The 70,771-nt window shown below is 34.6% G+C and overlaps 1 long non-coding RNA gene across 1 annotated transcript; it reads right to left on the bottom strand.

Annotated features, from left to right (window-relative positions):
* Positions 1-30,409: 30,409 nt before the first annotated feature.
* Positions 30,410-44,909, bottom strand: LOC150106112 (uncharacterized). Its single transcript, XR_016548422.1, has 3 exons — positions 44,877-44,909; positions 33,693-33,761; positions 30,410-31,938 (listed from the first exon to the last, which is right to left on the bottom strand). It is a non-coding gene; the product is annotated as an uncharacterized LOC150106112 (long non-coding RNA).
* Between the last annotated feature and the right edge of the window lie 25,862 nt (positions 44,910-70,771).

Here is a 70,771-nt window from a genome sequence, read left to right on the forward strand (position 1 = left end):
ATCTTGAATATTAAAAACCTACAATAGCTCAGAAGATACGATGTCTTGTATTATTTGTGGTTAGAAGTATTTCAAATCAGGTAACTTGAAAAGACATTTATTCCTTCACACTCCCTTAAAATCATTCTGTTCTGAAACTTGTAGTAAGATATTCACACAATCAGTTCAACTTAAAAACCACTTCATAAGAAGTCTTCCTCTTCTGCAGCGTGCAAAGCTTTTTCCATATCAAATAAACTGCAAAGACATTTTCAGTTCATAGGCAAGAAAAACCATTCTCTTGTGAGAGTTCTGAAAAGGCATTTTCAAAGTCAAGTCATTTGAAAACCCATTTGGAAACTCATACTTAATAAAAACCGTTCTGTTGTGAGAGATGTGGAAAGCCATTTTCATGGTCAAGTAGCTTGAAAATACTTATGTTAGTTCATACGCAACAAAAACGATATTCTTTCAGGAGTTGTGGAAAGGAATATTCACTGTCAAGTAGCATGAAAAATCTTTTTCTTGTTCATACTCAAGAAAAACCATTCTATTGCGAAAATTGTGGAAAGGCATTTTTAAGGTCAACTAGCTTGAAATCCATTTGTTAGTTCATACTAAAGCAAAACCATTCTTTTCTAAGAGTTGTGGGAAGGCATTTTCACTATCTTTTAACTTGAAACCCATTTGCTAATTCATACTAAAGAAAACCGTTTTTCCTGAGAGTTGTGGAAAGGAATGTTCACGCTGAATTGGCGTGAAAACCCATTTACTGGTGCACACTCAAGAAAAACCATTCTCTTGTGAGACTTGTGTAATAGCATTTTCTTAAGCAAATCACGTCAAGAGACATTTGCTAGGGCATACTCAAGAAAACCCATTATCTTCTGAGACCTGTGGACAGCCATTTTCTGAGGCAAATCACCTCAAGAGACAATTGCTAACTCATATGCAAGAAAAATCATTCTCTTGAGAGATTTGTGGAAAAGCATTTTCTCGGTCAATTAGATTGAAAGACGTTATTTCTTGCGCAACAGAAACTGTTCTCTTTTAAGAGTTGTGGAAATACATTTGCACAGTCGTCTCTTGAAAAGCTATTTGCTTGTTCATTCTCAAGAAAAACCATTCGATTACGAGAATTGTGGAAAGGCATTTTTATTTTCAATTAGCTTCAGAACCATTTTTATTCATACGCAACAAAAACGATTATCTTGTAAAAGTTGTGGAAAGGCATTTTCGGTGTCAAGTACTTGAAGAGACATTTGCTAGTTCACAGTGGAGAAAAGCCATTCTCTTCTGAGAATTGTGGAAAGGTCTTTTTAGGATCAAGTAGTTTGAAAATCCATTTGTTAGTTGAGACGCAAGAAAACCATTCTCTTGTAAGAGTTGTGGAAAGGCATTCTCTGAGTCCTGTAACTTGAAAACTCATTTGCCAGTTCATACTCAAGAAAAGCCGTTCTTTTGTGAGAGTGTTGGAAAGGCATTTTCAGGATCAAGTATCTTGAAAACCCTTTTGAAAATTTATACTTAAGCAAATCCATTCTGTTGTGAGAGTTATGGAAAGGCCTTTTCACTGTCAAATAGCTTGAAACCCATTTGCTCGTTCATACTCAAGAAAAACTCTTCTCTTGTGAGAGTTGTGGAAAGGCCTTTTCAGTGAAAACTCATTTTTTAGTTTATATGCAACAAACACGAATCTCTTTTAAGAGATGTGGGAAGGTATTTTCACAGTGAAGTATGCTTAAGGGACATTTATTAGTTCACACTTAGAACACTATTTTCTTGTGAGAGTTGTGGATGAGCAATTTATTAGTTCAAACATGCAGTGAGAAAAGACAATTATGTTTTCTGAAATAGTTTTTAACGAGAATGTATTTCAATCTGTAAAAGTTATCGAGACTTATTAGTTCATTATATATAAAATATTTCTTTTTTGTTTTAATTTCAAGTTGTTTCAGAAACAACTTGAAATTAAAAGAAGAAATCGGTTTAGAAATCTATGGCAAATTATATTGCGTAAAGCGACTTGGATAGCGATTTATTGGTTAATACCAAGTAAAACTCATTTTCCAGTTAAATATGGGATGTACTGTTTTTTCAAGCAAGCAGCTTACATAGGCTTTGATTAGTTCAAATGCCCTGTGCGGAAAGATCATTTCTTTCATTTGTTCTGAAATGGTTTCTAACCAAAAATTATTTCATTGTGATTTCGAGATGAGGTTACTTGGAGTTTCATTTAAGTCTTCAATATCAGTTGAAAATTGGTTTAAAATTAAATGACACACCTTTCCCTTAACCCCTTAATGTACCAATTAAAAATCAGAAGGCAGTCGTTTTTCTGCCAATTTTTTGGGCTAGTTTTGTGCGAGGGTGATTTTCTGGATTACGTTCATCATTATTTTTCAAATAACAATGAATTTGTGCAAACACAAACGAAATAGCCGATACACGCCGTTGGCAACTTTTCTCGGCTGAAAGGGAATAGGCACAAGATTGTCTAGCGTCTATATTCGGTTGTATTTATATGGAAACCAAAATTCAAAATCAAGTTTGGTGCAATAAACAAAAGACGTGTCACAGACGCCTTTGTATGTTAAGGGGTTAACTATGTAAATTGAAAACATAAATTGCACTCAAGTTTTGCTCTTTTCTCTTCTGCATATTGTTGCAATATTTGCACGGTTGAATAAATAAAAAAACACAGTTCTTTTTTCACGTACAGGAGAAATCATCCCCAAATAAGGACTGCAAAATAAAGTGGTGTTATTAATAATATCTCTCATGATATGAAAGAAGTAACTTTAATGAATCGTATTTTTTGTAGAACTCGAGGCAAGAAACTTTACGTTAGTTTCATGTTATAATTTGCGAAATCCAGTTGCCTGTACATAAATACCTCCATGTACACTTGGAAGGAATCGCCTTCTATATTTATAACTCACCTCGCAAAATGCCTGCCTTTCTTATGCGATAAAACATTTTGCTTTTACATGAAATTCTTACTGGACCGCTGACCAATATAAACATTTTCTTAACATTTTATATTCAGGAACTTTTTAGTGGAAAGTGAACAGATTGTTTCGAATTCAAAGTAATCAAATCACTCGTAGCCTCACAAAATACAATGCCTTCGCACATTTTACGTTTTCTATAATCAATAAATTAAAGTATTTCTATTCTAATGAATATTCTTGTTTAATATATTTCAACTGTGGGTATAACTTTCCAGATCTTGATGTGAAGCATTCCAAAAATGCATTTCATGCTGTTCTGAATTCTTTAAGCTTCCTATTTTGGAAATATTACTAGGATAGTAAAATATTTTTAAACATCTTTCTTTTGAACATGAAGAATTTTAATGTCCAATGTGTTGCTGGGATTGTTAAAGCATATTAGAATTTTATGAGTACATTAATTAATTTCATAATGCATGTTGTGATTTGCATTTTATCATTGTTTTTGTGATAGCTACAGGTGGATTGTAGTTATCCATGTACTCTTTTCTATGTTTCCTGTTTGGTCATGCTTATTAGTATTTTAATGTTAAGTATAACTTAATATCCTCAGAAAATTTCAGAAAAATACATACATTAGTAATAACCTTGTGGTTATTACTAATGTATGTATGTATCTCTACAGTTTGCAAAGATAGTTGTTCTTGTTAACATATATCTATAAAGCTGTTCTCATGGATTTCTATTACATGCGATAATAAATAATCTTCTTTTGAAAGCTGACTGGTCGTTTTGTTATTCATTGAAGAAATTTAGAAAATATGCTAGAATAATTACCAACAAATTCAAAACATATTTTAGTATAAGATTCCCCCTCCCACTATTTTCACCAAGTATTGAATACATCTGCATTTAAGTGGACTAGAGGGTTATGCTGTGGAAATTTTAAAACTTGGAATAGCGTAACATATTATAATTTTTTTTCACGAGAAAGAGAAAAAATATTTAGATCAAGAGCATGTAAATCATGCCAAATTTGTGAAGCCATAGAGAGAGCACCCTCATAAGGAATGTCATATCATTTTCTACTGTCAAAAGGAAACATTTGAAATCTACAAATAAAAGTGATTATCAGAAATCTCAATATTAGAAGTATTTGTGATGTCAAAATATCTATTAATGATTGTAACATTCAGTCATGATCTGATATTCGAAGCTTATATTTGGGATTATTTTTTTATTACTTGTTTTCCTTCCAGTCACTTCTGGAGTATCAGATACAGTGATTTTCTATGTTGTTCTTAACGGGTAACTTCGTTAATGCAGTTAATATATTTTTTAAATTCATGAAAAGCTGTTTACAGGTGCAGTGCATGTTTTCTTGAAATAGACATATGCAAATTAATATAAATGCCGTAGCTGATAATCTGTTCATGTATTACTTAGTAATACTTGAATAATTATTGCACTGTATAAATGGTTGAGTTCTTCAAGCGCTCATGTTAGTGAGGACGGGAGTATCAAACACGAGGTACCTATTGGTGGACCATGCCTTACATCATGAAAAATACAACTGTTATATTATCTGTAGATTTCTCCAGAGATGGGTAACATATTTGAACAGATCCCCTGTTATCGGTAGCGAAGGAATCAATATTGGCGGGCGTTTATTAGGTGGGTACCTTCAAGGTAGATTAATTGTTTTTTCGATAAATATTCTTTGAATATATTGTATCCGGTGAATTTTCCGGATACCAAGAAAAAAGAGAGTAGGTGATTTCTAAATGACGAAAATCAGATCATAATTTATTCGGATGGAAACAATTTATAAATTGCATACACATGTTCTCATTTGAGAGAAACGAAAGCGAGTCTGTTATATTTGCAACGTCACTGCGGCGTTACTATTTCGTTTGAAGAATTTTCTCCGATCAACACTTTTTTCCGAGATGCTTACTTATCTTCGATAAATCTGTACTATTCCACGTATGCTCAGATATAGGTCGGCGATTGGACCAAGGCATGTGACAGTAGAGTTAACTTGATAAAATGCCCTGCCATGACTGTCATTCATAGTTTTATGCAGGTTCATGTTTTGAGAATCACAAAGCTATAACATGTGATGTACTAAAAAGATGGGAAGAATGTTCAATGACTTTCGATGGAATGACCATTCATACATGCAAGGTGTGGTGTACAGACTGCAGACGTTTATGTAGAGAAAGGTGATTTTTTGACATCTGAAGAAGAACAGCAGTCAAAAGGACAAAAACATTACAGAAAATAATTTTCAAAGTATAATATCGGGTGAAGATAAACCATTCTTTGTATAGTACAATTTTAAGAAAAGTGTGTTGGTGATTTTTAGAAAGCGTCTTTCTTTTGGAGATATGTGCTACTTATTTTATTTCTTGGTCGTTATCATCGGACTTTATGATGGCTTTGTTTATTCGAAAACACTTGCTGCATTGTTCATAAGGTAGGAACAACATCTCATTTTTTAATAAATGTACACAAAAAAGATACTCTAAGATGTAATCATGTATGGGTGCAAAATTCTTATTAGAGCAATTCCAGTCCCACCAAGTCGATTAATAGATACTATGAATTTCCTGGGAAACAGCACGCAAATCCTTCCAAAAATCTTGTTCTGGTAAGAAAAGTGAGGACGGGACATCTTTCTTACCATTATGTTCACAATGACAGCCTCCATTACATGGGAGCAATACCCAAAATTTAGTTCTAATTCAAGTAATTTCTTCAATGGTACACAAATGCGAACTAGAATATCTTTGATATCGATTACAAAGTCATATCATATTCAATCTGAATCACGCATACTAAGAACAAATGTAAAAAATTTCGGCAACTTCTAAAAATATGCACCATTTACGAAACAGTACCGCCAATAAAATCAAAGGCTTCAACCTGACAAGGGACGCTTACAAAATTATTCCATTTGATTTCACGAAAACAGTTTAAAAAATGCAATTTCCATTCCTGCTAATGGACAGATTATCAGCGATTAATATAGTGCAAAGTAATTAAAGTTTCAGTGAAGAAATATGATTATTCATTCGATAAACGTGGCGTCGATCCTACTACCTACATCACTTACTCCATGTATACCAGGATTAATTCATCCTTCAAGAGTAATAGATGGCAAACCAACCCAAAGTAGAAAATTCAACTACTGTTGATTTTCTACTTTGGGTTAGTTTGCCATAAAGAGAGAAATTCCACATTTTGAATTTTATAGGGGTCTAGAGGATATTTGTCTGCGCGATTAGCCTAGTGGCTTTGTGCTTCGCAACCATATGTCTGGGTAAGGAGTGTCCCAGGTTAGATTCCCGTCGGAGACGTGAGGAATTTAAGGGTCTCCCTCAGGCATAGCCAAGTTAGCCGGTCTTGGGCGCGGGTAGTAGGGATTTTTTCCGAAAACAGGTAAACCGGCCCCGTTAACACACAGGATGCAGTCATAGGAAGGAAGGCAACGGGAAACCACCTTGCTCATAATCATTTCCCTAGATGGTGGCATATGTAGCTACCCGCAAACAGCCGTAAGGCTAAATACTCTTAATCAAGAGGATATTTAGTTTTCTGCGAAAGTAGAAATCTGTTAATTATTGATATATTCTCTGAATCAACTGCGTTTGAGCAATAGCAGATTTGTTTACAAAAGGAAGCCATCATCAAAATCTAAGTGTCCTGCTGAATACTCAGAATCTTTTTCCCAAAGAGAAACAAGTCTGAACCATTAGCCTGAATGCTTCATACATATTTCTTCAATCCAATCTGAGAGATAGATCTCAGATATTATATCTTGCTGTTCAATATCCTGACAGCCCTTCTGTATTCATCAAAGCTTACAAAGATGTAGTTTCATCAAAACCACATGCATACATTCTAATTGATTTTAAGCACACGTCTGCAGAAAATTAATGGTACATTCATATGTACATTACCTAATGAAGGTTACAGTTGTATATATTCCATGGAAATAAGTGAACAGTGTAATTTATTTATAATGAAACATATCAGACCGGGGTTTTTGTCAGCCCTTACTTTGTGTAATTCTGATAAACACAAAAAAAATTATTTTCAGCTGCTGGTAAAGAAGAAATCTACGCCATTTGTAAAGTTTGCCTAAATCTGCTGAAAGGTTCATTTTCCATTTTCAATCATCAGGAGTGCAAGATTTCAAAATTTAAGATTCATGTTCGGCATCTCGCGAATAAACGTGTCTCTCTTGAATCATGTTGTCTCAAAAACAATAATTTTCAAAAGGGAGATGTATTTCTGGCTGCTTTCACTCTTCTTTTACTACCAGTAGTAGGAGGTTTAATAACTCATTAAGGATTACATAATTAAAACAGAGTTCTGTGAAAAAGTATAAAATCTGGATGAAGAGAACGAGAACATTTTAAAAATGACATCGCTTTCTCCTGATGAAAAAGCCAAGTTATACACGGACACGTCAAAATATATGCTCTTCAAAGAAAAAAATCATTTTCTATTCTTATCATTTTTCTATCTATTCGACGATATAGGGTACTTTCTTCAAAGACAATGTAGACTGGATTAGCTTCACTGGAAATCAAAGCGAATTCAGTTTTTGCTCTTATAAGTTGCACCCTTAGTCCAAAACTTGATTGAATAAATATCTTGCTTGGCAAAACCAATCGACTGCAAGCGCCAAATCATTTGTATTGCTGAAATTTTTTCCACGATTTTTTGTCTCTTTCGTTAACCAGACAATGGAATTGTTGAGTCATTCTGTAGAACGGTTACATCTGGAGTGTCGTTATTTTTATAAAACATTTTATAAAGATGATGACATATTCTGTTCTGTATATATAAGATTCCTGCATACAAAGTACCATCTGAGTTCTCTTTGCTTCAGATCCATAGTTCAGTAAACTTTCGAAAACATCACAAAATCCATAATAATATTACTTGAAGTTTCTCTTAAAAATGAATCCACTTGTGATAATAAAGGGTGCAGAATAAGTTGGCAGGCGCACCTTTGGCATTGTCGGACAGAGATGAACCATTAGCATTCACAAGCTTGATGTTCAAGCATAACATTGATTTCGACAAAATCCAGGTAATGTTTACCACTTGCAAAAAAATTCTAAATGTCCAGTTTTGAGATTCGAGAGATATGCTTGTATACACACTCTTCTTGGGTTGATAGTTAGTTAGAGGTGCACAAAATATATCGAGCTCTGAAACCACACACGCTGAAGATATTTTCGAACCGAATGTACCACAGAACGTGTTCTTTCATCGCTCTCTTCGAATATAACGTCTTTTTGTTCTGTATGTCACTTTACACAAGATCCCAGTTGTCTTTCCAAATATTCCTTCAACTGGTTAAGTAAATCTACACTAGCCGCCTGTGCAAGTCGGTTGCTTGTCTCATGAATGTTTTGTCCAGGAATAACGTTGCCTATTATATCGCTCCTTGTTTTTGTTGCTTGTTTTGAAAGAGCAAGTGTAGCGGTTCTGATGAAAGAGGTCCCAAACTTGAACTCACTTTCCACAGACCACCTAGCCCACCGTGCTGGCAACTAGTACCCTTGAACATGTTACGGATTATTCCTAATCCAGATTGATTTCTATAGTATTCTAAGTAGCTCATCCTTGTTTTTTGAAGTGAAATTTAATTTTTCAGAACGAAATAAGAGATGCTTGACAATATTTGATCTTAAATTAATTTGAACAAATTGAAAATATTTCTAGACACTGGAAAGTAATCTATTTGTTGTATATTTTAGAAATAAATTCACTTCCTTCAAAAGTACCAGAAAGTATCCTAAACAGATATGCATACACATCCCCTATGACATAGGGGGACACCAAATTGCAATAACAATAATAACAATTAATTCCGTAAACTGCCTTCCTAATATCAGCAGTATATCTTCCTTTCACTTCTCCATAAAAAACAGTAAGCCAATTCGAGATTTTTCCATCCCCAGCAATCTAGGAATTCAAGGATCAGCTTTCGGAAAATGAAATTGCCATAGAACACTTTTTCAGTAGAGTGATGATGATGATGCTTAGGGCCTCCAGTCCTAACGTTCTTACAAAGCAATAACCCTGATAGGATATTGGGGTGATGTTATATCCCACAAATAAGAGGATTTCTATAATATACAAACCGCATAACAAGAATGCCAATCGGCCTCAAGAGCTAAAAAAGACGCATGCAGAACTACAGGACTGTGTTGTGGCAAATTGAAAAACCAAACCGATTCCCAATATCTGGACACTGGAACGCATTGGATAACACATACCTGGGAATTTATCTAGAAAACACATACCTGGGAATTTACCTAGAAAATACCCTCTTGCGTGATAAGAATTGGGTTACCCATGAAATGTTTCAAGAAGAAATAAGAAAGTGGGCAGCAATACGGGCACTGACCTTCACAAAAGGGAGAGAAATAATTGTTATCCAAATAGCTACCAGTGTCCTCTGGCATATAATAAAGATACAATAGGAATAAAGATACAAGAGGAAATGCACATAAACCCACCACCGAATATATTTTACTACTCCCACTAGAGGTATCTCTTTTCCCACACACTTCAGAATTACGAGTGCATGTGGCAGTGAGTCAAACAAATTTCTACAAATATGCTCTTCGAAAGATAGTAGAAGTTAAACTTCCAGCATACAATGAAGACAGCATCCTTTCTTGATATCTTCATGGAACCCATCTTCCACACCACAATAGTAAGGATCATTACTATCCATCACTGATAGGGAGATTTTCTTTCCTCCATGCAGCTGACGAGGCATCAGCATATATTGAATAAAATTCACTGATTTTATCCGAGTCTCTTTTTGGATCGGATAAAATCTACTCGAAAACCTGCAATACTGAAAACAGGCCGACCAGATACACACACACTGTTAAATCTGCTTTTCAAGCAGCTATATCAAATAGCATAACGAAAATGAGCTCACCCCCCCCCCCCTCGCGAAGAAGACCGCAGCCTATCTTTTTGATGAAAACCTACAATGCATGGAAGAAAATTTATACCCTACAAATTAAACAAAATCTACAGTACCCTAAAACAGCAGTAGAACCAAAGTGCTTCATTGGAAAATCCTGCATTATACTACCAAACACCATTTCACTGTGACTTACTATATCGCACAAGAACCGTTAAACCCGAGGCAGATATAAAGTGTAAAATCAGGCACAATGAAATATCCATTCCGCCTATATGATCCAGGATGTTGCAGATAAATGTCAGCTCTACTGCCGAGCAGGAGCAGGTCGACATATCTACTTACAATTCCCTGTTCATACCCAATAAATCCATTTGGCTCGGGAAAGGTAAGCCTTAACCTGCGGTTGTCTTCATTCAGTAGAGCAAAATCTCAATCTTGCCTTGCAGTAATAAAAAAAGACACTCCATCTGCAACTACCTCTTCATCACTGCGAAAGAGTAATATACAATATACATCATCTATCGTCAACATACAAGACCAGACAGTACAACCGCATCACCAAGAGCAGCGGCTGTCCATCTCCTTGCATCCTTCATACAAAAGTTCAGAAGTCGGATCCTACATGAACATCAGCACCACAGGCAGAACAACACCATAGATCTTTTCTGCCTAGAATGGAATCCACGAATTCAACTCCTGGCTCAGCAGGGCGAATGCAGCACAGTCAACATTCTAACATAGAAGTGACATTATTGCTCCCCCCCTCTGGAAGAAAGGGGGAAGAAAGAGATTTTGGTCTTAACAGTGTGAATGATGATCATCTTTACTTTCATGTAAATATGTAATATTGTTTTATGACAACTGTTATTTTCATGTAGCATCATATCAAATTAACTATCCTGATTATGAAAATGTAAACGAAAATTCACCAAAAACAATTCATCGAAAGACAGTTTATCGAATGCAATTCATCGAACGATAATTCATCGAAAACGCAATTCATTGAATAAGAAATTCATCGAAAACCCAATTCGCCGAATAACCAATTCATGGAACGACAATTTAACGAATGGCAATTCGTCAAAAAGGCAATTCCTTTAACGACAAACTCCAACTGCAATTCCTCGAAAATGCAATTCATCGAAAAAACAATTCACTGAAAATTTTTCGATGAATTATCATAATTCATCAAAAACTAATTTTTCTTGAAAACTATTGTTAAAAAGTTCGGTAACAATAGCTAACGTTAATTAAGATACATATTATATATGAAGTGGTCATTAAAACATAATAATTATTATGTTCACATTTTTTGAACATTACCTAAACACTTTCATATTCGTACAAAAATACTTTGGATATTTTTGGTTACTTCGAGTATGTCAGTGAAAGGCTCGAATTAAAAGCAACCTTTAAAAGCTGCATGGGAAAATAAAATTAACTTAAGAAGACCTAAAAGCAATGATAATTATATTCTTTTAAAATTCAGTTCTATGTCAAGGAATTCGAACCTACTAAATTAACTCGTCTCCTATTAGAGTATTAAAGAAATAGCTGATTTCGTTACAGTGTTATTATTATTATTATTAGCAGTAGTAGTAGTAGTAGGAGACATCCTAATAGGAGACATTAACATAAATACTCTTGACCACGCTTCTTCAACCACTATTACATATCTTGATATACTAAGTCAGTACAACATAAACCCTACCATTAACTCCCCAACAAGAGAGGAAATACTCAATAACTCACTAACACAATCATGCATTGATCATATCATCACACGGGCTCCCATCCATACATATACATCATCAGTATTAACGTAAAAATTGCCGATCACTACTTTGTCTCGACTTCGTTTTATTACGTTTCCAACCCCCACTCCCACCGCCATAAAAGTCGACAAAACTCGATCATACTAAAGAGCATTGTCGATAACCAAGTAAAAAATACAGACTGGAATTTCCTACTTAAAATAAACGATCCTGTAACACTATACGAGAATTTTCAACTAAAGTTCACAGAAATATACAAAAAAGCAACAAAACCTACACAAACGAGGCAACAAACAGACAGCAATCCATGGATAAACGACGACACACTAAATACTGTTACTGAAAAAGAAAATCTATGGAAAAAACTTAAAAAGTCACCCAGTAACCCACATTTACAAACCTAATACAAAAACACAAGAAATAAACTAACAACAAAAATTCGCAGGGCAAAAAGACGTACTACTTCCAAAAATTCATGGAATATATCAACAACATTAACCAAATATGGGCTACAGCTACACTCGACGAATTCGTAACCCGAAAAAATAAAATTTCAGCACAAGATTTTATTGCAAAAAGCTTCGTTCAGGACACAAACCAAGAGGAACTAGCAGACTCATTCAACCTTGCTTTCACAAAAAACATCACACGACTCAAAAAAGACAAACTACCATCGATCAACAAAAAACTACCGACAGAGAGTCAACAACAAACGATGTATTTTCCACCAATAACACAACCGGAACTGAAAGAAGCAATCCTACAACTAAAACCAAAAACCACACCAGGAATAGACAAATTAAGACCCACAATCCTTATAACACATTTTGAACAAATAAATCCAATACTTTTGAAACTCGTAAACATAATATTCGACACAGGCATTATTCCACAACAACTAAAAACTGCAGTAATTACGCCAATATACAAACAGGGCAAAAGAAACGATACTCAGAACTACAGACCAATAGCTACACTACCAGTCATCTCAAAAATTCTAGAAAAAATTACAAATACCAGACTACAGAACTATTTACAGAAGTACAACATCATCTCACAAACCCAATACGGCTTTCAGAAAACAAAAAGCCATTACATTATTAGAAGACATCGCCGACACAATAAACAAAGCTCTCGACAAAAACAAGTACGCCGTCCTTATACGTCTGGATCTAACCGAAGCATTTGACACACTTGAACATGACATACTACTCACCAAACTATACTCAATAGGTATAAGAGGAACACTGCAGACATGGTTCAAGAACTACCTCTCAAACAGAACACAAGTAACAAAAATAGGTACATGTCACAGTCGGAGTATACAAGTAAAACACGGTGTACCTCAAGGTGCCATATTATCACCCACCCTATTCGATATATACATTAACGATGTTCATAACATATTCATAAGACGTCAAATAGTTCAATACGCAGATGACACTGCACTACTAGCAATCCACACAGACATTAACACAGCTCTCTCCAAAGCGCAATAAGACCTAAACGAAATAACAAAATACTTCCACCAAAACGCAATTCTAATCAACGGCACCAACACACAGATGTTGATAATACTCAACCCAAGAATCATACGCTCTGCATCACTATCGATACATTGTCACACATACCGCTGCATTAACAGCAAAATTACCTGCCAATGTTCCGAAATCAAACCTAACACACGCAAAATACCTCGGTCTCTATATAGATTCACACCTTAAATGGACAAAACATATAGAATACCTACACACCAAACTCCAGATCATCGCAGCAAAACTCGTCCAAGTTAAAGATATTATTCCACCCAACATAAAAAAACTCCTATATCACGGTATCTGCGAATCTCTACTCAGATACGGAATAACAGTCTACGCAAATACATCAAACAACCACCTAACAAAATTAGAAACACTACACAGGAAAATCGTGTCAACAGTGATCTGGACACCTTACACGCAACAACCAATATCCGACAAGCACATGGCGATACACAAAATTCTGAGTATTAAAAACCTGAAACACTACATGACATTAACAGGGAATTATTTCAAAATCACCTACCGAAACAACAGAGACACATATCGTATAACACGACCTACAACAACTCTCTACATTCCCACACCCTCCAATAACACCTACGGTTCGTTTGTGAGATCACATCAGATACCCACACAACTCAACAACCTACCAACAAAGCTAAAACACGCAGATAACTACCGAACATTAAAACACGAACTCTGGAAAATATAACAACAAAGTTAAGAAACCATTAAGACTAATTTACACATTATAAATCACTAGCATCCAATGCCTAAATCCCATACATAAACAGTAGCAACAACAGAAACAGTGAAGGCTAAATCCCACTCTCTTCATAAAAGCTAACCCAAGCTTTGAAGTAGGTGGGATTAACTTGCCTCACTCATCTACAAGTAAACCTTATAAGCAAATGCCGAAATTTGTATGAATAATCACCCTTTCTCAAAATCCATTATTCAAAAATTTCCATGTAATCTACATTGTTAATATTAGAAGAACGTGTTGTAAATATAGATGAAAGAAACTATTATTATCAAAATTTTAATTGAAATGCAATGTAGAAATTGTAGCACATATGTAGCACTTAGTGCTGAATTTTGTAAAAATTAAGAGTTGGAATGTCACTAAAGATGATGATTATTGTAATTTTGTAAATATTTTAGAAATCAATAAAAAAAAATATTATTATTATTATTATTATTATTATTATTATTATTATTATTATTATTATTATTATTATTATGTAACTCTGAACAATATAACTGTAAATTATTACTGTTATTGTTATTAAAAAAACTGTTATCATCAATACTATTTAAATCGCATTATACGTAGCACAAAGCGCTGAACCGCGTAAAATAATATACTGAATAGATGATCATTGTACATATGTAAATATTTGAAAGAGCAATAAAAAAAAGTAGTAGTAGTAGTAGTAGTATTGATACATATATATCATCAATAATTAACGTCAAAATTGCTGATCACTACTTTATATTAACTTCGTTTTATTACGTTACCTACCCCCCTTAACCGCCACAACAGTCAACAAAACTCGTTCATATTGAAGAGCATTGTCAACAACCTTCGAAAATATACGGACTGGAATTGCCTACTTAAAAATAAATGATCCTGTAACATTATATGAGAATTTCCAACTTAAATTCACAGAAATATAAAAAAAGAAACAAAGTCTGCACAAACGAGTCTACAAGGAGACAATAATCCATGGATAAATAGCAATATACTAAATAGTATTACTATAAAAGAAAATCTATGGAAAAAACTAAAAATCACCCAGTAACATACATTATAGAAAAACACAAAAAATCAATAACAACAAAAATTCGTAGGGAAAAAAGACACTACTACTTCCAAACATTCATGAGAATATAACGACAACATGGGAAAATGGCAACTGTTATTGTCCCATTTTGTCGTTTTAGTAACTATTTAGTAACTCAAAAAAAGAAAACTTCAGCACAAGATTTTATTGCAAACCGTTTCGGTCAGGATACAAATCAAGAGGAACTAGCAGACTTGTTGAACTATGCCCTCATAAACAATATCACACAACTCAAAAAAGACAATCTATCAACGATCAACAAAAACTACCGATACAAAATCAACAAAAAACTATGTATTTCCACCTGTAACAAAACAGTAACTGAAAGACGCACTCTTACAGCAAAAATCAAAGACCACTCTAGGGACAGCCATAATAAAACTCACAGACCTTTTAACACACATTGAACAAATAAATCCAATGCATTTGAGACTCGTGAACATAATATTCGAAACTGGCATTATTACAACAACTAAAATCTGAAATAATTACACCAATTTACAAACATGGTAAAAGAAACGATACTCAGTACTACAGACCAATAGTTACCCTACCACTCATTTCAAAATTCTAGAAAAAATTACACACACCAGACTACAAACTATCTACAGAAGTACAACATCATCTCACAAAACTGATACGGCTTTCAGAAAACAAAAATCACCATCACTTTATTAGAAGATATTGCCGACGCAATAAACAAAGCTCTAGACAAAAACAAGTACATCGTCTTTATACTGTTTGACTTAACCAAAGCATTTGATACACTTGAACATGACATACTACTCACCAAACCATACTCAATAGTTATAAGAGGAATACTCCATACATGGTTCAGTAACTACCTCTCAAACAGAGCACAAGTAACGAAAATAGGTAAATGTCACAGCCGGGATATAAAAATAAAACACAGCGTTCTTCATGGCGCCATATTATCACCAACTCTATTCAACATATACATTAACGATGTTCATAACATGGCCATAAGAATGCAAATGACACCGCACTACTAGCAAACCACACAGTCGTCAACGCAGCTCTCTCCAAAGCACCACAAGGACTAAATGAAAAGATAACGTAATTCTACCAAAACGCAATTGTAATCAACGCCACCAAAACACAGATGTTAATAATACACAACCCGATAATCATGCACCCCCTCGCCATTATCGATACACTGTCACACATACGCTGCATTAACAACAAAAAACCTGAAACACACCAAACTCCGCATCATCGCAGAGAAACCTCTTCCGAGTAAAAAACATTATTCCATTTAACATACAAAAAACTCCTATATCATGGTATCTGCGAATCCCTACTCAGACATGGTATAACTGTCTATGCAAACAACAAACAGCCACCTACCAAAATTAGAAATATTACGTAGGAAAATTGTTTCAACAGCAATTTGGACACCTTATTCACAACAGCCAATATTCGATCAGCACATGGCGATAAATAGAATTCTGAGCATTAAAAATCTGAAACACTACATAATATTACTAAGGAATTACTTCAACATCACCTGTCGAAACAACAGAGTCACATATCGTAAAACACGACCCACATCAACTCGCTACATCCCTACTCCCTTCAACAACTCATACGGTTCTTTTGTGAGATCACATCAGATACCCACGCTACTCAAAATCTACCAAGTACCTGAAAACATAGACAACTACAGAACATTAAAACACGAACCATGGAAAATATACCAACAAAGTTAATATACCTTTAACAGTAATATACACATCACAAATCACCAGCTTCCAATGCCTACATTCCATCTACAAACAGTAAAACAACATAAATAGTGAAGCCTAATCCCACTCTCTTCATAAAAGCTAACCCAAGCTAGCCCATTAATCCCACAACCCAAGTGGGTGGGATTAATGTGCCTCATTCATCACCACGTAATCCTCATAATCAATGACTACAAATTATGTAACAAAACAATCAGTACCGTATATAATAATAATGACAAGACATATAAAAAATTGTGTATATGTAAATAGGCTGTATAATAATGAGCTATGATATTGATATTGAAAAAAAAAATATTATGTACATTTATATTTAAAAAAATCACTGTTTTCTACATTTTGTACTGAATACAAAATGTAATAGTATACTTTATTTTATATATGTAAATACTCTGTAAGGTCATGAATAGAATTTTATTACAAAATGTTAAAATTATTATTATTATTATTATTATTATTATTATTATTATAAAATACCTTCAAGTCAGAGACCCACCGCGGAAGGTCCACTGTTACACATAGTTATCATACCGCATTTAAAATATGTTCACTGTCTCTGCGAACGCCACAGTCTCGAGCATTATATTGCAATTACTCACCACTCTTCATGCAAAAATCCTGCTCTTAATCACCTTGCTCACAATCTCCTTATACAGCTTCCAGGAATGACTTCTTGTTCTCTTCATGTGTCCCCCCATTTTCTGTAAAAGCTATTCAATATTAAAATGGTAAGAACCTCTTGACAGCTAATATGTCCCGATCACATCCCCTCTTCTCTTTCTTCTATTCACCAATTTCTGCAAATTGAATTTTGTCTTTTTGGTACGCAACTTTTCAGAGACCAAAATCACTTTAATGAATCGTCTCTGAATCCTTTCCAATACATGTTCATCTTTTGGAAAAGAAGATAACCAAATTTGTGCACAATAATCCATGTGTGGTCTGATCAAAGCCTTATGCAAGGGAAGTATAACATCATTACTTCTACGAGTCAGTACACTCTGCATCATTCTCATTAGCCACAGTGTTTTTCTAGCAATTTTGTAACACATCCCCGAAATTTTAAGTTCTTCACTACAATTACTCCCAGATCTTTCATCTCCTCTACCTCTTTCAAGATATTTCCATCAACTGTGTATTCTACATCCTATCTGTGCTTCTGAAATTTCAAAATGTTACACTTTGCAACAATGAATTGAGAACACCACACATTTACGCATTTAGCCAGTGTATTCAAGTTTTGAAATAGCTCTCACCAACTTTCCATCATCTACAAACAACTGCTTATCACAAGTGAGACCTCTCCCAATATCTTTGCATTAAATACCAAGAGACACAAAACTGATCCTTTGTGTGCATCACTAGTAACGTTTCTCTTCTGAGATATCGCTCCTCCAGACAAAACTCGCTGATCTCCATTCCAGCAAACTAATATAATGCTCAGACCTTTCCGTTCCAATTTAGTTACCAGCTTGTCATGTGGCAATTTATCCTACGCCTTTGTAAAATCTAAGAATACCACTGTATATGCAACTCTCTTATCCAATGCATTTGTCACTTTATTGTAAAAAGTAAGCAGTTGCTAAAAGACTATCTTTCTTTAACAAATCCATGCTGATCGCCAAAAAGTATTTTTCTGTTGTCAACCCAATTCTGCATCTTGGTCCTAAATGACCACACTAACACCTTAACCACAACTACAGACACACAGACCGCTCTATAATTCAAAGTCTTACTGTCATCACCTCCCTTTTAAATGGGAACAATTTTCTCTCTTACCACTCCTTTGGAATTTGACCCAGTGCGAAACTCATATTGAAAAAAATTTTTAAAACTGTTGGTAACTCTCTGGAACATTCCCTTAAAACAAATGGTGAAAGAGCAGCAAGACCTACATCCTAGTAGACGAACAAAGAGCTCATTGGATGTTGCCTATGAAGCAACCTCAATGAAGGAGTTATAGATAAGAGAATGTACTGTCTGCTTGGAGTGTAACGTAGACTCTCTCCTCATGGTGCACCCTGGATAATGCTAAATAGTCTACAGCGACAGTTGGATCCGTATTCTCCTAGCATGGCTCAGGACACAGGCTCTCAGATAACCGACACACACCTACCGAGGATCTGAGAATCAAGAATATGGACTCACTTTTAAAAATATTACAATTATACATAGAAGGTATAAGTATGGCTAAATCCGAAGTTCTTACTAAGATTCTGAATTAACATCAAAGAGTTGTAGTTGTACAGGAAACTCATATTAAGGACAATCTAGATCAGAATTGTCATTTTTTCTAACGAGAGATAAAATATATGGTTCCAATATGATTAACTGCATAAACCATCCCCAACATGGTGTGGAAACATATATAAAAATGACATTTCTAATTATAAGATGTGAAAAAAGTACCAGCAAGGACATATATAGTGTATCGATTATAATATCTGGTTATACTATTACCAACGTGTATAAACCTCCCTTAGCTAAATGGCCTGATCAAGTATTGTTCCAACAACAACATCCAAGCATACACGTGGAGATTTAAATAGCCATCATTCCCTTTGGGTCTATAGAAAGGATGACCTAAATGGCACCCTACTAGTGAACTGGGTGGAAAATCAGAACTTCTATCTGATCTTTGATGGTAAACCGAGCTTTCTCTCCTCTAGAAGGGAAAGAGGATATAACCCTGATATTTTTGCTTCTGTACTGCAGACGATAATGGCGGCCAAATTTCCATCTCTAGGAAAGTATTAGACAGTTTTCCAAATGCCAACATCGACCTCATAAAGTAGGTAATAAATAAAGTAGGCCTAAATATTCCAATTATAAGAACAGTATTACAACCTTGGTGGAACTTTCTCAAAGGTGACTGGGATTCTTTTAAGAAACGGGTTGACACTGTAATAAGATTTATAAAGCCCACTGTAAAGAATTACAATAGATTTGTTGACATTATTATTGGCACTGCCAAACGAATCATTCCAAGAGGTTTTAGGAGAGATTATATTCCAGGCTGGAATAGTGACAGTGAAAAATTGTATAAAGAATTCTCTACTAATAATACCCCTACAGTAGCCACTGAGCTACTGAAGTCTCTTGACAATGCTAGAAAAGACAAATGGAATAAAACAATGAACAATTTTAATTTTACTCATTCCAGGCGAAACGCTTGGTCCCTGATTAGGACGCTTGACCCTAATACAAGGGCTTCTGGTAAACTTGCCCGCCATAGATCCAAAATACAATGCAAAGTATATAGTCTCAATGACTTAATATCCTCAGGATAAAGTAGCTATGAGAGAGGTCAAACAAACACTAAAAATGTTAAAACAGATCTTCACCATCATCACTATCCCAGGCTTTCAGTTCCCAGGAACTCACCCAGGCAGATAACTCCTTGAGGAATGGGAAGACGACTGGACGCGATAACATCTACCCTGAAGTCATTAGGAACTGTGGACCAAAAACTATTAAATGGCTTACTTCTGCATAGAATAATATCCTGGACTCTGGCTTATTTCCATCAATTTTTAAAAGATCTAAAATCTTTGCTGTCTTAAAACCTGGCAAAGACCTTACAATTGTTTCCAACTACATTCTATTGCCTTGTTAAGCATCTGCCTGAATCTTCTCGAAAGAATGTTATACAACAGAATTTCTTCACGTATACATAACAGAACTCCACAAGAACAGGCGGGCTTCAAACCTGACAGAAGTTGTTGCGATCAAGTACTGGCCTTGACAACCTTTATAGAGAACGGCTATGAAAAACAGCTGAAAACAATAGCGGTATTAATGGGCCTCTCTGCTGCCTGTGACACAGTGTGAAGAGAGGGTGTTATCTTAAATTCTTCGAAACTATGCCATCACCAAAACTAGCCAACCTAATTAATCAAATACTAGCAGAAAGATGGATAAAAGTATCTCTCAATGAATCCCAAAGTAAATTCTTTAAGATTAAAAATGGCCTACGTCAGGGGTCAGTTCTTGCCCCATTGCTCTTTAACTTATATATTAGCGATATCCCAGAGACAGCATCATGGAGATTCATGTCTGCTGACGATATTGCCATTGCAACTCAACATTCGACATTCCAAAAAGCTGAGAACACCTTAACTGAAGATCTGGCTGTACTTGATAAATACTTTAGTCCAGTGGTTCTCAAACTTTTTACCTCTCAGTTCCACCTGACAAGAGAAAACACTGTTATCTCCCCGCCTGTTTTATTTATCAAAATAGAAGTCATACTAAGTTTGACGTTTTATTCAGTTTATTTTGTGTTTTCTTCATACTATTTAACAGTTTTTGACACAAAATAATTAAAGCATCACAATATTAGGCCTACAATAAAAATTAGTTTTAACACTTGCAATTAACTAAAATATGTATTGAAATAAAACAATATTTAATCAAGGCGTACTAAAGGCGTACAAGTTAGTACTAAATAAATCAGCACAATTGCACGAAACAAGCGCCAATTAGATGTCATTAAGTCGCTGCTTTCAGCTGAGCGTGTATAATACTGCCTGGAAGAGAATGTGGCTGCTGCCAAACTATCAACACCGCCTCTGGCACACGCGTTTTATAAATGCAAGTGAAGAAAATATTTATTACTTATTTTGAAATTCATGATAATTACAACCTGTATCATTAAACGTTTTTCTTTCTGTATTTTCTTTTGTTGTTGTTAAGCTCAGTGTAGCTCAGTGGATGTGGCGTTTCCACACCATGGCACTTGGCCGCCCGAAGAAAGACTTGATTTCGAGTCTACTCGGTGACTAGAGAAAATTATTCTAAGCCATTTTTCGACCGGTTTCCGAGTTTGTCGATCTCTGACACGGGTAAGCGGGTTTTTTCTCCGGGAAACTCGGGTTTTTCGTCCCATAAACTCAAGAAAATCGACAGTAGAACCCACACTATTTCACACATTAAATATATTGTGTTGTGGTAAGGGACCACGAGATGGCAGCACTTGTTGTGCCATTCTCTTCACTGTGTGCCGCTTAAATAGCGATAGCCTTAGGCTAGCTATCTCTGATTGGTACCAGTGGAGATCGAACTGCCCACTCAGTCTCTAAAAGTTAGATAAGGCTAAACGGTCTCGCCTACTCTCTATACGGGAATAAGAAAAGGTGTTAGCGGATTTTTTTCTTTTTATTTGTTGTTATTTTTAAAATTTAGGGCAGTTTTAATAATTATCTGTGGGAAAGTATGCCGAGCCCCTTTTCAAGCTATTCGCACCCCCCCCCTTAAGAGTCTCGCACCCAGTTTGAGAATCACTGCTTTAGACGATGGCGATTACAATCTAATCTGAACAAAACTGAAGTAGTCTCCATTCGTTTAAGTAATATTCAGTCCAACTATATCCCAAACGTTTAGTTCAGAAATAAACAAGTGAAATGTAACAATCATCCAAAATACCTAGGAGTTGCCCTAGACGGAAGTTTGACATTTAAATATCATCTAGAAAATATTGCTGGAAAATTAAAATGTCGTAATAATATAATGCATAAACTTGCTGGTATTTCTTGCAGTACCGATGCCAACACACTTCGTACTACTGCAAACACTGTCTTTGGTCTATTCTACATAATACTTTGCGCTCCTGTGTGGCTGAACAGCGCATACGCTTCTTTAGTCGATATCCATCTGAACCAAACTATGAGGAAAATCTCTGGATCTTTAAGATCTTCTCCTGGTTATTGGCTCCCAACTCTCAGTAATATAATCCCTCCCTCGCTTAAGGACTCAAGCATTGAGCAAACTATGGATAAAAGTAATTGGAAACAGTTCCTTGCCTATCTACCAAGACATGTCCTTTCGTATTTCACAAAGACTGAAATCCAGGCGCCCTTCCTGGATTTCAGTCTTCTGCCTGGAGGAGTTCAATACAAATAAACAACCAGAATTTCGACCTATGCGAGTCATGGGGAGAGTATTGATTTCAACGTACCTCCAATCTTCTAATACCCAGTTCAAATCCGACATCTCGTCTAGAGGGCTTCGGTCTCCCTAGATATTTATGGACCACTTTAAATCGGATCAGAACAGGACATGGGAGATGTAAGCATCTCTTGCATAAATGGGATTGGTCAGATACTCCAAACTGTGAATGCTGAAGAGGGATCCAGACTATCAATAAAATTGTGCTTGAGTGCCCTCTCAAGAGGACTTTTTTAAACTGATCCCAGAATCCCTGCAGTGGATCCAGGATTTAAGGATTAAGCTCTGACTCCTGATTCTTAATTTTGAAGTTTAATTATTTGAGCTTAGTGTACTCCTTTTGATTTTACAATGGTTTTTATGCTGCTTTATGTAATTTGTATATAATACTCTGAGACCTGCTTTCTTCATTTGCTCATTGAATCACTTAAAAACATCTCCGTAGAAACCGACCAATTTTGCTTTTATTCCCCCATGGGTGTATGTACCTTATGGCTTATTAATTTTAAAATTAAGAAGAGGTGATGATTCCACATGTAATGGTTCAATATTCAGGTATGACTGTGAAGGCTTTTTAAGTGTTCATCAGTACTGAGCCAGTCCCAAAAAATTTTCTCTCTTACCAAATTAAAGGAAATCCTAATAGCTATAATTATTTGCACGTTTGTATGAACATGTACAATTAAATTGAACTTACCTGTGAGATCCTTTCTGCTCATTGGAATAAGACAATCTGGTTGTAGAAATTGAATAGAAATTAAAAATGAAATAGAACTATAACAGTAGCATTTTCCTCATAATAAGAATGCGCAATGAGATTATCCATCTATTCGATAAATTACAACTCATGACTATTGTTATTACATAGCCTGGGCTCCGTTTAGATTGTAATCAACTTCCCTTAATTACTTTGAAGATTATAAAGTACATTTTGTTCATTACTGTTCTACGGTGTACGTAAATATATATTGTTATTAAAAGTTAATGGCATTACGTAGTTAAATAGGATTCATAGGTAACAATTAAGTATTTATTAATCAAACACTCATTCTAAAGATGACAACAAGTGACGCATTGTTCAACGTAATAGAGGTATATCGAATTTCATTTTCTTCATGTCTGCTAATATTTATTCAACACTACTTTAAACAATTTCACGATAACTCTCTGTTTGTATGATGTTAGGGGAGAATTTATCGCAGTATACTTCTGTGCATAGCGAGGAGACTTTGGAGTTGAATATTACGCTTGCACTTCGTCTCGTATAATTACTCGACTTATATATCATCATGCAGGTATGCGCGTGCATATCATCTGCATTCTCCCATATACTCCATAGGTTATAAAGCAGCAACAAATTATATAGTTAGCTCTATTAGCCCCTAACTCACACTGGGCTCGTCATCTGTTTTTATCTGGTAAATGTCGTGTTGTAGTCAAAACCAAAATTTTGTAACCATTGAATTCTTGTTCTCACTCACCCGAAATTGAAAACCACTTGAAACCGCTTGATTTTATGCCGTGACTAATTTACGGATATCGCTGACAGGAACACTCATTTTATGAGATTATCAGAGTTTGCTTCAATTTTTGCATAATGAACCGAATTTCATATGTTTGTTTTCATTCCCCACTCCTCCAAGTTATCGGGATTTTTTCTCTTTGTTCCCTAATTGATAAAAAGCAATTGAGTAGATGTAAGTAGTATATGTAGTCGAATAAAGAGAAATAAAATTCCATAAATTTCAATACTAAGCAGGGATATGTTTATCTTACGATTTTCGAAAATTATTTTAAACAACATTTTAGGGCAGGGCTGTCCATCCTTAGGTAATCCGAGGGCCGCATTAAAAAAAAAAAAAAAAAAAAAAAAAAAAAGATTTATCCGGGGACCGCATCCAATACGTATCTAGTAATTTAGTGGGCAGCAGCGATAGTTGAACAAACTAATCTTGCGCCCGTGAACCCTGGAGCATGCTCGTTAGAACAAAAGAGTGTAAGAACGCTTCTTCGGCAAACCTGAAAAACACGTGGGTATATAGTGATATAAAAACACCAAACTAAATAACCAACTTCGAGATTATCGATAGAATTACAATATCTAATACGCATTTGGTTCAAATTGTTATTTTATTTTTTCGCTCATGAAAATCACAATCCACAGGCGACCCGCACAAAATCGTACCGAAGGCCATGAGCGGCTCGCGGGCCGTGAAAAGAACAAATAAATCTATTGCCCTTTTCTCTCGAAAAGGGCAATAAATTTATTTTTATTTTGCTCTTTTCTCTGATAGGTCTTTTAGTATAATTACTAAAGTCTAATTGATTTTCAGAAAGAAAAGTAAGCAGAATTTCATTAAATATAATTTATTGAAGAATTGAGAGAGTTTCTCTTAAAGAGAAAGACAGGTGGATTTTTTTTTAATTCAGGCAGGTTTGTCTTCACTAGCATAATCCAATCTGATCTTTAGTTCATTAGTGATGACACCATTCTTTGTTTAGTGAAGAAAAACACGCCTTTCCGAAGATGAAACGAAAAAAAACGCCTTCAAACAAGGATAAGTTTCGAACATTTTTCTGTATGAGTTGCAAACTTGGGGCGAACCTTAGCAGAAATAAACTGATTTCTTTTTCTTTCCAGTGATTAGATTAACCGTTGGTAAATAATCACCGTCATCATCATTATGCGTATCAAGGATTTAGGCCTATCATTGCCTGTCCCGGCGTTAGAAGTCATCGTTGAATCGTTTAAGAGGACGTCCTGTCTATGTATAGAGACTCTCTATGATGTTCATAGTTTATTTAAGCTTCAGGGTTTTAGTTTTTTTCTTTCTTTCTTCTTTCTTTTATAATATCACCTGACGAAGGCTGTTACAAGCCGAAACTAGTAGTGTTTTTTATATTAAAACCTTTTTACTTAAATCTCTGTTCTAGTCATTCAATTCTTTAATCATCATCATCATCATCATCATCATACATATCAAGGATTTAGGCCTAGTATGGCCAGTTCCGGCCTTAGAAGTCATCGTTGAATCGTTTAAGAGAATGTCCTGGTTTTCGTTTTCCTAATGGCTTGTACTTTAAGGCTTCTTTTGGTAATCTTTCCGTTTTCATTCTTTGAACGTGTTCCATCCATTTATGTTTATAATTTTTAATTCTTTCTATTACTGGTTCTTGGTTTAATTCTTTCATAATATCGTCGTTTCTTTTGTGATCAAATAGGGTATACTTTGCAGTTTTTCTCATAAACTTCATTTCTGCTGTTGTTAATCTTTTTTGTCCTTTTGTTTTATTGTCCAGATTTCGCTTCCATACATTAAGACTATTAGGGCTAATGTATTGTATACTTTTGGCCTTGTTTGTTTTTGAACTAGGTTTGGTTTAAATATACAGTTAATTACACCTGTTATTTTTAAATATTTTGCAATTTTTAAGTTTATATCTTTTTCATTTTCATAGGTGATCATACATCCTAGATAGTTAAATGAATTCACTTCTAAAATCGTGTTATCTATTACTATCTTAGTTCTTGCTGGATCTTGTCCTTTAAAGGTCACAGTTTTTGATTTTTCTGTTGATATTATCATATCATAATCTTTGGATATCTCATTTAGATCTAAAATAGCTTTCTGTAAGTTATCTTCAGAATTTGTAATTATTATTTGGTCGTCCGCAAAGAGGAGAGTGTTTAAGTTAACTGTAGGAGAAAGTTTAATTCCTTAATGTAAATTTTTATTCCATTTCCTTATTATTTCATTTAAGTAGATATTAAAAAGAGTATCTGAGATTGGACATCTCTGTCGGACCCCTTGGTTTATCTCTCTCGTATATGATAACTCGTGATTTAATCTTATTTGTATTTGATTATTTTCATATATACTTGTGATAGCTTTTAGGATATTATTTGGTATTTGTCTTTCTTTTAATATGATGAATAATATGTTTCTTTTAACTTTGTCAAATACTTTTTCAAAGTTAATAAATGCAATATGTGTTTCTAAATTATATTCTCTTCTTTTCTCTATTATTAATTTTAGGCAAAAGCCCGGGTCTATACATGATCGTCCTTTTATAAATCCATTCTGTACTTCTAAAATAAAGTTTTCGAAATATTTCATTAGTTTGCTATTTAAGATTCTGCTACATATTTTGTAACAGGAATATAGTATACTGATACCTCTGACAGTTTTAGGGTCATCTCTATTACCTTTTTTAAAGATAGGAATCAGAATTGATTTTTCTATTCTAATGGGGGGATACTAGTTGAATAAATTTTATTTAAAAATAATAAGTCATTATTTGAGTCTTGTTCCTACGTATTTATATAGTTCTGAACCTAGCTTATCTTCCCCAGGTGATTTTCCGTTTCTTGTTTCTTTCAGGCTGATTTCTAATTCTTCTTCAGTTATTTCCTTTTCATTTTCGTTAATTGTTTGCCAGTTGCGTTTTAAAAATATTTGTCTATCCACAGTTCTGTGTAGTAATTTAGAAATTCTTCTAATTTCATTTCGGTGTTTAATTTTATGTTTTCTTTGGTATCTGCATTTAAGTATTTCAAAATCTTTTATACATTGGGTCTTATTTTATATAAATCATGTTCTAAATTAGAAAAAAATTTATTCCATGATTCTCTATGTATTTTTCTGACTTCTCTTTTAGCTGCTGCTCTTATTCTTTATTAATCTATTTCATCTTCTAATCTTTTACTGCTTAACCATTTGTGATAGGGGTCTTTTTTCTTTTTGATTATTTCTTTCATTTTATCATCCCAGATCTTCAGTTTTTTTCTTTTATTGGATTTTTTAGTATTTCCTATGCTCTCATTGTCTGCTGCATTTAGTATAATTTTTATATTAAGCTATTCTATTTCTATTCCTTCATTTTCTTTTATTTTATCTAGATATTGGTTAATTCTTTGTTCATATAGCCATTGTACATTTGTGTCATTCAATAGTCTAGTTTTATAGACAAATGTTTCAATTTTTCTTTCTGTTCTTGTTACTTGTAGCCATTTAGGTGGTAATCGTAATTTTATTTTAACAAGAAAGTATCCACTACTTATTTCATATCCTCTGTGAACTCTGACATCTAGTGAAAATTTTGATGTCTTTTCATTTAATATGAAGTAAACTAATATTGATTTCCATCCTTTTGCTGCCCAAGTATATTTCTGTATGTCTTTATGTTTATAGAAGGAATTCATTATTTTTAGGTTATTATAAACTGCAAAGTCAATCAATTTTTTACCATTTCTGTTTAGTGTGTGTTCTCCATGTATTCCTATATTATTATTAATTTTAGTGTTTCCAATTCTTGCATTTAAGTCTCCTGCTAAAATTATGTTATCATTTTTATTTATTTTATAATATATGTTTTGTAGCTGATTATAAAAATCAATATTATTATTAAAAATCTTTTATATACCTGTACGAAGTGTTTGTTTTTAAATAGCAATGTAATGCTGTATTGTATCAATCAGTTCTTATGTTGGCGTTTGAAAAAACCGTGCTACTAATCCGTACACTTCATTTATTAACTTAAAGTGATGCGCAAGGAAGTACTTTCCTTTCAGTGCTGTTTCGTATGACTGCAAGAAAAACTAAAAATAACTGCAACTGCATTTTAATTTATTTTCATTCAGAGAAGAGGTGTACATAAAACACATAATTTTTCCATTAAAATTATTTTAATCTTACAATATTTCAAACGTAATAAATTCCAATGAATGATATTTCAAATATTCTAGTTCCATGAATATTTCCATGAAGTTCATTCCATCATACAGGATTCGAAAATTTGTGGATTCTTTTCTTGTATTATTATTAGTTGATTTCTTGTTATTTTTTAGATTACAAGAAACACTCCTTTTCCTTGAAAAGAATCAAATTAGAGCACACTTACAGGAAAAATAATTAAAGCTGTGAAGTCATCTTTTAAAATTTGGATATAAATAAGCTTAAGAAGAATGACAAATGAATTCAAAACAAAATCCAAAAATATAAATCTCACTAATGCAGCGTTAATAAAACTCATATACCTGTCGGCAGTAAAGGCTATTATTAATCCCAAATTTGCTTGACTAAATTAGATGGCAGTAGGAAGGTGGTACTGAACTAAATTCTTTTTAAGTCATTTGTGCGATAGAATTGCGGAGAATTGCCAGTATTTGTTATTCTTTAAGGAACATGGAGATATGTTTCTAAACCCTAATACAACTTCTATGGAGGATTTTTCTAAGAGGTAAAACCCTAAGATAATAATAATAATAATAATAATAATAATAATAATAATAATAATAATAATAATAATAATAATAATTCCGCTACATTGATTCCCCCACACTCAAATAACTTTAGAAGTGCTATGAAATACAATAAAGTTTAAAACTACTTCTAGTAGAGAAACCAGAATCGAGCCAAAAAAATGCCCCTAGCACAATTTTGCTACGGACGTTACCAAAGCGGAACTGAGGAGTTACAACACTTATTGAATTACATAATGAATTACACATTACAAGGATTATAATATTTGAAATACAATAAAGTTTAAAACTACCTCTAGCAGAGAAACTAGAATCGAATCAAAAAATGCCCTTAGAACACTTGTGCTAGGTACGTTACCAATGCGTAACTGAGGAGTTAAAACACTTAATGAATTACACAATAAATCAAATCACACATTACAATAATTATAATATTTGAAATACAATAAAGTTTAAAACTACTTCTAGTACAGAAACCAGAATCGAATCAAAAAATGCCCTTAGCACACTTGTGTTACGGACGTTACCAATGCCTAACTGAGGAGTTACAACACTTAATGAATTAAATAATAAATTACAAAATACAAAGATTATAATATTTTAAATTGTGGATAGAAATGAAGGAAAAGTATATAACAGGGATTATATCATACTTAAAATGTATCGAAAACGGTAATGTTCAAAGATCATATACTTAATCCTTTGATTGTAGAATAGAGAAATTTTTGGAATACCACGAAGAGAAAGAACACGATAATTAAAAACTCCGCACATGATGGCATTCATTTGAGACAGTGTGTGGGCAACTTGTAGATTTGTGATGTAATATTTGAGTAATAAAAATTTGTGATATAACAAAAAATTCAAAGAATGTTTTAAAGAAAGGCAAATATAAAATTAAGGATTAGTTTTTAATTTAATGTTGTAAACATGATTAAGTATGTATTAGTGTTTTTAATCAGATATGTTTCAAATCTAGAAATAATTCATGCTATATTCATGTTTAAACAATAGACGTGTATTTATATCCGTTTGCGTTTCACTAAATAAAATTACACATTCATAGTGAGATTTATAACTTACTTCCAGGTAAATACATAACCAGGTAAAAAGTCTACAATAATGACTTCAGATAGTCAATTGAAACTAACTTCATTAAAGGTACTACTATAATGCATGTATTATATGGGACTACTTTCCGAATCTGCTGAAACAGTGTAAAGATGAGTAGCAGAGATGATATCAGTATTAGACAATGAATCTTCTGTTCGTATGTATGCGGAGAGTTTGAGAGTATGTGGACTTCAAACACAGGTAAATAGGAAGAAGAAGCGAGATATGATATTTTAAAATAACGGGTTCACAGATGTAGAAGAAAATAGAATTTAATAAATACTGTTATAAAAAATATCACGAGCATCGCCCAGATATGAAAGCGGAAGAACTGGCTACTACATTTGAAATATGAACATAAGAATGGGACATACAGCGTCTGTTTACTTCAAGGAATCGTAGTCGCATTTGAGGAAATATGAGGAACAACTGATAATCTTGCCAAGAATCAGATAGAGCTATGGAATTAAGTTTACAATCAGATACGTTTCAAATGTAGAAACGAATCCATTGACATCAGTATGCGACCAATTAATGATAGATACTTCCTAAAAATTAAAGCTACACATAGAGACTGTTAGATTAAGATCAGGATGCACGCTAAAACTTAACCATGTTATAGTGCAACAAGTTTGTTTGATGCCAGTGAACTATGTCTGTAGTGTCGAGTACATCTTACGAAAGGCCTAAAAATTCTGCTTACAGAAATCTTGATATTCTTGAATTCTGATCTCAGCAGAATGGCCAGTCTGAACAAGGTAACTAGATCGACAGGAATAGGATATTTGATAAACACTACACAAGGGAAGAGATAATTCATGTTTCCTATATTGTAGCAGAGAACGTCACTCCGTGCTGATTTGAAGATGGTGTACAGATTACAATCGGAGAGACTTGTTATTTGTTCAGAAGTCCCTTTTAGGTGTGGAGTGACGTTCTCTGCTACAATATAGGAAACATGAATTATCTCTTCCCTTGTGTAGTGTTTATCTGTTGTGTGTACTGGATCTATTAACATCAGTATGCACCTTGGAAGGAGAATGATAATTATTAATTTCTCGATCATGGTTTCGTTATATCCGTAAAATGACAGCGAGTTTTATTTGATTCCTCTATAGAAGAGTGTAAAAACTAACTGGGCCGACTCTATGACAAGGGGGAGGGGCTTTTTATAATACCTAGGAAAGTCTGTTGAACGTTCTGGATTCACAATGAATCGAGAACGTAATGCGAGTGTGTGAAGAGTTTACCTTGTCTAAAATTGAAGTGGTTCTGGTTAATACTGGGAGAGATCGTCAACAATATACATGGACGATAAAAATAATCTCCACTCACCATCCTTCCAGACCGCATTCTCATGTTAATGGAATCCAACACCCTCACTTAAAGGGAATATTCAAGAAATGTCCATTTAACGGGAGTTTTCTTCAGTTTTCTTCAACCTTCGGACCAGACCTCAGTTTTCTTTTTCCCCACCACCTTTATAACACATGGTATGTTTATTATGGCAGCCTCCATCGATGAGACCTTAACTCGCCGAAGGTCACTGATGATAATAATCATGATTATGATATTAGTAATAATAACAAAATTCCATTTATTGTCAAGGGCGACAAATATCAGCTTCATTCAGAGGCTACGACCGATATCGATGACTCGTCCAAATGGACACCACGAGACAGTTGCGATTAAGAACAAACTCTCCAGCAGATCGAAAACAGCTACCAGCGACACTCCAAGCCATATTCCAACAAGTCCGCCGATGTTAGTAAACAGTTCAACAGTCTGAAAACAGAAGGAAAAAAAGAGAAATAAATAAATAAACATTTTGAAATTTGATAACCAATTGGCGCATATATTTCAAATACAAGCAAATTATATTTAAGGAAGATATTTAAACAATATTAATTACAGAACACCTATTTAGAATATGTCCAGTACATTACAGAGGTCGTTAAGTATTTTAGCAAAGGAAAAGAAAATATCCTTTCGAATCTGCCTTTCACAATGGATAAAAAGTGACTGTTTTGTTTCTGTTTGATTTCACCATTTTCCTCCAAAAGAATAATCACGAGACAATTTATTCTGCACATTAGGGAATAATAATAATGAAGTTTTATAGCAATCATTTAATATTAATATAATCATTAAATAATCAAAATATTCTTAAAACGACAGTTATTAAATGAAGTCATTCAACTTATAATAAAAAGTAAATCCAATTTGAAGTCTGTGTAGTCCTGCGGTAAGAGCTTCCATATCCGTAGCGCTAGCCGTTTGCTAGAAAGACATAATGATTTCGATGCTAATTGTCGAATAGTAAAACTTGTAACTTTTAAAGCTGCCTTCAACTGTTCACTGAATTACTGGATCTATCGATTTTACGGAAATTTGGCTTTTTCATACAGTATATTCAAAAATAATGAATGAAAGCATTCATATATTGCCTTTGTTCTACACGACGGAAATTCTGCAGCGTACTCTCCTCAGATGCCATTTAAAATTAGCAGCACTTTTCGGTCAGTAATCTGATTGCTTAACAACGAAGACTGACTTCCTATCAGTATCCAAAAGTTAGAACTTTCACAGTCTGTACGCAAAATGGAAGGAATTTGCAGTTTTTTTTTCGAAATCAATAGTTACCTTGATTGCTAAAATAAGATTAATTTAAGCATTTATAATAAACTTTGTTTAGGAATTGATGTCTTTATTAAGTAAGACTGGATTGATAAACTCTATAGCTACCACAGGTGGCTTGCCAGTTTCTTGAATTCCTTTCCTCTACTATACTTTTTGTATCCTTGAATGCAGTCAGCTATAATTATCTGAAATATTTTAGCTATACTGCAATTATCTCTATAAACGAAAATAATTATCGGTGCGATTTCACTTACCTATAAGTAAGTTAACTCTATACAACACTCGATTTCCTGTATCATAATAACCGAAATCATTATGTGTTATCCTCCTCCATTCCTGGGATTGGTTTTAGTTATCTGTCTTAGAAAATAAATGGAAGTGTCAGCAGTTTTTTCAATGTACTGGTTTACCATTCCTTCACATAATTAATTTTAAAATACGAATAATTAATCGATTAAGTTCGTATATTATTTAGTTTCCTGTTTCCCTCTAGTGTTTATTCCTCATTTGTGGCAATCTAAACCGTATCGAAGTTACATGTGCATTTATTTATTTATTTATTCACGATAATAAATTAGACTAGGCACGAGTTCAAATGAAATCCTTTGTTTCTAGTTACAGTGGAAATCGTGCTTTAAGAAAGTTCTGTTGTAGAAGCATACAAGCATTTAAAAGATGCAGCAATTTCCTCTGTACAATGTTGAAAACGACTGATGACCTGTTCCGACAGCAAATAGTATCACTTCTTGGAAAACATATTAAAACCGAAATGATTTTTCCACTTTAAAATGTGTTATTTTAACAGAAAATCATACACTTTAATATAATTCCCTGTCTAAGTCTAAACAAGTGGAATTGGAGTATATAGAAATTACTCAAAAAGAAACAAGATTACTTACTTCATACTTTGGTTTATAAGAATGCTCTTCCACATATCTATCCATATAGAAAGTCACATCAACATATTCCTATCAATTAAAAATATTAGTCAGTCACCGTCATTCAATATATTTCCAAAACAATGTACAACGGACACGCACACACACACACACATAAATTACTTTTTGTGAAAATAAGTATAATATTTGGAATCTACATTATATATTCGCTTATTAAAATTCTGGAAATTTGCCAAATCATGAAATGAGATATCGTTCTTGATATATTCAGAGTGAAAGAATTGCGTTAGAAGTTTTTTTTTTATTTTAAATACTCATTTAAATTACATTATTATTATTATTATTATTATTATTATTATTATTATTATTATTATTATTATTATTATTATATTCACATAATTGATACATAGTCAAAACGATGTATCATTTAAAACAACATTTGATAAAGAACTATTCAGATTCTCCTCAACAATCTAAGAATAGACAGTCACATGGCGTCGTACAATATGGAGGACTGTTCCAAGAAATGCTATTTTTGAAGGTTCACATGGGATCAATTCGTTGATGTTTAATTGCTGTAAATAGCTGGATAGCTTCTCTGAAGTTGAACCAAGTGCAGCGATAACTAATGGGATAATTTTAGTGGGTTACAGCCTGCCAACTTCGATTGCTAGATCTCGATATTTAGTAATTTTTCCAGTTCTTTATTTTTAATGTTGTTATCACTGGGAACTGCGATATCGATAATCCAAACCTGTCAATATTCGATAATTGTGATGTCTGGTCTATTGTGTTCTAAATGCCGATCAGTTTGTATTCGAAAGTCCCAGAGAATTTTTGATGTTTCGTTTTCCAACACTGTCTGTATTTTATGCTCCCACCAGTTACCAGAAGTAGGAAAGCCATATTTTTTGCATAGATGCCAATGAACTATTTTGGCCATTTGATCATAGCTGTATTTATAGTCAGTTTCAGCTATTTTGCTGCAGGCTCTGATTAGATGTTCTACAGTCTGTCCTTTCTGATCGTAATCTCATTTGCTGTTATTATTGATCTTCAAAATTTTTGCTTTCATTACATTAGTCTGTAATACCTGTTATTGAGCTGCTACAATAAATCCGTCTGTTTTCTTTTTGAATATATCCATATTGTAGCCATTTCCAAGTCTTGTTCATTTCAATTTTGTCATCATTTCGTCATCTTCGAGACACTGGTGAGTGTCTCGAAGAAATTGGCTATGAATGGGTTTATTTTTCTAGTGCATATATCGCTTATTTTGCAGTTCCATTTTGTAATCGGATTTTTTACCTGTTGCTTTTATCTCGGAGCCAATGCTTGAAGCATTGGATCAGAGCTATTGTCGATGTAATTTAATTAGCTAATTTCTACTTCTTCCACAGTCAGTCTCATTTGCAGTAGACCCCGCCCGACTATTCATCTTGTAAAGTATATCCGGTCAACATCACTTCGTGGATGTATCGCATGATGCATAGTCCACGAAGTGAAGCTGACCGGATGAATACCTTCCAAGATGAATAGTCGGGCGGAGTCTACTGCAAATGAGAAAGACTGTGGAAGAAGTAGAAATTAGCTAATGAAGTTACATCGACAATAGTTCTGAGCCAATGCTTCAAGCATTGGCTCCGAGATAAAAGCAACAGGTAACAAATCCGATTACAAAATGGAACTGCAAAATAAGCGATATATGCGCTAGAAAAATAAACCCTTTCATAGCCAATTTCATAGCTAAATTTTCTACTTTTGCTGTCCAGGTCTTCTTTTGTCCAATCCATTATGCCAATTTTCTATAGGATCACTGGTATAGCTCAAGAATTCTTTGCTGTATTCCTAACTCTTTTGATGTATTCTCATGCTGTCTGATGTTTCACTTTCGAGTGGAGAATATCCCACTCGAAAGGGAAATATTCCTAGGTATGTATAGCATCGGCTAAAATTTCTTTTATATATTTCTTTTAATGAAATTTGAAATTTCCAGTCTCGTTAATATTTCCTCGTTTAATAGAAAATTGCACATTTATCTAACCCAAATTCCGTTTTGATATCCTAACTGAAAATACCAACTGTGTTCAGTAAAGAATCGCTTTGCTGGACCGACTTTCCACATCGCATCAATACATATGGGAAATTTTAGCATTTTATTCAGGAATTTCATATCTAAATTTCCTTTTCTTCATGATCATATACAAAAGTGTCATTGAAATGTTGAAGGGCAATGGGGACAGGGAATCACCTTTTTGCTAATCCTAAACATTTGTACTGATTTTAGGATCCAGGAGCGTGGGAGGGAATCGAATGCTTTCTTATAGTCTATCCATGGCATGCTTAAGTTAGTTCTTCTTCTTTTTGAATTTTTTAGAATCAATTTATTAATAAGGATCTGGTCGTCTGTTCCTCTAGATTTTTGGAAATTGCCCTTTTGTTTAATCGGATAAATCTGATTATCTGATAGTAGTGGTATGTGGAATTCGCTATGATTGCAGTGAACAGCTTAAGCATAGTTGGTAGGTATGTCATTGGACGATAGTTAAATGGGTCTGCACCTTTTTCCTTATCTTTCAGGAAGAGAAAAATGACCCGAGATATCATCCAGCCTTCCACTGAGCCTGACTGCAACAAATAATTAAATTGTTCTGCCATTCGATCATGTAGACTGGTTAGATGCTTTAACCAAAATCCATGTAGTTCGTCTTTGGCAAGTGCACTTCAGTTTTTCTTTTTAATTTTCTAGCTTGTGTACTGACCATTTATTTAGTGATATTGACATTTTGCATTTGTTTTTGTTTTCAGTTCTGATTCTATTTCCTTAATCCATAAGGCATCCTTATTGTGTTGAATAGGATTATCCCAGAATGTCTTCCAAAATTTTTGTGTTTCTTCTTTTGCTGGTGAAGGAATTTTTGCATTTATATTTCTCTGGAGAGACTGAAAGAACTGACGATAGTTCTGTCGAAATTGCGTATTTTGCACATATTGGTTTATTCTTGCTAGCGACATATCTTTTAAATTTCTGTGTAGTCGCTTTAGTTCTTTGTTTTAGCTCTTCGGTAACTTCACAATTGTTTTGTTGGCCACATTATATGTGTTAATCCGTTTGCATTTGATGTTATTATTTTTCAGCCGTTCTTCTTTCAAACCGTTTAACTCCTTAACATACAAAGACGTTTGCAACACGTCTTTTGTTTATTGCACCGAATATAGAAGCTAGAAAATCTTGTGCCTATTTCCTTTCAGCCGAGAAAAGTTGGCAACGGCGTGTATCGGCGATTTCGTTTGCGTTTGCACAAATTCATCATTATTTTTCAAATAATGATGAATTTGATGCAGCAAATCACCCTCGCCCAAAACTAGCCCAAACAATTGGCATAAAAATGACCGCTTTCTGATTGTTAATTGGTACGTTAAGGGGTTAAGTTGCTCAGATCAGCTAGACGTTTGTTGACTTATCATTCCAACAGGAGTTTCTATAGTGCTGATTGTTTCATCCTGGGCTTGCTCTTGCGGTTTGCAACCAAGCGTTGCAGTAAATATATATAGGCTGTGCTGTATAGGAGCTGATTTGTTTCCTTTATGCTGTTGGTTGTTTTCGTTTTAATCACATCATTTGCATCTATGGAATTCATATGTTCCAATATCGCTGACTTCATTTTACACTGCGCTTCTGTCAAAACATTTTGAGGTATGCCGTCAGCTTGATGCTTAGTGAGTTGAATTCCAAAGTTTGATATCGATATTCTTCCTGATGATTTGCTGTTAGTATAGTTGTTGGTTTATTACGTAACTCTTGCACTTAAGTTCAGTAAATAGTTTTTAACTCAAAATGAAATTCTTTAGGTCCATAAGTCTTTGTTCTGTTATTGCAGATTCTGGAATTATTGCTTCTAAATTAAATGCATACGCTTTCTGAAACCTCTTTATTCTGGTGTTGATCTTTAAAAACATTTCATAATTTCTCTGTTTTCTTCTACAATCCATTTTTTACGTTTGATTTCTTAAAGACACTTTTCAGCTTCCTGCCCTGATTGCCCAGCAAGGAGAGTTGGGTCCTGTAGCCCACTTGTCGCATGATGACCAGGATCTCGAACATTTGACGCAGTTCGTGCTGACTTGGGCGTCGAATGATCCAGTATGGATTTCTTTTTTCTTTTCGCCATTAAGATCGGGGGATGGAACAATGTTAATCTAGCTTCTCAGTTGAGACCTGTCTGAAAAGGGTGGCCCTGCAGGCAGATATGCTACCGCCAGAATAGCGTAAACATCACTAAAGTTCGCAACTCACCTGCACGACAAAGCCATGTTCCTTCTCATGGTTTTATTATTATTATTATTATTATTATTATATGGACAGAGGGCGCTGTGTAGTTATACGAACGGTTGATGGTTGTATCGCTGGTCCCGTTTTTTATAGTATTAATGTGGTTCTAACTCCTGTTTTTAATTTAAAAGTGTCATAAAATAACTACTTGTCATGCTGAAGACAGTGACATATGATTCATCGAAATCAGCCAAGTGGAATCCAAAATCTGAGTGTGCTAAAAATTGAAGCGTACACCGTTGTTGCTAACCAGTATAGAAGAATGGACGTCGCCATCTTTGCAGCTGTCCAAAAGGAAGAAAGGAGAGTCATGAAGTGCAACAAGTGCCTGAAGGAATTACCGTCCGACGGATGTCATATAACCTGCAGGAAATGCCATAGGAATCTTCACTTTACATGTTCCGGACTATCAGAAACAATATAGCAAGGCAAATCCAATGCCAAACGATAAGAATAGAAGTGCCTAAACTGTAGAGAGAACAAAGAAACTGCGCAACTGATTGCGCCGGAGGCAGATTCGGAAGATGAACTGCAGAGACAACAAAATAACGGTGGGTCCTATAATTTGAGTTCCGTTAATTTATTACTAGAAAAATGTTTAGAAAATATTAAAGCCAGCTTAGTAGATCTTGACCAAGATCTAATTGATAAATAGAATTAAGAAATAACAAAAGAAAATTAGCTAATATATAGAGTTTGTTAAATTTAACAATTCGAAAGTCGAAGAAGTCTTACAAACGGTAAAAGACATTAAAACCAGCATTCACGCATTAACTGAAAGGCAGCACAAATTGATAAAAGACACATCGGAACACCGTCAAGAATTAAATTCCCTGAAACTAAAATACGAAGTTTTCAACCAACAACAACATAATGAAGGCCTTGTCATAAACGGTCTTCCAGAAACTGAATCCACAGAAAAGCACAGAGACGTAAGTTTTAAAGTTAGGACATGCAATTGACATCCCCCTAGAGCATCATGATATTCAGACCATAAATCGGTTTCCCAGGAAGAACAAAAAAAAAGGCTTGCCACGACCCGCCCTAGTCATAGTTCGTCTGAAAAGCAAGGTTACAAGAGACAATCTCATAAAAGCCAGCAGACTGAAAAAAAAAGTACTAAAGGATTTAAATGCATCACAATACAATACGCCAATCTTTCTATCTGAGTATTTAACACCTTTCAATCAGAATCTTTTGAACCAAGCAAGAAAAGAAAAAACAGAAAAAATTATCAATTTTTATGGATCAAAGACTGCAAAATAATCTTGAGAAAGTCACAGACTTCAAAGTCTATACAAATAAAAAGCTCGGAAGATATAGACAGGTTGCCAGATTGAAAGAAAAGACTCCAACTTCAATAAGAAGATCTCAACACAAGAAAAATGAATGTGAACCATCAGGTAGATGTAATTACACCAGAATACATCGATAATTGTACTTTCGAATCGCTTGATGCATGCAAACCACACACAGTACAAGCGAGAGGTCTCTCAATCTTGCATATTAACATCAGAAGTATCCGAAATAATGGTTATCGTTACAGGCATATCTGAGGAATTACACTGATATTATTGGTATATTGATTCTTACAGAAGTATCCATAACTAATCAGGAAGCGCCTGCTTTCCAAATTCCAGGCTTCCAACAACATAGATCATGCCGCCAAACAAAAGATGGGGGGAATATTAATATTTATCAAACAAAAATTAATAGCAAAAGAAACGGCCTATCAATTTGAGCATGCTGAAACCCTTTGCCTCGAAATCACTAATACCACCAATAGTGAGCATCCCATAATACTAAATGCTATTTACAGGCCACCAAACACCTAAACATGATAAAATTCTTACACGAACTCAATTGCTGATTTCAAGCGAAAAAATATGCTCAACCGAATACCTAATGATAATTGGCGACATAAATATGAATATTGCAAACGAAAACCAGAACAACACTGTACAATACCTAGACACGCTATCCATGTACAATCTAATACCAACAATAACATCATGTACAAGAGAAGAAATATTCGGAAATACTATCACTGCCTCCTGTCTAGACCATATAAACGCCCGAGCATCACCAAATAGTTACATGCATCAGTCATAAAGTGCAAAGTAGCAGACCATTACTTCACCGCTCTAAGCCTGCGTACCAAGACAATACCCATGCAATGTCCCACAAAAGAAAAACGAAAAAAACAATAATAGAGGAAGAAATAGTCAACCACGAAATAAGAAAAACAGACTGGGAAAACCTGGCATCAGATTCAGCAGATATCTTATAAAACAACATTAAACTCACACTGCAAGAAATATATAAGAAAGCTACAAAGAAAGTCCGAATTTTTTCAAAAACAACACAAAATCCTTGGATAACACAAAACTTAATCCTAGAATTAAACAGAAAGGACGCTTTATGGAAAAATTAAAGCGATATCCAAATAACACAGCTTTAAAAACTAAATATAAGATAACAAGGAATCGCCTTACATCACAAATCAGAAATGCAAAAATAAGCTACTACAGAGACAAACTAACCTCTTCACAAAACAACATGCAACAAACCTGGCATCTGATCAATGAGATGTTAGATTTTGCTCCCAACACCACCGCCTCCGAAATCATAAAACAAAGCTTCATGAAAAAAGCAAAACCTATCCAACAACTAGCAAATGACTTTAACCAATACTTTGCAGACTCCATCCAAGAACTGCACAGAAATATTCCCCCAATCACAAAACGAGACCCTCCACTTGGACCACAATCAAAACAGACATCATGATTCCAAACCATAAAAGAAGCAGAATATCTCTCTCTGCAATACATCAAGTCAAACCAAACAAATGCCCAGGAATCGATGGTGTCAGACATAAAGATATAAAGCAATATGCAACTAGTTAAGTTCTATACTACTAAAATTAATAAATAAAATATTTAAAACAGGATGGATACCAAGTATGTTAAAGGCCGCCATAATCACACCCATATACAAATATGGAAAACGAAATTTAATCAGCAATTACAGACCCATAGCAACATTAAAAATTATCAATCAAATTATGGAGCGAATCATACTGAAGAAACTCACAGCATACACAGAGATATTTCATATTATCCCCAAAACACAATATGGTTTTTAGAAAAATAAGGGAACAACATCTCTCTTGGAAGATTTTACCACCCAAGACAAAAACAAAATTACCATGGTAGTTTTAAAGTAAAGCATTCGGTACACTTACACATCAAACCTTGTTACAAAATCTGAGGCATGTTGGAATATACACGCCTCTTCACAGGTGGTTTACAAACTACCTTCAAAATAGAAAGCATATCGCACCTATCGGGTCAAACCGAAGCAGAGAGCTACCAATAACCTGGGGAGTACTACAGGGAGCTGTAATCTCCTCAACTCTATTCAACATTTACACGCACGATATCAATCAGCTACCACTCAAAGTTAAGATATTCCAATACGCATACGACACAGCAATAATATCCATCCATAATAACACAAGCATAACCCAAACAAATGTACAACATGACATAAATCTGATCATAGACTGGCTCACGAAAAACTCCATACACCTAAATTCAGAAAAGACAAATTTAATGATATTCAGAAATCCACTGACTCGACCAGCTGATAACAAATATATAACCATAGAACACCCACTTTCCAACATAAAAAACACACAGAACAGCAAAACCACTACAATCACTCAGGTTGAAATAATACAAAAATAAAAAAAAATAAAAAAAATTATCTTACGCCTCTTTATTCCCGTATACGGGGAGTAAGCGAGGCCATTTAGCCCCATCTAACTTTTGGAGACTGAGCGGGCAGTTCAATCTCCATGGCACCAATCAGAGATAGATGGCTCAAGGCTATCACTAATTATGCAGTACACAGTGAAGAGAGACGGCTCAAATGTGCCGCCATCTCGTGGTCCCTAACCGTAACACAATATATTTAATGTCTGAAAGAATGTGGGTTCTACGGTCGATTTTCTTGAGTTAAAGGGACGATAAACCCGAGTTTCTTGGAGAAAAAACCCGTTTGCCCGTGCCAGAGGTCGACTAACTCGGGAACCGGTCGAAAAAACGCTTAGAAAAATTACCTCTAGTCGCCAACGAGACTTGAAACTAAGTCTTCCGTCTTCCTTCGTACGGCCAAGCGTCAATATATATATATATATATATCCAAGCAGACACATAATATAAACAGTTAAACACCTGGTTCGTGCCTGGTATTGAACCAAAACCACGAAACCACCTCCATGTATTATTTTCCACAGATACGTTCTGCAATGGCTTCGAGGAAGAAAGCAGAAATGTCACCCAAACAAACAATCAAACAATTATATTAAAAAGGAATGTACTCAGTAACTTCTAAAATGAATTTTTACAGAGACGTGAAGTATCTGTATTAAATACAGAATCCATAAAATATTGCAAAAAAAAAAAAACACAAAACACAAAGACAAAATACAAAAAAATTATGCATTATAAAATCTTTCCATCACGTTTGCTGGTATTGATCTGCGAATTGTATTACTGCATTCTAAAGTGAATTGTGTGCACATATTCATGCCAATCCATGTGTAAATATAGAGGATAGATATTTAGTTGTTGTTGTTGTCGTTGTTTGTTTTTCTTTTAAATGTATATTTATAAAGATTGAGGTACTCTGCATTTTGTACTGAATCCTTGTACTGTGAAGATATGTCTTATGTATATATGCATAAATATTCCATATAGTAAAAAAACCTTATCATTCTAAAAAAAATTATTATTGCTATTACTAGTATTATTATATTAGTTATTCATTATACAAAACCTTCCATATAATCGTCATTGTGAATATTAGAAGAATATGTGTTGTAATACATAATATAGACAAAAAGTGCTAAAGATACCAAGCAATGTGTTCAGGCGCAAAATTGGCTTACTTGCCTGTTTGCTTACTTGCGAAACAGGATTAAAACAAGGTTATAAAATTGCTTAGTATCTTTAACATATATGATACCCAAGGTAAAATACTTTTCATAGACAAAAAGTATTATTGAAAATTTTAATTTCAATCCATTGCAAAACATAAACCACATATGCAGTATTTAATGTTGAATTTTTTAAAAATTATAAGCTGGAATGTCACTCAAGATGATTATTGTATATGTGTAAAAATTTTAGTAGAAATCAATAAAAATAAATAAAATAAAATAATAATAATTATTATTATTATTATGAGAGGGCGCCGCAAAGACTTACAGATACACCATGCTGTTTTCGATGCTCCTGATTTTATAGTTTAATGTGGGTTAACTCATAAATCATGTCTTTAATTTGAAAGTATTGCTATTTAATTCAGCTTGTTACTCTGAAGAGAGTGACGTTTCATACATCGAAATCGGCTAAGTAGAATCCAAATTTTATCTGCTGACACTCATAGACTCAGTGCACTGTTGTCATCTACAAGCAAAGAATAAATTTTAAACGTCACATTGCAGTTGCTAAAGGGAAGAAAGTCCAAAGGACCCTGATACATCGAAGATTACCAAGCACAATGAGCTGTGAAAAATGGAAAAGGCCATTAAGTGACAAAAGGGGAAGGCACCTGTTGCTCTGGCTGCAGTGCAAGATAGCACTATCAAATGTTCTGGGATATGAGAAAGTATGTGTAATGCAAAAGGAGCTGCGAAACATACCGAAACATGGCGCTACGTACAATGCCGTAAGAAAATGAAGAACAAAACAGCTGCCACCAAACAAAAGCATTGATGCAAAGCAAGGTAAGTCCCTAAGAAACCAACAACTTGGATACTTTTAAACTCATGGTTAAAGAATTGCCTAAAGCTCAGATGGAATAAATTAACAAAAATTTCAAGCAGTATGAACATTATATATAAGATAATAAATATAGCAAGAAAAGGTACTTGGAATTATCAGAGACATAAAAACGAAACTAACAGTAGTGAGAGAAGTGCAAGAAAACCTTAGGAACAAACATCAAGAAATAAAGAGGTAAGCACTCTCTAGTGGCATATCGAGCATACACTACAAACAGAAAGAAAAAAGAGCTACAAATTAAGGGAATACCAAAAGAAAAGACAGATGATTTAAGCTGCATAGTTCAAGTGATTGGCACCAATATCGGCATTCGAGTCACAACAATGGACATCCCCTCTGTTAACCAAGAAGCTCAAAGAAATAAAGAGAGACGGCCACCAATCATCGCTCGATTTAACAGCAAAAGTCTGAGAGACCTTATTCTAGCAGCAACCAAGAAAATCAGGCCAACATCAATACTAATTGATAAGCGGCTCCAAACTCCAATCTATATAACTGAACACTGGATTCCGTAATTTAATGCCCTTCTATACCATGCAAAGAAAAGCAAAACGGAAAATAAAAACAAATTTCCATGGAGGAAGGTTTCATAGGTATTAATGAGACAGAACGAAAGCACCCCAGTTTATATAATTGCAAGAGAATCCGACCAAAGCAGTGTATTAAGAAGGGGCGAGTTAATATACCAATATAGTACATTAACACACCCCTTCCTTGAGAGCAAAATTTAAATTAACTCTAAATAATATAGCATGGAGATCCCAAACATGGGCTGACATATCACTCAGAAAATACAAATTTCAAAACTTTGAGCGTGAAGAAATTGGATAGACTCCACTTGCACAAAGACCAAGTTCACAATCATACGCATAAACATAAGAAGTGTTAAGAAATGCTTTTTTAACATTAAAACCTCTGCTCTACTATATTGACAAACTAATCCTGACCAAAGTTGAAATAAATGAAACAGAAGCTTTTGTATAGCAAATTAAATATTACCTGTTTTACACCTGTAGGCCAAACAAAAGAGGATGTGAGATTATGGTATTTATGAAGGTAAAAAAAATACATTTAAGCAGAAAAACAAACTCGTTTTGAACAATTCGAAACACTAATATTGGAAACCCAAATAAGAAAACAAAGCATCGAATACACAATAAAACATATTATACAGAACCTCTGATAATATTCCACTCTGTTTTCCGCACGAATTTGAACATAAAGAACTGGCATTAAATCCCATACAACATACCTTGATATACTGTACTAAGTCAGTACAACATAAACCCTACCATTAACTCCCCAACAATTCACTAACATTGTGAAGTATTGACCATACCAACATACTGGCTCCGATCCATACATATACCAATAGAATAGTGTATTAAGAGTGTTATATGATGTTGTGAATTAATACCTATAATTTCTTCATCGCTCTAATGAAATTTACCTCTATTTAATGCTTAGCAATATAACATCAATATAACAAGCTCGTTCTACTTTTGAATGATCAATTGTTTGTATTCCACCTTGTAAAAACTGTTCCTATCAAGCCACCGAGGATAGTCTGTTAATTTCAGACTGAAATATTTGGCAAACATAAAATATTCTTTTGTTAACGTGTTTATAATTCTTAATTTAATGTCTCTCAAGAGCAGAATAATACTAAGTTATAAACATACAAAAATAAGAAACAAACTAACAATAAAAATTGTTAGAGAAAATCGACACTGCTACTTGCAAAAATTTACTGAACATAATGAGAATATGAGCAACTCTTAAAGAATTACTAACTGGACAAAAGAAATTTTCAGCACAAGATTTTATAGAAAACAAAGCTTTGTTCATGATAGGAACAAAGAGGAACTTGCAGAATTAATTAACTACTGCTTCACAAACAAAATCGCATAACTCAAAAAAGATAAAATAACGACGATGCACAAAAACTTACACACAAAATCGCAATCTATGTATTTTCCACCACCAACAAAACAGGATTTAAAGGAAGCGCTCTTACACTAAATACAAAAACTACTTCAAGAATAGACAAAACAAGACTCAGAGACCATTTAACACATTCTGAACAAATAAATCCAATAACACGAGAGTGGTCTGAAAAGTTCTCGGCCTCGACAATAGATGGCAATGCAATGCTTTTGAAATGACTATAGGCTTTATGAAGAACGTGTAGGATATATTGCATTCTTCGTGCAAAATATTGCGTTTTTGAACTACTGTTAGCAAGTTTGCGCAAGATTGTTGTCCCGCTTACTCACAGCAGATCAAAAGCACACTCACATGAAAATCTCTGAACAGTGCTTCGAGCGTTTTAACAAGAATACAACTGATTTTGTGCGTCGATTTATTATAATAGATGAGACCTGGATTCACCATTAAATAACAGAATCCAAACAGCAGTCAAAACAGTGAAGAGAAGCGAGTTGTTCAGCCCAAAGAATTTTTTCGTCTAGTCTGGTTAAGAGATCGGAATAATATTCCCCCGGTTATTGTTTTACCATTTTCAAGATAATTAATAAACAAAATGGCAAAACACCGATGCCATTGCCTTTCCTGCTGAAGGAACGAACTTTGTCTTCTTTGGCTCTCAACAACTGGCTTCTGTCCACTGTTTTGACTGTTGTTTGGATTCTAGTGTATCGTTGGTGATTGTCGTGTGTAATGATGAACCCAAATTTCATCTATATTAACAAATCGACGCACAAAATCAGTGTTATTCTTGTTAAAACGCTCCAAGCACTGTTCAGAGATTTTCATGCGAGTGCGTTTTTAATCTGCTGTGAGCAAGCCCGACGACCATCTTGCGTAAATTTTGCTAACAGCAGATCAAAAACGCAATATTTTGCTCGAAAAATTGCATGAAGAATGCAATATATCCTACACGGTCTTTAAAAAGCCTATAGCCATTTCAAAAGAATTTCATTGCCATTTAATTTCGAGACCACTCTTGTAGTAAGTCTCGTGAAGATAATATTCGACACTGGTATTATTCCACAACAACTAAAAACTGCGATAATTATGCCAATTTACAAACATGGTAAAATAAATCGCTACAGATCAATAGCTAACCTATCAGTCATTTCAAAATTCTTCAAAACGTATCGCACGTATGTTTACACAACTATTTACAGAAGTACACATTATCTCACAAAAACAATGTGGCTTTCAGAAAACAAAACGCACTATCACTTTATTAGAAAACATCGCCGAAGCCATAAACAAAGCTCTTAATAAAAACAAGTATACTGTCCTTATACTTCTTGATTTAAACAAAGCATTCGATACACTTGAACATCGCAAACTTCTAACCAAACACTACTCAGTCGGAATGACGAACACTGCAGATCTGGTTCAGAAATTATTTCTCTCACATACAACAAAAGTAACAAAAAAAAAGCCCATTCTATGTTCGTATCTTATTACATAGGAAAATTTTTTCAACAGAAAATACCCGAACAAGTTATGGGGATCCACAGAATTCTGAGCATTAAAAATCTGAAACAATGCATAATGTTACTAAGGAGTTATTTCAACATCACCTATCGTAACAAGAGAGACACATATCGCATAACACTACCCACGACAACTGTTTTCGTACATAGACTATTTCACAACTCATAGGGTTCTTTCGCGAGATCACGTCTTATATCCTCGCTACTCAACAATCTACCAAGTAATTTAAAACACGTAGACAACTACAGAACATTAAAACAGAAACTTTGGAAAGTATATCAACACAATTAATAGAACTAACACTTATATACACATGCCAAATCACCAGCATCCAACGCTTACATTCCATCCATAAACAGTACCAAAGGACATAAATAGTGAAGGCTGATCCCACTGTCTTCATAAAAACTAACCCTTGCTTCGAAATAGGTGGTGTTATCCCTCCTCAATTAAGTAATCCTCAAAATCACAGGCTGTAAATTATTGTAATGTATATATGCCAATCCGGGGTGTAATAATTAATGATGATACTGATATAAAAATGTGTATTTATATTAAAAATAAATAAAAAAAAATTAAGGTATTCGAAACTGTGAACAGAATTTTGTAGAGAGCAGAAAATGTAACATATCTTATATGTACATACGAAAATACGCTGTATAATGATAATAGAAAAAAAATATTATATAGAGAAATTACATGTAACGTTATTGTATACATAGAGCCCAATAATGAAAAAAAAGTAATAATCATCATTGTTAATATTATAATAATATACGATGTAAACAATTATTATTATTATTATTATTATTATTATTATTATTATTATTATATAACAAGGAATTACTTGAACATCACCTATCGAAACAATAGAGATACATATCGTATAACACCACCTACAACAACTCTCTACATCCCCACACCCTTCAACAATTCATTCGTTCTTCTTTGAGATCACTTCAGATACCCACGCAACTCAACAACCTACCAAGAAATTTAAAACACATTGATAACTACAGAACATTAAAACACGAACTGTGGAAAATATACCGACAAAGTTAATATACCATTAACACTAAAATACACATCACAAATCACTAGCATCCAATGCCTACATCCCATACATAAACAGTAGCAACAACACAAATAGTGAAGGCTAAATCGCACTCTCTTCACAAAAGCTAACCCAAGCTTCGAAGTTGGTGGGAGTAACTCGCCTCACTCAACCACATGTAATCCTTATAACATTACACTAAAAAAGGAAAATTCGTATGAAATTCACTGTTAAAAATTATTATTATTTACTTTATCTGAGAAATAGTAAAGAGTTATATGTGATGAAAATGTATATGGACATATACAGAATGTTCTTGTAAGCAAAAAAAAAAATATTATTATTAAAAAAATGTTACCTGTAAGTGTAAATATTTGTATGCAGATTAGTGTGCAAGTATATATTGTAAATATTATCTGTGAATAATAATAAAGTTTGAAGTTTGGAAAAAAATTATTATTATTATTATTATTTATAAAAGTTAGTTATTTTAAATGATAGCAAAAAAACCATGTCATCATCACAATTATTGAAATTTCTTTATATGTAGCACTCAGTGCTAAACCTTGTAAAATAATATACTGAATGTTACTCAAGATGATAATTGTATATATGTAAATAATTGAGAGATTATGTGTCAAAATTATATGTATAAACAGTTTAAAAATTAATAAAAATATACATAATAAATGAAAATTATTATTATTATTATTATTATTAATATTGTTGCAAGAGAGAGCGACTTACACAGCCTAACATTATGAAACATTAACTCTCCAAATCCTTAAGAACAGGGTTTAAAATTACTATAAAAACCACATCATGGAGACAACGCATAATGGTGATGGATAGTTTGAGAATTGACCGTAAGATGCGGTGATTGACTTTATACCCTTGGAGGTAATGGATGGCAATGCTGTACCAATGAAGTTTAACTGAGGTTCGGCTTTTGCTGTTACCCCCTTGGGCGATGAGTTTTTGAGTTCGCTCTCTTGGGGTTTTTGCCTTAAGGGAGCACTTTGAATCTCCGGGGAGAGTGTTCTCCGGCACGGCCCGCTGAAGGGCTTTGTCGGTGAATTATTTTCTTCGGAATGAGCGGTTCTGCTCGGTGGTCGAGTTTCAATAAGTAGAACCAACGCGGAGATTTGGACGGTCTTTCGCCCACGAATGAGTGGCCTAGAGATCGTCCGATATTTTTGAGATATCACCTTTACTTACATAGTCGGTGATTGATTTTATACCCTTGGAGGTAATGGATGGCAATGCTGTATCGATGAAGTTTAACCGAGGTTCGGCTGTTGCTGTTACCCCCTTGGGCGATGAGTTTCGAGAGTTTTTGAGTTCGCTCTCTTAAGGTTTTTGCTTTAAGGGAGCACTTTGAGTCTCCGGGGAAGGTGTTCTCCGGCACGGTCCGCTGAGGGGCTTTGTCGGTGAATTATTTTCTTCGGAATTTGAACGGTTCCGCTCGGTGGTGGGGGAGCCCGTCACTGAGTGGAACCAACGCTGAGATATGGACGGTCTTTCGCCCACTATGGAGTGGCCTAGAGATCGTCCGATTTTTTGAGATTTCACCTTTACTTACATAGTCGGTGATTAATACCCTTGGAGGCTCGGCTATTGCTGTTACCCTCCTGCCATGATCAGAGCTATAATAGCTCAATAACACCTTATCCCTACACAGTCCTCTACAGATAACGGGGAAGATATAAAGCATTCTTGCTTCGCCCCTTTAAGCCAGTGCTTATAAGGTGAACGTATCTAATCAGAAAATATAAACTTCAAGGTCTTTGCCTCTATGAAGAAATTGACAGACAACATCACCAATACCGACTTCACTGACATGCAAAAACCGTAAATAATATAAAGAAATATTGGCTTACATTGACAGCACTGCTCAACTACACCTTGACAAACATAGATGTACTAATACTGACCGAATTACCAAATTAACAATAATAAATATTTGGTAAAAATAATTACAAAACCTATAACTTATGTAGACCAAACAAAAGAGAGGTGGTATCGTAGCATTTATCAAAGAAAAATGCAGTCTGATCGAAAACAAAGTTGATTCGAACATGTGGAAACACTAATTTTGGAAATCTGAAATAACAACAAATACACAATAAACATAATATACAGACCCACAGATAAAAAATCTTTCTGCATGAATTAGAATTATGGATAAGCTGCACTGAACTCCGTACAACACATCGGCTCATCCTAGTAGGATACATTAACATAAATACTCTTGACCACGCTTCTTCAACCACTAACACATATCTTGATATAATAAGTAAGTAAAAAAGTAAAACATAAACCATACCGTAAACTCCGCAACAAAAGAAGAAATACTCAACAATTCTCTAACACAATCGAACATTGAACACACCAACATACGGGCTCCCATCAATACGTATACCTCATCAGTAAGTAACCCGAAAATTGCAGATCACTACTTTGTCTCAGCTTCCTTTCATTACGCCACTTCCCCCCCCCCCCCCCCACACACAACACTGCCAATCTCTGGAAACCGCCATCATATTAAAGAGCATTTTCGACAATCTTACAAAAAATTACACACTGGAATTACCCTCAAAAATAACCCTGTAACGTTATATTAGAACTTCCAACTAATGTTGACAGAAATATACAAAAAAGCAACAAAGGGCACACAAACGAGGCGAAAAACTGACAATAATCCATGGATAAATGGCGACATACTAAATAATACTAATGTAAAAGAAAATCTATGGAGAAAACTAAAAAGTCACCCACTAACACTAATTTACGAACATTACACAAAAACACAAGACATCTACTAACAACAAAAATTCGTAGGGCAAAAAGACACTACTACTTCCAGAAATTTACGGAATATAATCAAAATATGAATAAAAAATGGGCTACTCTTAAAAAATATGAATCGAAAATGGGCTACTCTTAAAAAATTGCTAACTCGAAAAAAGAAAGCTTCTGCACACGATTTTATTGCAAAAAGGTTCGGTCAGAATATAAACCAAGAGGAACCAGCAGACTCATACAACCACGCCTTCAAAAACAATATCACAAAACTCAAAAAAGATAATCTACCAATGATCAACAAAAAATTAAGACTCAGAGACCTTGCAACAAACATTAAACAAATAAATGCAAAACTTTTGAGACTCGTGAACATAACAGTCGACACTGGTATTATTAAACTACAACTAAAAACTGCGAAAATTACATCAATTTACAAACACGGTAACAAAAATTACACACCATACTACAAACCAATAGCTACCATACCATTCATTTGAAAAATTCTAAAAAAATTACGGACATCAGACTACAGAACTATTTACAGAAGTACAACATTATCTCACAAAACCAATACGGCTTTCAGGAAAAAAAAAAAGCACCATTACTTTATTAGAAGACATCGACGAAGCAATAAACAAAGCCCTCGATAAAAACAAATATGCTGTCCTTATATTGTTTCACTTAACCAAAGCTGGTAATACACTTGAAGTTGACATACTAATGGCCAAACTATACTCAATCGGAATAAGAGCGCAACTGCATACCAACTTCAGAAACACAACATAGACCTTAAAGATGTTCATAACTGGGCCATACGAAGTGAAATAGTTCAGTATGCAGATGACACCGAGCTACTAGCAGTCCACACAGACATCAAGACGACTCTCTCCAAACATAACAAAACCTAAATGAAATCACAATATACTTCTTCCAAAACTCAATTGTTATCAACTGCAACAAAACACAGATTTTAATTATACATAATCCGAGATTCATGCGCCGAACACCACTATCGATACACTGTCACATATACCGCTGCATTAACAACAAACATGACTGCCAATGTCCCGAAATGAAACCTGTAAAACTTGCAAAATACCTTGGCTTTTACTTCGATTATCACCTTAAATGGACACTAAAAATTATTTAAAAATTATTATTGTTTTTATTATTATTATTATTATTATTATTATTATTATTATTATTAATATATTAATATAAATCTATGTATGCAGTTTATCTGAGACATAAAAAAATTAAATAAAATAAATAAATAAATAATTATTATTATGTATATTCTATATTCAAAAATTCTGTATAATCTTTATTGTAAATATTAGAAGAACATGTGTTGTAAATACATAATATAAAGGCAAAAAAGTATTTTTACAAATTTTAATTGAAATCCAATGTAGGAAATGTAGCGCTTTGTGCTGAATTCTCTAAAATTATAAGTTGCAATGTCACTCAAGATGTTTATTGCATGTGTAAATATTTTAGCAGATCAATAAAAAAAAAAATATATATATATATATATATATATATTATTATTATTATTATTATTTTATTCCCATAATTGATACACAGTCAAAACAAGATATCATATAAAAAAAATTTGATTGGTGATTCAGAACAATTCAGATTCTACCCAAGAATCTAAGAATAGTCCGTCAGGTAGCGTCGTAAAATATGGGCTGTTCCAAGTAATGCTGTTTTTTGTTGGTTATATGGAGTCACTTCATTGATTTTTAATTGCTGTAAATAATTGGACACCTTCTTTGAAGTTGCCCCAAGTGCACCAATAACTATTGGAATGACTTTGGTGTGTTTAAGCCACAGTCGGCCAACTTCGATTGCCAGATCTCGATATTTAGTAATTTTTTCAGTTCTTTGTTGTTGATGTTGTTATTATTGGCTACTGCAATATCGCTAATCCAAAACTGTCGATGTTCGATAAATGTGATGTCAGGTCTATTGTGTTCCAAATGCCGATCAGTTTGTATTCTAAAGTCCCAGAGAATTTTTGCTGTTTCGTTTTCCAAAACAGTCTGTATTTTATGCTGTCACCAGTTATCTGAAGTAGGAAAGCCATATTTTTTGCATACATGCCAATGAACTATTTTGGCCACTTGATCATGACGGTATTTATAGTCAGTTCGAGTTATTTTGCTGCAGGCACTGATTAGATGTTCTACAGACTCATCTTTGTGATCGCATAATCTGCATTTGCTGTTATTATTGATGTTGAAAATTTTTGCTTTGATTGTATTAGTTTGTAATGCCTGTTCTTGCGCTGCTAGAATAAATCCTTCTGTTTCTTTTTTAATATATCAGTGTTGTAGCCATTACTATGTCTTTATCACCTCAATTTTGTCCTCAGTATCTCGAAGAAATTGGCTATGCAAGGATTTATTTTTCTAGGGCACATATCGGATATTTTGTTGTTCCTTTTTGTAATCAGATTTGTTTCCTGTTGCTTTTAGAAGGATCTGTTGTGTAATTGCTTGAAGCATTGGCTGAGAGCTATTGTCGATGTAATTTCTTAAACCAATTTCTTCTTCTTCCACAGTCTGTCTCACTTGCAGCAAACCCCTTCCGCCTATTCTCCTTGGTAGGTACAACCGGTCAACATCAGTTAGTGGATGTAATGCATGATGCATAGTCATTAGTTTTCTAATTTTGCGGTCTAGGTTTTCTAGGTCTTTTTTTCCAATTTATTATGCCAGCTATGTATCAGATCACTGGTTTAGCCCAAGAATTCATTGCTCTAATTGTGTTTAATCCAATTATTTTTTTACGAATATTTCAAAATCTTTTGATGTATTCTGATGCTGCCTGTTGTTTAACTTTCGAGTGGAGAATATCACCGGCTTCTAATATTCGAAGGTATTTACAGTGTTCGTCAGCTGAAAGTGCTTTTACATATTTCTCTTGATCAAAATTAAAATTGCTAGTGTCATTAATTTTTCCTCGTTTAACAGATAAAATCGCGCATTTATCTAAACCAAATTCTATTTTGACCTGACTGAAAATCCGAACTGTGTTCAATAAAGAATCTATTTACTGGGTCACTTTTCCATATAGCTTCATTTCATCCATATACAACAGATGGGAAATTTTAATATTACATTTAGGAATTTCATATTTAAGTTTTGTTTTCTTTGGAATCATAGAGATAGTTATCTAAGAAATGTTGAAGAGCAATGGTGACAAGGAATCACCTTGGAAAATTCCACGTTTAATGCTGATATCTCCAAATCGTTTATTATTCACTATTAATGTTGCTTTCCATGATTTCATACTAGTAGCCATATGTTTTTGCTAATTCAAATACTTTTAGTGATTTTAGGATTCTGGAGTGTGGGAGGGAATCGAGTGCTTTCTTGTAGTCTATCCATGCCATGTTTAAATTAGTTTATCGTCTTTTTGAATTTCTCAGAATCATTTTATTAATAAGGATCTGGTCGTCTGTTCCTCTAAATGTTTGAAAATTACCTTTTTGTTCAATCGGATAAATCGGATTATCTGACAGTAGTGGTATATGGAATTTGCTATGATTGCAGTGAACAGCTTAAGCATAGTTGTTAGGCATGTTATTGGACGATAGTTGCTTGGGTCTGCATCCTTATCCTTATCTTTCATGAAGAGAAAAAGTGCACCCAGATATCATCCTCTCTTCCACTGAGCCTGCCTGCAACAAATAATTAAATTGTTCTGCCATTTGATCATGTAGACTGGTTAGATGTCTTAATCAAAATCCATGTATTTCGTCTTTGCCAGGTGCACTCCAGTTTTTTAATTTTCTAGCTTGAGAGCTGACCATTTCTTTAGTGATAATGGCATTTTGCATTTGTTTTTGTTTCATTTCTGATTATATTTCATTAATCCATGAAGCATCTTTATTGTGTTCAATTGGATTATCCCAGATTGACTTCCAAAATTTGAGTATTTCTTCTTTTTCAGGGTGAATGATGGTTTACCTTTGTATTTCACTGGAGAGACTGGAAGAACTGACGTTGCTTCTGTCGAAATTGAATATTTTGTACATGTTGGTTTATTCTTGTTTCATATCTTTTAATTTTTTGTGCAGGCGCTGTAATTCTTTGTTTTAGCTCTTCGGTAACTTCAGCAATTGTTTTGTTGGCCAAATAATATGTGTTAATCAGTCAGTTTGTTTTTGATGTTATTATTTTTAAACCGTCCTTCTTTAAAACTCTTTAAGTTGCTTAGATCAGCTCGAAGCCTGTTGATCTTTCGTTCTAACCGGATTTTTCATGGTGCAGATTATTTCATCCTCGGTTTTTGCTCTTTCGGTTTGCAACCAAGCTTCACTGAAATGATATAGGCTGTGCTGTATACGAGCTGATTTGTTTCCTTTATACTGTTCGTTGTGATGGTTTCAATTACGGCATTTGAGTCCAAGAGGAGCTACTTTAGCTTAGATTCTTGTAAAGCTTTTAATGATGGTAGTCTTATACCGTCATTTATGGAGTTCATATGTTCTAATTTCGCTGAATTCATTTTAAACTGCACTTCTGTCAAAACATTCTGAGGTATTTTGTCAGCTTGATGTTTACTGAGTTGAATTCCAAATTTTGATATAGCTACCTCCTGATGATTTTCAGTTACTGGAGTTGTTGGTTTATTACGTAACTCTTGCAGCTTAAGTTCAGTAAATATTTTTTTACGGAAAATAAAATTCTTTTGGTCCATGAGTCTTTCTTCTGTTATTGAAGTTTCTGGGAATTTTTGTTTCCAAATTAAATGCATACACTTTCTGAAACCTCGTTTTTCTGGTCTTGATCTGTAAAACCATTTCATAAATTATCTGTTTTCTTCTTCAGTCCATTTTTTACGTTTGGTTTCTTCCAGTCGCTTTTCAGCTGCCTGCCCTGATTTCCCAGCAAGGAGAGCTGGGTCCTGCATCAGATTTTGGGGATCCTGATGACCAGGATCCCCAAAATCTGATGCAGTCCGTGATGATCCGGGCGTCGACTGATCCAGTATGGATCTCTTCTTCCTTTTCACCATTAAGAAGGGGGATGGAACACTCTTAATGTGGCTCCTCAGTTGACACCTGTCTGAGAATAGAGGCCCTGCTGGCATCTATGCAACCGCCAGAATAGCTCTCAACATCACTGTAGCACGCAAGCCCGATGACAAGGCAACGTTCCTTCGGGGGATATTATTATTATTATTATTATTATTATTATTATTATTATTATTATTATTATTATTATTATTATTATTATTAGATTGTGTTAGATTAGAGAGAGATGCTGGATTGTGATCCCAACACCACCGCCTCTGAAAGCATAAAACGCAGCTTCATGAAAGACGCAAACCTATCCAACAACTAGCAAATGACTTTAACCAATACTTTGCAGACTCCATCTAAGATCTGCACAGAAATATTCAGCCCATTCACAAAACGTGATCCTCCAATTGGACCACAATAAAAACACACATTTTATTTCTCAGCTAAAAAGGAAGCAGATCTTCTCTCTGAAATACATCAAAACGAACCAAAAAAAGCCCCAGGAATTGATGGTATAAGACCTAAAGATTTAAAGCAACATGCAACTAGTTCAAGTCCTATCCTACTAAAATTAATAAATAAAATATTTAAAACAGGACAGATACCAAGTATGCTAAAGACCGCCATAATCACACCCATATACAAACATGGAAAAAGAAATTTAATTAGCAATTACAGACCCATAGCAACATTACCAATTATCAATCAAATTATGGAGCGGATCGTACTGAAGAAACTCACAGGTTATACAGAGACCGTTCATATTATCTCCAAAACACAATATGGTTTTCAGAAAAATAAGGGAACAACATCTCTCTTGGAAGACTTCGCAGGCGTAATTAACACCGCCTTAGACAAAAACAAAATTGCCATGGTAGTCTTTATAGATCTAACCCAAGCATTCGATACACTTGCACATCAAACCCTATTAGAAAAGTTGAGACATGTTGGAATAGATGGGCCTCTGTACAGGTGGTTTAAAAACTACCTCCGAAATCGAAAGCATATGACACGTATGGTTTCTATTTTGGAGGTAATTCTGTTTGGCACGGGTTAAACTGAAGTACAGAGCTACCAGTAACCTGTGGAGTGCCACAGGGAGCTGTACTCTCCCCAACTCTATACAACATTTACACTCACGATATTAATCAGCTACCCCTCAAAGGTAAGATATTCCTATACGCAGATGATACAGCTATAATATCCATCCATAATAACACAAGCATATTCCAATCAAATATGCAACATGACATAAATCTGATCACAGACTCGCTCACGAAAAACTCCATTCACCTAAACTCAGAAAAGACAAAATTAATGATATTCAGAAATCTACTCACTAGACCAGTTGAAAACAAATATATAACCAACCCACATCCACTCTCCAACATAAAAAACGCACAGAATAGCAAAACCACTACAATCACTCAGATTAAAACAATACGATACCTTGGAATTTACTTCGATGCAAATATGAACTGGAATAGCCTACACACAACAAATCTACACGACAAATTCCGATCAATAAATGGAAAACTCTGCTGGTTAAAAGACTTAGTTCCCAAACGCCTAAAAACACTGATATACAAAGCACTATGCCGAAATATACTAAGATACGCTATAGCAACGTATGCTTTCTGTGCACCCTACAAATTAAATAGATTAATGTCGCTACAGTAAAAAATGATAAAACTGATCTTTTGGGAACAAAGAGAAAATAACAACTTCATATACACTGCAATGTCAGAACACAAAATACTGACAGCAAAACATTAATGTCACTATGCAGCATTGCTAAAACCTTATTTCGATGCCAACTATCGGACAGTAAGAAATTCATACCGTATAAAAAACCTCAGACAACTAATTGTATCACATATAAATACAATAATCACTACGGAAAGGCCACACGAAACTTCTGCATCCCAGACATGATAAACATGATAAACCTTTCGAATACAGAAACCTTACAAACTTGAATAGCCTGAAAAGAGCTCTAAGGAGATACTATAAATTGCATCAAATTCCTAAAGGATTTACCGCTAGGAGGAAATCACATTACCTGATGGAAATGCTACAGGAATCTTCGCTTTACATGTTTCGGCCTTTCAGAAATAACCTGGCAACGTACGTTCAATGCAAAACGTGCGTAATGGAAGTGCTACACTAAAGGGAAAACAAGGATTTCTGATCATTGAAAATCTGAAACACTACATAATTTTACTAGGGTATTACTTGAACATCACCTAACCCTCCTCAATTTGTCCATGTCAACAGTTGGTGACGTGATTGTGAAGTGGAAACGAGAAGTCACAAACACCACAAAATCTCGGTCGGATCGGCTGCTTTTAATTAGGAACAGGGACCGTCGAGTGTTGAAGAAGGCTGTTTTCCTGAAATCATCAGACATAGAGTGAAACGATCAGTTATCCGGGAGTTCCGCAGTGCTACTAACTCTCCAGCCAGCACCATTATTGTGCGTCGAAGGCTAAGAGGAATGGAGTTCCATGGTCTTGCAGCTGCTCATAAACTAAACATTTCTCATGTGAACGCTAAGCGCGCCTCCGGCAGTGGTGTAAAGAGCTATGCCACTGGACAGTGGACAACTGGAAATGTGTGATTCGGAGTGATGAATTACGCTTTTCCATGTGGCAGTCCAATGGGAGGATCTGTGTGTAGTCAATGCCTAGATAACAATTCCTGCATGCGTGAGTAGGCCAACAGTGAAATTTTGAGGAAGTGGCGTTATAGTGTGAGAGTGTTTTTATGGAATGGATTTGGCCCTCTCGTAACACTAAACGGAAATCTAAATATGGAAGAGTACAATGACATTCGGACTCGTTGCGTAATGTCTACGGTAGAAGTTCAATTCTGTGAAGACTATTGTTAAGACTAAGATAAGACGAAATTTGAAACGTTTTTATGTCTCTGGCTTACCAGCCCGGAACACGGGGGCAGAGCACGAGATTACAACGTGTAATGTATAATGAGAAATGATAGTACTGTTGTCTAAATGTTATAAAATATATATGTCATTTCTCTGAGATGTAATAAAACGTGAAAGCAAATATACAGAATTGTGAAGTTGTAAAATTGTAGTTTCATTGTTCGTCACAATAAAATAGAGATGCACATAACTTATATGAAAATACTTGTATACTGATATGTACACTTCTATATAAAGTGAATAAGTAGGTATAAATAATAAAGTTTAGAGAAATTATTATTTTATTATTATTATTAGTATTATTATTATTATGTATATTATCATATATATGATATATGATAGAGGGCGCTGTGTATGCATACGAACGGTTGCATGGTCGTGTCGCTGGTCCAGTTTTTATAGTTTTAATGTGGTTCTAACTCCTGTTTTTAATTTAAAGGTGTCACAAAGAAACTCTACTTGTCACGCTGAAGACAAAGACATATAATTCATCGAAATCGGCCAAGTGGAATCCAAAATCTGAGTGTGCTAAAAATTGAAGCGTACACCACGGTTGCTAACGAGTACAGAACAAAGGACGTCGCCATCTTTGCAGCTGTCCAAAAGGAAGAAAGGAGAGTCATGAAGTGCAACAAGTGTCAGAAGGAATTGCCGTCCGACGGATGTTACAAAACCTGCAGGAAATGCCATAGGAATCTTCACTTTACATGTTCCGGACTATCAGAAACAACCTGGCAACGCAAATCCAATGCCAATCGAGAAGAATGGAAGTGCCTAAACTGTAGAGAGAACAAAGAAACGCCACCACCCACGATGCAACTAATTACGCCGGAGGCAGAATCGGACGATGAACAGAACAGACAACAAAACACCCGTGAGTCTTATAATTTGAGTTCCGTTAATTTATTACTAGAAAAAGGTTTAGAAAATATAAAAGCCAGCTTGGTAAATCTTGTCCAAGAACTATTTGATAAACAGAATAAAGAAATAACAAAAAAATGAGCGAATATGAAGAGTTTGTTCAATTTAATAATTCAAAAGTCGAAGAAGTCTTACAAACGGTAAAAGACATTAAAACCAGCATTAACGCATCAACTGAGAGGCAGAACAAATTGATAAAAGACACATCGGAACTCCGTCAAGAATTTAATTCCCTGAAACAACAATACGAAGTTTTAAACCAACAACAACATAAAGAAGACTTTGTCATAAAAGGTCTTCCAGAAACCGAATCCACAGAAAATCTCAGAGACGTAGTTCTAAAGTTAGGCCATGCAATTGATATCCCCCTACAGCATAATGATATTCAGACCATAAATCGGTTTCCCAGGAAGAACAGAAAACAAGGCTCGCCACGACCGACAACAGTCATAGTTCGTTTGACAAGCAAGGCTACAAGAGACAATCTCATAAAAGCCAGCAGACTGAAAAAACAGTAGTCAAGGATTTAAATGCATCGCAAGACAATACGCCAATCTTTCTATCTGAGTATTTAACACCTTTCAATCACAAACTTTTGTACAAAGCAAGAAAGGAAAAAACAGAAAAAGTATCAATTTTTATGGATCAAAGACGGCAAAATATTCTTGAGAAAGTCACAGACTTCAAAGTCTATACAAAAAAAAAAAGCTCGGAAGATATAGACAGGTTGCCAGAGTGAAACAAAGACTCCAACTTAGTTCAATAAGAAGATCTCAACACAACAAAAATGAATGTGAACCATCAGATAGATGTAATTATACCAGAATACATCAGTAATTGTACTTTCGAATCTTTTGATGCATGGAAACAAAACACAGTACAAGCGAGAGGTCTCTCAATCTTGCATATTAACATCAGAAGCATCCGAAAACATTGGTTATTATTGCAGGCTTATCTGAGGAATTACACTGATATTATTGATATAATGATTCTTACAGAAGTATCCATAACTAATGACGAAGCGACTGCTTTCCAAATTCCAGGCTTCCAACAACATAGATCATGCCGCCAAAAAAGAAGAGGGGTGGAATATTAATATTCATGAAACAAAAATTAATAGCAAAAGAAAACGCCTATCAGTTTGAGCATGCTGAAACCCTCTGCCTCGAAATCATTAATACCACGAATACACAGCATCCCATAATACTAAATGCTATTTACAGGCCACCAAACCTAAACATGATAAAATTCTTACACGAACTCAATTGCTGGCTTTCAAGCCAAGAAATATGCTCAACCGAACACCTAATGATAATTGGCGACATAAACATAAATATTGCAAATGAAAACCAGAACAACACTGTACAATACCTAGACACACTATCCATGTACAATCTAATACCAACAATAACATCATGTACTAGAGAAGAAATATTCGGAAATACTATCACTGCCTCCTGTCTAGACCATATAAACGTCCGAGCACCACCAAATAGTTACACTGCATCAGTCATAAAGTGCAAAGTAGCAGACCATTACTTCACCTCTAAACCTGTACACCAAGACAATACCCATGCAATGTCCCACAGAAGAAAAACGACAGAAAACAACAATAGACGAAGAAATAGTCAACCACGAAATAAGAAAAACAGACTGGGAACACCTGGCATCAGATTCAGCAGATATCTTATACAACAACATTAAACTCACACTGGAGAAAATATATAAGAAAGCTACAAAGAAAGTCCGAATTCGATCAAAAACAACACAAAATCCTTGGATAACACAAAACTTAATCCTAGAAATACACAGAGAGGACGCTTTATGGAAAGAATTAAAGCGATATCCAAATAACACAACTTTAAAAACTGAATATAAGATAACAAGGAATCGCCTTACAACACAAATCAGAAATGCAAAAAGAAGCTACTACAGAGACAAACTAACCTCCGCACAAAACAACATGAAACAAACCTGGCATCTGATTAATGAGATGCTAGATTTTGTTCCCAACACCACTGCCTCCGAAACCATAAAACACAGCTTCATGAAAGACGCAAAACCTATCCAAAAACTAGCAAATGACTTTAACCAATACTTTGCAGACTCCATCCAAGAACTTCACAGAAATTTTCCCCCAATCACAAAACGAGACCCTCCACTTGGACCGCAATCAAAACAGACATTATTGTTCCCGACCATAAAAGAAGCAGAACTTCTCTCAGCAATACATCAAATCAAACCAAACAAAGGCCCAGAAATAGATGGTATCAGACCTAAAGATATAAAGCAACATGCAACTAGTTTAAGTCCTATCCTACTAAAACTAATAAATAAAATATTTAAAACAGGACAGATACTAAGTATGCTAAAGACCGCCATAAATACACCCATATACAAACTTGGCAAAAGAAATTTAATCAGCAATTACAAACCCATAGCAACATTACCAATTATCAATCAAATTATGGAGCGGATCATACTGAAGAAACTCACAGCATACACTGAGATCTTTCATATTATCCCCAAAACACAATAAGGTTTATGGAAAAATAAGGGAACAACAACTCTCTTGGAAGACTTTACAGACGTAATTAATACCGCCTTAGACAAAAACAAAATAGCCATGGTAGTCTTTATAGATCTAACCAAAGCATTCAATACACTTACACATCAAACCTTGTTAGAAAAGCTGAGTCATGTTGGAATAGACGGGCCTCTTCACAGATGGTTTAAAAACTACCTCCAAAATAGAAAGCATATCACACGTATCGGATCAAACCGAAGCAGAGAGCTACCATTAACCTGTGGAGTGCCACAAGGGAGCTATACTCTCCCCAACTCTATTCAACATTTACAACGCACGTTAGTAATCAGCTCCCTCTCAAAGGTAAGATATTCCAATACGCAGACGATACAGCAATAATATCCATCCATAATAACGCAAGCATAGCCCAAACAAATATGCAATATGATATAAATCTGATCATAGACTGGCTCACGAATTCAGAAAAGACAAAATTAATGATATTCAGAAATCCACTGACTCGACCAGTTGATAACAAATATATAACCATCCAACATCCACTTTCCAACACAAAAAACACACAGAACAGCAAAACCACTACAATCACTCAGGTTGAAACAATACGATACCTTGGAATTTACCTCGATGCAGATATGAACTGGAATAGCCATATAAAACATCTACACAACAAACTCCGAACAATAACTGGCAAACTCTACAGATTAAAAGACATAGTTCCCATACGCCTAAAACACTAATATACAAAGCACTATGCCAAAATATACTAAGATACGCTATAACAACATATGCATTCTGTGCACCTCACAAATTAAACAGATTAATGTCGCTACAGTACAAAATGACAAAACTGATCTTTTGGGAACAAAGAGAAAATCGCGACCTTATAAATATTGCAATGGCAGAACACAAAATACTGACAGCAAAACATTTATGTCACTATGCAGCCTTGCTAAAACATTATTTCGATGCCAACTACAGGACAGTTAGAAATACATGCCATATAACAAGACCTCAGACTACTAATTATATCACATATAAATACAATATCATTACGGTAACGCCACGCGAAACTTCTACATCCCAGAAATGATAAACAAATTACCTTTTGAATGCAGAAACCTTACAAACTACAATAGCCTGAAAAGAGCTCTAAGGACATACTTCGAACAAGAAACACGCACCCAAAATACCATACAAACTTAATGAAACACAATATATTCGCTCAGGCTTCCAGTTCAGCGACGCATTAATATATTCCAAGTTTGTGTGTGTGTGTGTGTGTGTGTGTGTGTGTGTGTGTGTGTGTGTGTGTGTGTGTGTGTGTGTGTGTGTGTGTGTGTGTGTGTGTGTGTGTGTGTGTGTGTGTGTGTGTGTGTGTGTGTGTGTGTGTGTGTGTGTGTGTGTGTGTGTGTGTGTGTGTGTGTGTGTGTGTGTGTGTGTGTGTGTGTGTGTGTGTGTGTGTGTGTGTGTGTGTGTGTGTGTGCGTGCGTGCGCGCGCGCGCGTGCACGAATTTCTCAATCATAGATTTCGTAGCATCCTAACACAGCAAAAAAAAAAGAAAAGAAAAACAATATATAATAACCAACTGGTGTCATCCTCAGATAAGCATGCATATAAGCTTCGAGGATGAAGGAAAAAAGAATTAGTTCTCATCCAAGATGTATCATATGTAAACAAAAGCATGTAATGTACGTATCACATGAAAACCAATGTATGTATTATATGTAAACCAATGTACGTAATGTAAATATCACATGTAAACAAATGTAAGTAATGTATCATATGTAAAAAAAATGAATGTAATATATATAATAATTGTAACAAATGTATGTAATGTATATAATAAATGTAACAAATGAATTCAATGTAAAAAAAATATTTTAAAAGTAAATCATGAGTTTACACCGTATGTTTGTGAGAATAAGGACACATAATATTTAGATTGCATATATGTAAATACTGTTTTATAATCACACCTTTTCAAACTTGAGAAAACAAAATAGTAAACCACAACATGTAATATTATACAACTTATGAAACTCTGAACAATATAATTGTAAATTATTATTATGATTGTTATATATATATATATATATATATATATATATAAACTGTTATCATCATTGCTATTTAAATATCATTATATGTAGCACAAAGTGCTGAACCTCGTAAAATAATATACTTAATAGATGATCATTGTACATATGTAAATATTTTAAAGAACAATAAAAAAAATTTTAAATATTATTATTATTATTATTATTATTATTATTATTATTATTATTATTATTATTATTATTATTATTATTATCTCTTGTAGCAAGGCTAGAAGAGACAATCTCATAAAAGCCAGCAGACTGACAAAACAGTAGTCAAGGTTTTAAATGCATCGCAAGACAAAACGAAGATCTTTCTATCTTTGTATTTAACACCCTTCAATCAGAATCTTTTGAACCAAGTAAGAAAAGAAAAAACAGAAAAAAAAAGTATCAATTTTTATGGATCAAAGACTGCAAAATATTCTTGAGAAAGTCACAGACTTCAAAGTCTATACAAATAAAATGCTCGGAAGATAAATATACGTTGCCAGATTAAAACAAAATACTCCAACTTAGTTCAAAAAGAAGATCTGAACACAACAAAAATGAATGGGAACCATCAGGTAGATGTAATTACACCATAATACATAAGTAATTGTACTTTCGAATCGCTTGATGCATGGAAACAACTCACACTACAAGAGAGAGGTCTCTCAATCTTGCATATTAACATCAGAAGCATCCGAAAATATTGGTTATTGTTACAGGCTTATCTGAGGAATTACACTGATATTATTGATATATTGATTCTTACAGAAGTATCCATAACTAATGACGAAGCGCATGCTTTTCAAATTCCAGGTTTCCAACAATGTAGTTCATGCCGACAAACAAAAAGAGAGGGTATAATATTAATATTTATCAAACAAAAATGAATAGCAAAAGAAACAGCCAATCAGTTTCAGCATGCTCAAACCCTTAGCCTGGAAATCAGTAATACCACCAATAGACAACATCCCATAATACTAAATGATATTTACAGGCCATCAAACCTAAACATGATAAAATTCTTGCACGAGCTCAATTGCTGGCTTTCAAGCCAAGTAATATGCTCAAAATACCTAATAATAATTGGCGAATTAAAGATAAATATTGCAAACGAAAACCTGAACAACACTGTACAAATTTAGACACGCTATCCATGTATAATCGAATACCAACAATAACATCATTTACTCGAGAAGAAATATTCGGAAATACTATCACTGCCTCCTGTCTAGACCATATAAACGTCCAAGCACCACTAAACAGTTACACTGCGTCAGTCATAAAGTGCAAAGTAGCAGACCATTACTTCACCGCTCTAAACCTGCACACCAAGACAATACCCATGCAATATACCACAAAGGCACACATACAAAGTCCCACAAAGGCGCGCGCGCGCACACACACACACACACACACACACACACACACTGTGTGTGTGTGTGTGTGTGTGTGTGTGTGTGTGTGTGTGTGTGTGTGTGTGTGTGTGTGTGTGTGTGTGTGTGTGTGTGTGTGTGTGTGTGTGTGTGTGTGTGTGTGTGTGTGTGCGCGCGTGCGTGCGTGCGTGTGCGCTTGCGTGCGTGTTCGTGCGTCCGTGCGTGCGTGAACGCGAATTTCTCAATCATAGATTTCGTAGCTTCCCAACACAGCAAAAAAAACCAATAACCAACTGGTTTCATCCTCAGATAAGTTTACATATAAGCTTCGAGGATGAAAGCAGAGAAATTAGTTCTCATCCAAGATGTCTCATATGTAATCAAATGCATGTAATGTACGTATCACATGTAAACCAATGTATGTAATGTACGTATCACATGTAAACAAATGTATGTAATGTAAGTATCATATGTAAACAAATGTAAGTAATGTATCATATATAATCAAATTTTTGTGATGTGTGTAATAACTGTAACAAATATATGCAATGTAATAAAAAATATTATTATTATTATTATTATGAGATACCTCTCGAAAGTGAAGGTCTCCTTACATTAACCACACCAGCTTTTTCTGAAATCATTCACCTTACACGCACTCACAACAGCCAATCGATTTCTTTCCTTCCACTTTGAGAAAAATCTCCAGGTCCCATCACTTTCTTAATACCACCTAAATTTATGTCCCATGAATGCCACAGATTGTTCCCCTAGCCTTACGTATAACGAAAGTTTTCATCCGAAAAAAAAATTTGATAACTTCGTTTAGAAGTTCATACACCTATGTTATATCGTCCCTCTTTCTCGTGTTTAGCAGGGTAAATCCTCACAATCTGACAACATTTTGGTTAATCGCATTCGCAACCAATCGACGGCTTCTTTATTCCCTGCAAGAATCCAATCCAAGTAGGAGAAATCTGGATTTACAGGACCAGGTGCGAACTTTTCGCCTTTATAGAGGAAAGTGACTTCCTTATGAATAACTCTTAATGGTCGTTTCAAAATAGCAATTATCCTCTCAGATTTATTTCGAGTTTTTGGTGGTCGCCATAATTCCAAGACTGCTGGCACCATCTGTTTCTTATACCATAATCCCACTTATATAACATAATTTGGAAATCTTATAATCCCTGAATTGCGTAGGAGACACATTTCCAAGCTAATTCAAATCGTTGAAGGATAAAAGCAGCATACCTAATTAACTTGCGTATCTTTGCATAGACAACAAACAATAGATCTCCAATTACATCTTTCTCCATGTCGTAAATGAGGAGATATACCAAATATGAGGAAACATACAATATTTCCTCATATATTACAAAATATGAGGAAATTTCTAAAACATGACCTCAGTTTAATAATCTATGCTTTTCCTTGCTGAGAATAGCTTTGCTCTCAACCAGTGGCAGCCGGTGAAATTTTACGTGGGGGTGCTGCATATCCAAAATACAAAATTTTTTTTTCCCTAATCAGTAACCAATTTATTAATAAATAAATCTACATATTAAAAAATAGGTTTAATAAAAATATTTTACCTTCACAACGAACAAACACCAATAATAAATTAGGTATTATTTCTGGAAAAATTCCCATGATACTCCTCTTAAACACTATTCTTCGTAATATAATATTACGAAGGCTATAATAGTCGTAATATAATATTACGACTATTATAGCCTGTTTATTTTTAGGAGTGTTCCTTAATCTAGATACATTGGCAGTTTTACTCCAAAAATATATATAAAAATTTAGGGCATTATGGGTGAATTTTGAAGGCAATTATTGCAGAATAATTGAAGATAAAAATATGTACATACCGTGTGGTGATACTAGGAAGACTTCAAATTCCATGTTTCTGCTTAAAGCCGTTTAATAAAGAGGGGAAGGGCGCGTTTGGGGTGTTTGACGCGGGAAGAATAATTTCGAAAAACTGGGTTTAGTTTAATAATATAAATATAAAGCAATTATACTCTATTAGCAATTATACAATAATAAAAGTTTCGTATCTCACAGAAATAACGAGCGTAAGCCGGCCTGGTTGGCCGAGTGTTTGGCTTGTCTGTCTCCAGCCAAAAAGTCATGGGTTCGAATCCCGCCATAGATATGGATGTTTGTGATTGTTCTACAAACTTTGTGTTGAAAGGAAATCTGCAACCCTACCACTTATTGTGGCAGAAGACATCATTGCCAAAACCACATGAGTTACGGCAGTGACATACGGCGTCTACGGATGTGATATTTTTAAGCATACGACACTGCTCAATCGAGCAGTGTCGGAATCACTTGTTACGTGCAATGAGAAACGCAAACGAATATCAGGGAGTCTAGCTGCAATTGGCACGATAATTCTCACACTGCGTTAGATCGCAGTGCATTTGATTCGTGTAACGATAATTGAAAAAATATAATTCTTTTCATATTTTCAACAATGACACCCGTCATAATTCAGTCTTGTATCTATAATAAATAAATAATTATATGTTATTTTAACAAAATAAAATAAGATTTGCATAAAATAGTTCACCCTCACCACGAACACGCACCAACAATAAAAGTTTCGTATCTCACAGAAATAACGCACTCAAGCATACGATGCACTGCCCAAACGAGCAGTGTCGGAATCACTTGTAACGTGCAATGAGAAACGCAAACGAATATCAGCGAGGCTAGCTGCAATAGGCCTAACGTGATAATTCTGACACTGAGTTAGATCGCAGTACATTTGTTTCGTAATCTAAAGCGTTAATCGAACAATTCCAAATATTCAATCAATGTCAACACACAAGCTGTAACCTTTAACATGTTGTATTGCATTTATATAATGTTATAAGCATTGTTATTATTTATAAACACAAACAAATTTCTTTCTTTTTTTTTTCCTTGAAGGTACTGCAGTGTCGCAGTGCTTATGTACGACCGACCACTGCTCTCATCCCATTTGTATACATGATTACTTACAAATTTTTCTTTATTTCCACCACTGCAGAGGTGCATGAAGGTCTGCAGCAACGTCGGTTTTGCGTTATTTTTCTAGGGTTTTAACTATCATACATTCTTTCCATTCTTGTGATATCTTTCCTCAGCTGAGAATCAAGTTATCTAAACATGTTAAGGCCCTAGCGTCGTTTGAACATCCATTGAGCATGCATGCTAATATATTCATCTCCCTCTCTCTCTATTGCCGAAAAAACGTTAAATTCTTTACTTTATGCAAGTGGAATAAAAGAGAAATCTGATAAGAATAAGAAAATTTCTTGATTAGATTCGAGACAATTTGTCGCGATTCCAACAAGCATGGAGTCTTCTTTTTTTTTTCCTGGTTACTTATTTACATGTACCAAGTGAAGTTATGATAACATCATATTAATTAATTAAAATCCTAAGATAGGGTAAACGGCCCCGCCTACTGCTTACACGGGAACAAATAGGCGTTAGCTGATTTTTTTGATTAATTAAAATAATTTAATTTTATTGAAATTAATTTAAGTTATTATTCAACTCGATATTTATCTTAAAATTTGACATGGTTTTCTATTCCCTTAAAATATGGTCTCAATATTGGAAGCTTCTCACAGAATGTATGATAGTAAAACTCTACAAAGACGGTGCAATAACCGATGTGTCTTAACCCTGACAAATTGGACAAACGACAGAAATGTACGTTATTTCTATCATATATTTTCATAAGTTATAAAAACATGTTAATTGCCTTACGAAAGGGGGCCGAACAACCATTTAGCACGCATGCTGACATTCATTCTGCCCCTGTTGTCGAATTTATTTTCAGGTTATGAAACCGCACTTCAACCTCATCCATCCGCACCTCTATCTCTACAACGAATGTAAAAGGAACATTCTTCATCATTGTCTGCATCGATATATATGCTATTAAAATCTGCATCCGTAACTTAACAATCTCATCACCTTCTCTCACAGAAGAATCATTTGCATGTATTAGAGTTATTCTTCCACATTCATTCTGTCTTTTACTTAAGATAAAAGGATCTAATGTTTTTGAATTGCCTTTACCTGCACATCCAGTTTCTTTTTCTATTCCGAATTACTCCGAAAGAGAAGTCAACAGACACCTCACATTAACAAGCGGCTTTGCGTCATTTACCGAGTCGCATGTTTGCAGTCGGCTCTCTAGTCAGTGGGACTGAGTCCGGGTAAATATCTTCTAGGCGGGAAAAGACGGAGTTTGAAAGTGGCATTTTGATTGGGTGGCATGTTGCAGGCCTATTTGTTCGGCAAATTATTGACAAATTGGGTGATTCCACGTTAATAATCAGTGATATCATAATGGAATCGAAGCATTGGGACTCAACTGCAAGAGACTTGGCGCTGTCTCTTACGCTAATCTTCTAATTTCCTTTCTCTGATATATATTACTGCTCATCGCTATCCACACTCGTATTATTTTCAAAACCGTGTAGTGATTGCGTAACCGGCGTTCCTTAATCTTCTTTGACTAATGATGTCCTTTTTGAGGTTGAAGCGAAGACAGACTGGTGAATTCTAACGCCACCGAAAATGTGTGCTCTCACATTTCTGCAAAGAAAGATTATTCCGCGCTCTCCTTCTCTTTT

The sequence above is a fragment of the Typopeltis vanoorti genome, chromosome 6 (assembly GCF_054136105.1).
Source record: "Typopeltis vanoorti isolate ZY-2024b chromosome 6, IOZ_Tvanoo_1.0, whole genome shotgun sequence".
Classification (NCBI taxonomy): domain Eukaryota; kingdom Metazoa; phylum Arthropoda; class Arachnida; order Uropygi; family Thelyphonidae; genus Typopeltis; species Typopeltis vanoorti.